At 43.1% G+C, this 72,089-nt stretch overlaps 2 protein-coding genes across 10 annotated transcripts; both read right to left on the bottom strand.

The window, feature by feature from the left end:
* Nucleotides 1-40,134: 40,134 nt before the first annotated feature.
* On the bottom strand, nt 40,135-50,035 carry LOC127320800 (uncharacterized). Of its 7 annotated transcripts, XM_051349868.2 has the most exons (15): nt 49,853-50,034; nt 49,693-49,770; nt 49,535-49,603; nt 48,789-48,887; nt 47,867-47,953; nt 47,157-47,771; nt 46,556-46,999; nt 45,421-45,482; nt 45,231-45,330; nt 44,392-44,471; nt 44,193-44,279; nt 44,022-44,086; nt 43,663-43,898; nt 40,551-40,805; nt 40,135-40,465 (listed from the first exon to the last, which is right to left on the bottom strand). In XM_051349868.2, exons 1-13 carry the CDS (start codon nt 49,970-49,972, stop codon nt 43,807-43,809), a joined length of 1,998 nt encoding a protein of 665 aa, XP_051205828.1. In that variant the 5' UTR covers nt 49,973-50,034; the 3' UTR covers nt 40,135-40,465; nt 40,551-40,805; nt 43,663-43,806. The 7 variants fall into 7 exon arrangements, with proteins under 7 accessions (XP_051205828.1, XP_051205824.1, XP_051205825.1 ...); XM_051349864.2 differs by having other exon boundaries at nt 44,022-44,279; XM_051349865.2 differs by having other exon boundaries at nt 40,135-40,460; nt 44,022-44,279.
* On the bottom strand, nt 41,351-43,664 carry LOC127320802 (uncharacterized). Of its 3 annotated transcripts, none has more exons than XM_051349870.2 (3): nt 43,010-43,664; nt 41,757-42,939; nt 41,351-41,598 (listed from the first exon to the last, which is right to left on the bottom strand). In XM_051349870.2, the coding sequence occupies exons 2-3, from the start codon at nt 42,886-42,888 to the stop codon at nt 41,585-41,587; spliced, it is 1,146 nt and encodes a 381-aa protein (XP_051205830.1). In that variant the 5' UTR covers nt 42,889-42,939; nt 43,010-43,664; the 3' UTR covers nt 41,351-41,584. The 3 variants fall into 3 exon arrangements, with proteins under 3 accessions (XP_051205830.1, XP_051205832.1, XP_051205833.1); XM_051349872.2 differs by having other exon boundaries at nt 41,757-42,922; XM_051349873.2 differs by having other exon boundaries at nt 41,351-41,589; nt 41,757-43,664.
* Nucleotides 50,036-72,089: the final 22,054 nt, after the last annotated feature.

Below are 72,089 nucleotides of genomic sequence, written 5' to 3'. Positions count from 1 at the left end.
TGAAAGTTCTTCAGCTTTGACCCAGGGTGGTCGTGGTTTCCTTTGCCTTGGTTGTTCTGAGCTATCTGTTCTAGTGTTGCGATATTGGCTTGACGTTCAGCTCTTTCAGCCTCTCTATCGGCCATCATCATTTGCAACATCTGCATCATTGCATCTTGATTGGTGCTGCGGGTTGGAGGGGCCATCTGAACATGGAGATAGATCATGCGATAAGGGGGAATTTTTTCTATGGCTTGTTTTTGGCGTAAAGTTCAAAATTGTTATGTTTGAAACTCGACATGATGAAAATTAAACACACATTCATTCATTCATTCATTCATTCAAAGTAGCATTACAAACTAACACACCATAGTTTTAAGAACCATTCATCATTCTACGATACAAGGGACGGGATACAAACTCACACCTACGCAAGTGAACAAGTGAGATTACTCTTCATCAACATCTATCGGAGTGAGAGCATCCACTCCGGCTTCCAGGTGCTCATAGCCATCCACAGGCCAGGTATTCATCTTCTTCTTCTTCGTAGTCATCGTCATTGCTCACATAGGTGTATCCATCTCCCTGGATGTCTTCTCCTTCTCCTTCCAGGTCCTTCAGCTGGTTTTCCTAGGCTTCGACTGTCTCCTTCAGTGAGGCTATCTTTGCTCGGAGGCGAGCAATGGTGTAGTCCTTCTTTGCATTCTGGCGACAAAGAGTCATGCACTCCTTGGCAAGGATCTTGATGGTCTCGACTTGCTGAGCCTGCTGTAGGTGGGTGTAGTTGGTGTAGGCGCGGGAGTTGTCCAGCTCCTTGCGGGTCTCCCACAGCATGAAGTCGAGGTGCTCCACATGGTACTTCTGTTGGAGATATGCCCAAGAGGCAATAATAAAAATGGTTATTATATATCTTTGTGTTTATGATAAATGTTTATATACCATGCTATAATTGTATTAACCGAAACATTGATACATGTGTGTTATGTAAACAACAATGAGTCCCTAGTAAGCCTCTTAACTAGCTTGTTGATTAATAGATTATCATAGTTTCATGATCATGAACATTGGATGTTATTAATAACAAGGTTATGGCATTATATGAATGATGTAATGGACACACCCAATTAAGCGTAGCATAAGATCACGTCATTAAGTTATTTGCTATAAGCTTTCGATACATAGTTACCTAGTCCTTTCGACCATGAGATCATGTAAATCACTTATACCGGAAAGGTACTTTGATTACATCAAACACCACTGCGTAAATGGGTGGTTATAAAGGTGGGATTAAGTATCCGGAAAGTATGAGTTGAGGCATATGAATCAACAGTGGGATTTGTCCATCCCGATGACGGATAGATATACTCTGGGCCCTCTCGGTGAAATGTCGTCTATATTAGCTTGCAAGCATATGAATGGTTCATAAGAGACCACATACCACGGTACGAGTAAAGAGTACTTGTCAGGAGACGAGGTTGAACAAGGTATAGAGATACCGATGATCAAACCTCGGACAAGTAAAATATCGCGTGACAAAGGGAATCGGTATCATATGTGAATGGTTCATTCGATCACTAAGTCATCGTTGAATATGTGGGAGCCATTATGGATCTCCAGATCCCGATATTGGTTATTGGTCGGAGAGAGGTCTCAACCATGTCCACATAGTTCGCGAACCGTAGGGTGACACACGTAAGGTTTGATGTCGTATTAGTAGATATTGAATATGGAATGGAGTTCGAAGTTTTGTTCGGAGTCTCGGATGGGATCCAGGACATCACGAGGAGTTCCGGAATGGTCCGGAGAATAAGATTCATATATAGGAAGTCATTTTATAAGTTTGAAAATTATCCGGTGCATTTATGGAAGGTTCTAGAAAAGTCCGGAAGAAATCACTATGGAAGGCGGAGTCCCGGAGGGACTCCACCTAGCATGGCCGGCCAACCCTAGGGGGTGGAGTCCCAGGTGGACTCCACCAAGGGTGGCCGGCCATCCCCCCTCATGGAAGGGTGGGAGTCCCACCTCAAGTGCGAATCCCACCTTGGGTATGTTTCCCTACACATGGAAGGTTTTGGGTTGGGGTCTTATTCGAAGACTTGTAGTCCAACACTTGGGGGTTCCACCTATATAATGAGGGACAAGGGGAGGGGGCCTGCCACCTCAAGCCAAAGCCTTGGCCGCACCCCATAGTGGCCGTCCACCCCCTCTCCCAAACCCTAGCCGCCCCACCTCCTCCACCTCTCCCGCAAACGCTTAGCGAAGCTCCGCCGGAGATCTCCATCGACACCGCCACCACGTCGTCATGCTGCCGGGATTCAAGGAGGATCTACTACTTCCGTTGTCCGCTGGAACGGGGAGAAGGACATCGTCTTCATCAACACCGAACGTGTGACCGAGTACGGAGGTGCTGCCCGATTGTGGCACCGTCAAGATCTTCTACGCGCTTTTGAAAGCGGCAAGTGATCATCTTCTACAACAACGAGAGCCTCCTCTAGTAGGCTTTGGAAATCTTCAAGGGTTAGTCTCGTTCATCCCCTCGTTGCTACCGTCTTCTAGATTGCATCTTGGCTTGGATTGCGTTCACGCGGTAGGAATTTTTTTTGTTTTCTATGCTATGAATCCCAACAGTGGTATCAGAGCCGTGTCTATGCATAGATGGTTGCACGAGTAGAACACAATTGTTTTGTGGGCGTTGATGCTTTGTTGTCTTTAGTTTGAGTACTTTGCATCTTTGTGGCATAGTGGGATGAAGCGGCTCGGGCTAACTTTACATGACCGCGTTCATGAGATTTGCTCCACGCTCGACATGCAACTTGTATTGCATAAGTGGCTTTGCGGGTGTCTATCTCTCCTACTATACTGAAGATTCAATTTACTCTTCTATTGACAACACTAGTATCACCGTTGTGTTTCATGTTCGTAGGTAGATTAGATCTCACTCGAAAACCCTAAACCACGTAAAATATGCAAACCAAATTAGAGACGTCTAACTTGTTTTTGCAGGGTTTGGTGATGTGATATGGCCATAATGTGATGATGAATATGTATGAGATGATCATTATTGTACTGTGGCAACCGGCAGGAGCCTTATGGTTGTCTTTAAATTTCATGTTGAGTAGTATTTCAAAGAAGTTGTAATAGTTGCTACATGGGAGAACAATCATGAAGACGGCGCCATTGACCTTGACGCTACGCCGACGATGACGGAGATCATGCCCGTTGATGATGGAGATCATGTCCGTGCTTTGGAGATGAAGATCAAAGGCGCAAAGACAAATGGGCCATATCATATCACATATGAATTGCATGTGATGTTAATCCTTTTATGCATCTTATTTTTCTTAGATCGCGACGGTAGCATTATAAGATGATCCCTCTCACTAAAATATCAAGATAATAAAGTGTTCATCCTTAGTAGCACCGTTACTAATACTTGTCATTTCGAAACATCACGTGATGATCGGGTATGATAGATTCAACAAGTGTATACAATCGGTGCAAGCCAGTTTTGCACACGCGGATACTAAGGTTGCCTTGACGAGACTAGCATGTACAGACATGGTCTCGGAACACGTGATACCGAAAGGTAGAGCATGAATCATATCATTGATATGATGAACACTTTGAGTGTTCGCCATTGAAGTTACATCTTGTCTCGTGATGATCGGACTTGGTGTGGTGGATTTGGTTCGTGTGATCACTAAGACAATTCGAGGGATATTGTTTTGAGTGGGAGTTCACCTAGTTTTTAATTTTGTTAAATTAAAATTTGAACTCAATTTTCATAAACATTTGTCTAAACTATTGCAAATATATGTTGTAGATCATGGCGTCCCCAATCAATTTTAACCAGTTCCTAGAGAAAGAAAAGCTTAAGAGCAACGGTAGCAACTTCACCGACTGGTTCCGTCATGTGAGGATTTTCCTCACTGATGGAAACCTGCAATATGTGCTTGATGCACCGCTAGGTGACCCTCCTGCAGAAACTGAAACCGATGAAGTAAAGAACGTTTACGAGACTCGGAAAACTCGGTACTCTCAAGTTCAGTGTGCCATCCTATGCAGTCTGGAAGCCGATCTTCAAAAACATTTTGAGCACCACGATCCTCATGAGTTGGTCAATGAGCTGAAAGCTATCTTTGAAACTCATGCGGCCGTGGAATGCTATGAAGCATCGAAACACTTCTTCAGTTGCATGATGGAAGAATGCAGCTCCATTAGTGAGCACATGCTCGCCATGACTGGGCATGCGAAGAAACTCAGTGACTTGGGAATAGTGATTCCTAGCAGACTGGGGATTAATCGTGTCCTTCAATCACTGCCACCTAGTTACAAGAACTTTGTGATGAACTACAATATGCAGAACATGAACAAAGAGTTACCTGAACTCTTCGCCATGCTGAAATCTGCTAAGATTGAGATCAAGAAAGAGCACCAAGTGTTGATGGTCAACAAGACCACTAGTTTCAAGAAACAGGGAAAGTCTAATGGCAAATTCAAGAAGGGTGGCAAGAAAGCTGCCACGCCTCCTGTGAAACCTAAGACTGGCCCTAAGCCTAATGCTGAGTGCTATTACTGCAAGGAGAAGGGACACTGGAAGCATAATTGCTCCAAGTATTTGGCTGATCTGAAGAGCGGCCTTGTCAAGAAGAAAAAAGAAGGTATATCTGATATACATGTTATAGATGTTTATCTTACTGGTTCTCGTACTAGTACCTGGGTATTTGATACTGGTTCGGTTGCTCATATTTGTAACTCGAAACAGGAACTAAGGAATAAACGAAGACTATTGAAGGATGAAGTGACGATGTGCGTTGGAAATGGATCCAATGTCAATGTGATCGCTGTCGGAACACTCCCTCTACATCTACCTTCGGGATTAGTTTTAAACCTCAATAATTGTTATTTTGTACCCGCGTTGAGCATGAACATTATATCAGGATCTTGTTTAATGCAAGAAGGTTATTCATTCAAGTCTGAGAATAATGGTTGTTCTATTTTTATGAATAATATCTTTTATGGTCGAGCACCTGAGAAGAAAGGTTTATTTCTATTAGATCTCGATAGTAGTGATACACATGTTCATAACGTTGATGCTAAACGAATTAAATTGAATGATAATTCTACTTATATGTGGCACTGTCGTCTTGGTCATATTGGAGTGAAACGCATGAAGAAACTCCATACCGATGGATTACTTGAATCACTTGACTTTGAGTCACTTGATAGATGCGAAGCATGTCTAATGGGAAAAATGACTAAGATTCCATTTTCTGGTATTATGGAGCGAGCTACAGAATTATTGGAAATCATACATACCGATGTATGCGGACCAACGAGTGTAGCCTCGCGCGGTGGTTATCGTTATGTTCTAACCTTCACAGATGATCTGAGTAGATATGGGTATATCTATTTCATGAAACATAAATCTGAAACTTTCGAGAAATTTAAGGAATTCCAAAGTGAAGTAGAAAATCAACGTAACAAGAAGATTAAATTTCTACGATCTGATCGCGGAGGTGAATATCTGAGTTATGAGTTTAGCATGCATTTAAAGAAATGCGGAATACTTTCACAATTGACACCGCCGGGAACACCACAACGAAACGGTGTGTCCGAACGTCGTAATCGAACTCTCTTTGATATGGTTCGTTCTATGATGTCTCTTACTGATTTGCCGTTATCATTTTGGAGTTATGCATTAGAGACAGCTGCATTCACTTTAAATAGGACACCATCTAAATCCGTTGAAACGACACCGTACGAATTATGGTTTAATAAGAAACCTAAGCTATCGTTCCTTAAAGTTTGGGGTTGTGAAGCCTATGTAAAAAAGTTACAACCGGACAAGCTAGAACCCAAAGCGGAGAAATGCGTCTTCATAGGATACCCTAAGGAAACTATAGGGTACACTTTCTATCACAGATCCAAAGGCAAAATCTTTGTTGCTAAGAACGGAACCTTTCTTGAGAAATAATTTCTCACTAAAGAAGTGACTAGAAGAAAAGTAGAACTCGACGAGATTACTGAATCTTCACTCGTTGATCAGAGTAGCGCAGTACCGGAAGTTGTTCATGTGCCGCATGCACCAGTAACAGAGGAAGCTAATGATCATGATCATGAAACTTCGAACGAGATAGCTACTGAACCTCGCAGATCGACAAGGGAATGTGCCACTCCTGATTGGTATGATCCTTGTCTAAATGTCATGATTGTGGACAGCAATGATGAAGACCCTGCGACGTATGAAGAAGCGATGATGAGCCCAGATTCCAACAAATGGTAAGAAGCCATGAAATCCGAAATGGTATCCATGTATGATAAAAAAGTGTGGACTTTGGTAGACTTACCTGATAGCCGCAAGGCTGTCGAGAATAAATGGATCTTCAAGAGAAAAACAGATGCTGATGGTAATATTACTGTCTATAAAGCTCGACTTTTCGCAAAGGGTTTCCGACAAATTCAAGGTGTTGACTACTGAACGGATTGTAGCGAACAAGAGGGGGGGTGAATGGCGCTACGGCAAGTTTTAGTCTTTTTCAAGTTTTATGCAACGGAAGGTAAAGGTGTGACTTTTAGCAATGGGGATGATCCTACAATGAAGCTAGAGCATATGCAACAAGTAAAGGAATCAACAACATAACAAAAGTAAGGAGCGAGACAACCGGGGGGGGGGCGCGAGGCGAGTCGAGGTTTGTTTCCCGCAGTTCCTTCCACTAAAGGAAGTACGTCTGCGTTGAGGAGGTGCTAGTCTCACACAAGAGACTAGGCGGCCACACCACGAAGGAAGGCCTCACCCTCTTCCTCGAGAGAGCTCCACGGAGGTGCTCTCCCTCTTCCACTAAGGCACCGGTCGAGGCGGTGATTCCTTCACAAGGTTGGGGCGAGCTCCACACACACAAGGATGCTCCCAACACCCTATGGAGCTAGTACATCACAAAGCTAGACTCCATAGCTGCACATCTCCAATGCTCCACCATAGGAACCCATCACCAATGCTCCACCATAGGAACTCTTCCAATGCTCCACCAAGAAACTCTCCAAGGCTCCACCAAAGGAATTCCCCAATGCTCCACCAAAGGAACACTTCTCCAAGATCCACCAAAGGAACCGTACCACCAAGATCCACTAAGGAATAGCTAGTATTTGTGAAATCTCTTTTGGTAGAACTATAGATCGGGGTCTCCTCCACCTATCCTCAAAATTAGGGCAAGATTGGTTGGAGGGGGAAGGAGATCCTCAAGGATTAAGCTCATCAACAATGGAGGAAAGAGAAGGGGAAGAGATAAAATCGTGTTGGGGAAGAAGGGGCCCTCAAATAGTCTCCTCCAAATCCAACCGTTATGCCCAGATTTGGCCTAAGCGGTACTACCGCTTTGGGGTAAGCGGTACTACCGCTCTGAGTTCAAATTCGATCCAGATCTGGTCAAAGGACACAGAGCGGTACTATCGCCCGCGGTACCGCTCGGGGTACCGCAATAGTGTCCAGACCTTACTGGATCCAGAGCGGTACCAGGGCGGTACCGGAGCGGTACGACCGTAACGCGTTACGGTACCTCAAGCGGTACCGTGAGCGGTACTACCGCTCGTGAGCGGTACTACCGCTCTAGGTACTGCAGGGGTACCGCAGCGTGTTTCCGGAGGGCAATTCAGAACAGACTCAGAGCGGTACCGACAACGGTACTACCGCTACAGGTACCGGTAGTACCGGCCTGGCTAAATCTGGTTTTCTTCCCTTTTTCTCTCCAACTTTGTTACCTCGCTAAACACACACAAAACCGGAAAACCTATCAACTACGCTTCAGTCTTCAGATCTTGACGCGTCCGGCGAGGTCATCGTGTACTTGCAAATCTAGCAATGATACTCAAGGCACACGGTGAGATTACTCAAGTGTTGTCATCAAACACACAAAACATGGGATATGAATTTTGCTCTTACAATCTCCCCCTTTTTGGTGTTTGATGACAACACAAGAGTTGACAATACCAAATGATATTATGATGAGAACATTAGATTTGCAAAAACTCGACGGAGCTCCCCCTACACATGTGCATATCATGAATATGTTTTTGGATACAAATACACATGTTATAGAGACATCACTCCCCCTAGTTTTTACAAACCAAGCACATATGCAACAACGATAGATGACATGTTCAAGAGGCATATGCACAATATGGAGACAACATAAGATCATATACGGAGATTTGGGTGAAGTTATCATACCATAGCCTTGAGAATACCCAAACTCACAATAGGATGCCTCCATAGGGTTATTGATGTAGCCATAAGACAAGATAAGCAACTAGAACCAAACGGCTACAAACAACAAGGGTCTCCATCCACCTAGGAACTTCTCCCCCTTTGGCATCGGAACACCAAAAAGGAGGGTACCGAAACTAGAGAGATGGAGAAAAAGAACATACAACCAAGCTTGCAAAAATCACGAGAAAACAAGCTTGATGGAGGTTCTTAAAACAACAAGAAGAAAGCAAAGAAGAAAGACAAAACAAGGTCATGAAGAACCGAAAAACCTCAAAGAGGGGGTGTTGGTGGCCGAAGCCACCGTGTAAGAGTATAGTAGTTGTGAGGTCGCGTAGATGTATCTAGGACTCACGGACTACAACTCAACATGAAGCTCATAAGTCACTTAATTGACAAATAGCAGACGTTTTGGATTTCTTTATGCATTATGGGGGGAGTGATAGCTCAATGGATTTAAACTGCACTCCCCCTATGTCCATGTGTGCCTTTCATCTAGATATGACGGTAAGATTGGTATGTGCGCACGACGGTCAAGCAAAGTTCGACGGATCAATGATATTTAGCTCATGCCTCAACTCAATAAAGCGCTTCTCATCCAAGGGATTCGTGAAGATGTCCGCCAATTGCTCCTTGGTGCCAATATAGGATAGTACAATATCTCCGCGAGCAATGTGGTCCCGGATGAAGTGGTTCCGTATCTCAATGTGCTTCGTCTTGCCATGAAGGACCGGATTGTAGGCGATCTTGATTGCGCTCTCATTGTCGCACAAAAGAGGCACCTTGCTATACTCGAGTCCATAATCCCGCAAGGTTTGCCTCATCCATAAGATTTGAGCACAACTACTCGCTGCAGCAATATACTCGGCTTCCGCGGTGGAGACGGAGACACAATTTTGCTTCTTCGAGGACCAACACACCAAAGATCTCCCAAGAAAGTGACATGCTCCGGAGGTAGACTTCCTATCAATCTTGTCGCCCGCCCAATCGGAGTCGGTGAAACCAACCAATGAAAAGTCCGTGTCCCTTGGGTACCATAGTCCGAAGTGTGGGGTATCAACTAAATATCGAAAGATCCTCTTGACCGCCACAAGGTGGCTTTCCTTCGTACTTGCTTGAAACCGTGCACACATACCAACGCTCAACATTATATCTGGGCGAGAGGCACAAAGGTAGAGAAGCAAACCTATCATCGAACGGTAGAGCTTGGTATCCACCGCCTTGTCGCCCTCGTCAAGAGTGAGTTGACACTTGAGTTGCATCGGAGTTCCGATCCCCTTGGCGTCCTTCATATCAAAGCGCTTGAGCATGTCTTGGAGGTACTTCGCTTGATTGATGAAGGTGCCTTGTCGCATTTGCTTGATCTCGAACCTGAGAAAGTACTTGAGTTCACCCATCATTGACATCTCAAACCTATTTGTCATCAACATAGCAAACTCATCGTTGAATTTTGTGTTAGTAGAGCCAAATATGATGTCATCTACATAGAGTTGGCATACGAAAAGCTCCCCATTGACCTTCTTAGTAAAAAGAGTGGGATCGATTTTCCCCACTTGGAAACCACGGTCTTCAAGCAACTCCTTGAGATGCTCATACCAAGCTCTAGGAGCCTGTTTGAGACCATATAGGGCCTTTTTGAGCTTGAAGACATGGTCCGGAAAATGGGGGTCCTGGAACCCCGGGGGTTGCTTCACATATACTTCCTCATGTAGAGGACCATTAAGAAAAGCACTCTTAACATCCATTTGTTGCAACTTAAAGCCATGATGTGAGGCAATGAATAGCCTTGTGCCACCAATCTTGCTTTGTTGCGGATGACCGTGCCACTTTCATCTTGCTTGTTCTTGAAGATCCACTTGGTGCCGATAACATTGCGGCAATGATCGGGTCGCTTCATGAGAGTCCATACATCATTCCTCTTGAAGTTGTTGAGTTCCTCTTGCATTGCATTCAACCAATCGGGATCGTTGAGAGCATCATCAACTTTGAGTGGTTCGACCCTAGAGACAAAGGCATGGTGCGCACAAAAGTTTGCAAGTTGCCTCCGAGTGGTGACATTTCTCTTTAGATCACCAATGATGTTTTGCAAGGAATGAGACTTGAGACGCAAGTGTCTTGGAGTAGAATCTTCATGGCGAGTGTCGGCTTGAGGAGATGGTTCTTGTGAGTCCTCTTGGCCTTCATCACGGTTTATGTCCTCGCCTTGACCTCCATTGTCGTTGAAAGAGGCAACTTTGTCATGAGATCCGGATGGCTCGGGGGTATAGGGAATATCATTGTCCATGAAGATTGTCCCCGAACCACTCGGAGAAGAACTTGAAGCTTGACCTTGGTCACTTGATGTTGGGTGTTGAGGTAGACGAGCTTGCGGTGTGTGTTGTTCTTGAGCTTGTTGAGGTGAACTTGGACTTGATTGTTGTTGTAGATGTCGAGGTTGATCTTGAGGTTGAGGTTGAACTTGAGGTTGTTGTAGAGGTTGACTTGCATTTGTTAGATCAACGAAAGAAGCTTGGCCTTGTGGTGTAGATGGCTCCACTTGGGTGGAACTTGGTCCTTCCCCGGTACTCATAGAAGGTAGCGTTTGAGGTAGGCGAATGCCTACACCCATCATTCCTATGGTATCCGGGGGAATTGCATCTCCTTCCTCACAAGAAGCACTTCGCTCCTCCAAAGATCTATCATCTTCATCGAACGTCACATCACAAGATTCTACAACACGTCCACTTGACTTGTTGAAGACTCTATAGGCGTGAGAGTCCGTAGCATAGCCAACGAAAATTCCTTCTTGAGCTCTTGAATCAAACTTGGATAGGCGCGTGTCCTTGATAAGTATGTAGCATTTGCATCCGAAGACCTTGAAGTATGACACGTTAGGCTTGTTGCCGGTGAGGATCTCATATGGTGTCTTCTCAAGACCTTTGCGAAGGTAGAGGCGATTAGTAGCATGGCAAGCGGTAGAGATAGCTTCCGCCCAAAAATTGTAGTTGGACTTGTATTCCATCATCATGGTTCGAGCGGCTTCGATCAAGGTTCGATTCTTCCTTTCGGTGACCCCATTTTGTTGGGGAGTATATGGCGTGGAGTATTGGTGTTCGATTCCTTCCTCGCCGAGAAAGTCATCCAACGTGTATTTCTTGAACTCCGTTCCATTGTCATTCCTTATTGCGAGAATCTTGTTGTCGTACTTGCGTTGAACTTGGTTGGCAAACTCCATCATGGTCCGTTGAGTCTCACTCTTGTACTTGAAGAAGAATACCCAACAATAGCGTGAATAGTCATCAATGATGACGAGGCAATACTTATTTCCTCCAAGACTTTCATGAGAAGGTGGACCAAAGAGATCAACATGTAGGAGCTCCAAGCATCTTGTGGTAGAGATGATGGTCTTGGCCTTGTGAGGAGCTCCATGCATTTTTCCTTGTACGCAAGCCCTACAAACACGATCCTTGCAAAAAGAGACATCTTCTTTTAGTCCGAGAATGTGGCCACCCTTGTGGAGACTTTGCAAAGTCCTCATGTTGACATGGGCTAGTCGGCGGTGCCATAACCAACCCTTGTCACCTTTGGCGAATAAGCAAAGAGAGGAAGATGTTGTCTTTCCGGAGAAATCGACAACATACAAACCGTTCTCTACATATCCAACAAAAGCTACATTGAGTGTCTTGCTCCACAAGAGTACCACCATATGTTCATCAAAGAATGTGCATAGTCCCATACGAGCAATTTGATGAACGGAGAGTAAGTTGTAACCAAGGGTCTCGACAAGGAGGACATTCACAAGTGAGATGTCGGGTGTTACCACCACCTTGCCAAGACCCAATACCTTAGAGCATGTGTTGTCGCCATATGAAAAGGTAGAGAGAGAAGGCACGAGGTCGACAACAATATCCTTGCTTCCGGTCATATGACTTGTGGCTCCACTATCAACCACCCATTTAGCGCCACCGGAAGCATAGTCCTACAAGGAATCAAGTCTTGGATTTAGGTACCCATTTTTCAATGGGTCCTAGCATGTTAGTAACAAGGGGTTTGGGAACCCAAATAGTCCAATCAACATTGTCCTTTGGAGGACCAATAAAGCGAGCACGAATATGTCCATAGTAATCAACAAAAAGAACATGAGAAGGGTTGTTAGAGCCGGCGAAACCCATCGAGGCGGAGTTGGATACTCCATCCCTTCTTGAGCTAGCATTGCTCCCTTCAAGGTTGGTCTCCATGTTCTTCTTGTCCATCTTCTTCTTGGTCCTCCTCTTCCTCTTTCTCTTTGGCTTGGTAGCCACTCCTCCTTCATTGCACGAGCCCTCTTTGGCTCCATCTTTGGCTTCAATGATTCCTTCCAAGTACTTGGCTTGAACTTGGAGTCTCTCCACCTTGGCCTTCAAGCGATTGACTTCATCTTCATGCTCCGGGTGTGGATGGCAAATATCAAACACTTGGACCTCCTTTGCCTTGTTCACCCGGAAGTGTTCCATCAATGCTTCTTCTTGGAGAGCGTTCAACTTCATGAGCAAGCGCTTGTCACTTTCCATCTTGGCAATGTCGCTCTCATGAGTGCAACATGCATGGTCTTTGCTCAAGGGAAAGTACTCCTTCAATGTTTCTTCTTGCATGGAGTTGATCTCCATGAGCTTGGCTTCCCTTCTCTTCAAGGCGGCAATTTGCTCCTCATGATCACAACACGTATCCTTCTCCTTGCTCATGCGGAGACACTCCACCAACGACTCTTCTTGCTTGCTACTCAAACTTAATAGCTTGGCCTTGGTGATCTCAAGAGCGGCAATTTCTTCTTCATGGTTGCAACATGAGGTCTTCTCTTTGAACAAGCGGTAGTACTCATCCAAGGCTTCTTCTTGAGGAGCATTGACTTCCAAGAGGAGAGCATTGTGCCTCCTCAAGGAAGTAACTTGATCCACAAGCTCATCATGGGAAGAATCGGGGTCTTCATCGTCTTTTGCTTTGTTGGCTTCCTCGAGCGAGAGCATCTTCTTCTTGAGGTCACCAACCAACTCAAGAGCATGGTCTCGATCCTTGGTGAGGCGTGAAACAATAGCTTCGTTCTTGTCTTCAAGCACAATGACACTAGCTTCGAGAGACATGCAAAGATTCCTTTCATCATCAAGCTCCTCCTTGAGATTGGCAAGCTCAAAGGATGTTTCCCTTTCCAACTTCTCCCGCTTCTCGATAAGATCTTGTGCCGCACCAAGTTGGGCTAAGAGAGCCCCAACATGGATCTGGGTGTCCCCCTTCATGTTAGTGAGAAAAGAATCCAAGGAATCCAAACCCATAATCTCACGTTTAACAGTGAGACTAGTGGCATCATCAATATATGAGGCATTAGTCGAAGAGGATGGTTTGGAAGGGGATTTTACCTCCGTAGATACCTTTGCCATGAAGCACCGTGCATTGTTGGTGACGAGGTTCTCATTTGGAGAGTCGAAGAGGGAGGTAGAGGGAGTGGAAATGGCGATGGCGGCCACTCCCTCTCCTTCCTTGTTGGAGCGCTTGTCCTCATGCTCCCCATCTTCATCGGAGGTGTACTCTTCACGGATGATGAAGGCTCTAGGCTTCTTGTTGGAGGAGACCTTGTCGTCATCGGACCTTGGGGAGAACTTGGAGAATCCCTTGGAGAGTGGCTTGTACCTATCCTTTGGGATAAGCTTTCCACCATAATCTTCTCTTCTCTCAACCGTACAATCCGCGACAAAATGATTCTTGTCACCGCAATTGTAGCATGTTCTTCCCCTTGTCCTTTCTCTTGGGCTCTTGGAGGGTCTTCTTGGAGAATCACGTGATCTTCTTGGTCTTGTGTTTTGGGACATGTTTCCATCCCAAAACTTCTTGGCGGTGATACGTCTCCGACGTATCGATAATTTCTTATGTTCCATGCCACATTATTGATGTTATCTACATGTTTTATGCACACTTTATGTCATATTTGTGCATTTTCTAGAACTAACCTATTAACAAGATGCCGAAGTGTCAGTTGCTGTTTTCTGCTGTTTTTGGTTTCAGAAATCCTAGTAAGGAAATATTCTCGGAATTGGACGAAATCAACGCCCAGGGTCCTATTTTGCCACGAAGCTTCCAGAAGACCGAAGAGGAGACGAAGTGGGGCCACGAGGTGGCCAGACTATAGGGCGGCGCGGCCCAGGTCTTGGCCGCGCCGACCTGTAGTGTGGGCCCCTCGTGTGGCCCCCTGACCTGCCCTTCCGCCTACAAATAGCCTTCGTCACGAAACCCCCAGTACCGAGAGCCACGATACGGAAAACCTTCCAGAGACGCCGCCGCCGCCAATCCCATCTCGGGGGATTCAGGAGATCGCCTCCGGCACCCTGCCGGAGAGGGGAATCATCTCCCGGAGGACTCTACACCACCATAGTCGCCTCCGGAGTGATGTGTGAGTAGTCTACCCCTGGACTATGGGTCCATAGCAGTAGCTAGATGGTTGTCTTCTCCCCATTGTGCTTAATTGTCGGGTCTTGTGAGCTGCCGAACATGATCAAGATCATCTATCTGTAATTCTATATGTTGCGTTTGTTGGGATCCGATGAATAGAGAATACTATGTTATGTTGATTATCAATTCATGTCTATGTGTTGTTTATGATCTTGCATGCTCTCCGTTATTAGTAGATGCTCTGGCCAAGTTGATGCTAGTAACTCCAAGAGGGAGTATTTATGCTCGATAGTGGGTTCATGTCTCCGTGAATCTGGAGGGGTGACAATAACCTCTAAGGTTATGGATGTGATGTTGCCACTAGGGATAAAACATTGGTGCTATGTTCGAGGATGTAGTTACTGATTACATTACGCGCAATACTTAATGCAGTTGTCTGTTGTTAGCAACTTAATACTGGAGGGGGTTCGGATGATAACTTGAAGGTGGACTTTTTAGGCATAGATGCATGCTGGATAGCGGTCTATGTACTTTGTCGTAATGCCCAATTAAATCTCACTATACTCATCATAATATGTATGTGCATGGTCATGCCCTCTTTATTTGTCAATTGCCCAACTGTAATTTGTTCACCCAACATGCTGTTTATCTTATGGGAGAGACACCTCTAGTGAACTGTGGACCCCGGTCCAATTCTCTATACTGAAATACAATCTACTGCAAAACTGTTCTACTGTTTTCTGCAAACAATCATCATCCACACTATACATCTAACCCTTTGTTATGGCAAGCCGGTGAGATTGACAACCTCGCTGTTTCGTTGGGGCAAAGTACTTGGTTTGTGTTGTGCAAGTTCCACGTTGGCGCCGGAATCCCTGGTGTTGCGCCGCACTACATCTCGCCGCCATCAACCTTCAACGTGCTTCTTGGCTCCTACTGGTTCGATAAACCTTGGTTTCATACTGAGGGAAAACTTGCCGCTGTACGCATCACACCTTCCTCTTGGGGTTCCCAACGGACGCGTGTTGTACGCGTGTCAAGCACTTTTTCTGGCGCCGTTGCCGGGGAGATCAAGACACGCTGCAAGGGGAGTCTCCACATCGCAATCTCTTTACTTTGTTTTTGTCTTGCTTAGTTTTATTTACTACTTTGTTTGCTGCACTAAATCAAAATACAAAAAAATTAGTTGCTAGTTTTACTTTATTTGCTATCTTGTTTGCTATATCAAAAACACAAAAAAATTAGTTACTTGCATTTACTTTATCTAGTTTGCTTTATTTACTGTTGCTAAAATGTCCTGAAAATACTAAGTTGTGTGACTTCACAACCACAAATAATAATGATTTCTTATGCACACCTATTGCTCCACCTGCTACTACAGCAGAATTCTTTGAAATTAAACCTGCTTTACTGAATCTTGTTATGCGAGAGCACTTTTCTGGTGTTAGTTCTGATGATGCTGCTGCCCATCTCAATAATTTTGTTGAACTATGTGAAATGCAAAAATATAAAGATGTAGATGGTGACATTATAAAATTAAAATTGTTCCCTTTCTCATTAAGAGGAAGAGCTAAAGATTGGTTGCTATCTCTGCCTAAGAATAGTATTGATTCATGGACTAAATGCAAGGATGCTTTTATTGGTAGATATTATCCCCCTGCTAAAATTATATCTTTGAGGAGTAGCATAATGAATTTTAAACAATTAGATACTGAGCATGTTGCACAAGCATGGGAAAGAATGAAATCTTTGGTTAAAAATTGCCCAACCCATGGACTGACTACTTGGATGATCATCCAAACCTTTTATGCAGGACTGAATTTTTCTTCGCGGAACCTATTGGATTCAGCTGCTGGAGGTACCTTTATGTCCATTACTCTTGGTGAAGCAACAAAACTTCTTGATAATATGATGATCAACTACTCTGAATGGCACACGGAAAGAGCTCCACAAGGTAAGAAGGTAAATTCTGTCGAAGAAACCTCTTCCTTGAGTGATAAGATTGATGCTATTATGTCTATGCTTGTGAATGATAGGACAAATGGTGATCCTAATAATGTTCCGTTAGCTTCATTGGTTGCACAAGAAGAACATGTTGATGTAAACTTCATTAAAAATAATAATTTCAACAACAATGCTTACCGGAACAATTCTAGTAACAACTATAGGCCATATCCTTATAATAATGGCAACGGCTATGGTAATTCTTATAGGAATTCTTACAACAATAATAGGAATACACCCCCTGGACTTGAAGCCATGCTTAAAGAATTTACTAGTACACAAACTGCTTTTAACAAATCTGTTGAAGAAAAGCTTGGGAAAATTGATATACTTGCTTCTAAAGTCGATAGTCTTGTTGCTGATGTTGATCTTTTGAAATCGAAAGTTATGCCTAATGAAAATCATCATAATAAAAATTTTACTACAGCAAATTCCATCCAAGTTAGAATTAATGAGAATATAAGATTGATGGCCGAATTGCGTGCTAGGTGGGAAAGAGAAGAAAATGAAAAAGAAGATAATATAGCTAAAGTTTGGACTATCACCACCACTAGTAATGCTAATGCTACACATGTTGCTGCACCTCCTACTATTAATAATAAAAGAATTGGTGTTAGCAATGTTTCCACTTCTAATGCAGAGCGCGAAAAACTGCCTGAAACTGCTAAAACTGCTGAAACTGCCTGTGATAAAACTGCTGAAATTTTTTCCAACATTGGGGATGATGATCCCATTGATTTAGATTATAATGGTTTGAATTTTGATGATTGCCACATCTCTGAAGTTATAAAGTTCTTGCAAAAACTTGCTAAGAGTCCTAATGATAGTGCTATAAATTTGGCTTTCACGCAACATATTACAAATGCTCTCATAAAAGCTAGAGAAGAGAAATTAGAGCGCGAAGCTTCTATTCCTAGAAAGCTAGAGGATGGTTGGGAGCCCATCATTAAGATGAAGGTTAAAGATTTTGATTGTAATGCTTTATGTGATCTTGGTGCAAGTATTTCCGTTATGCCTAAGAAAATTTATAATATGCTTGACTTGCCACCGCTGAAAAATTGTTATTTGGATGATAATCTTGCTGATCATTCTACAAAGAAACCTTTGGGGAAAGTTGATAATGTTCACATTACCGTTAACAATAACCTTGTCCCCGTTGATTTTGTTGTCTTGGATATTGAATGCAATGCATCTTGTCCCATTATATTGGGAAGACCTTTTCTTCGAACTGTTGGTGCTATCATTGATATGAAGGAAGGTAATATAAAATATCAATTTACTCTCAAGAAAGGTATGGAACACTTCCCTAGAAAGAGAATGAAGTTACCTTTTGATTCTATTATTAGAACAAATTATGATGTTGACACTTCGTCTCTTGATAATACTTGATACACACTTTCTGCGCCTAGCTGAAAGGCGTTAAAGAAAAGCGCTTATGTGAGACAACCCATGTGTTTTTACTACAGTACTTTGTTTTTATTTTGTGTCTTGGAAGTTGTTTACTACTGTAGCAACCTCTCCTTATCTTAGTTTAGTGTTTTGTTGTGCCAAGTAAAGTCGTTGATAGTAAAGTTCATACTAGATTTGGATTACTGCGTAGAAACAGATTTCTTTGCTGTCACGAATCTGGGCCAATTCTCTGTAGGTAACTCAGAAAATTATGCCAATTTACGTAAGTGATCCTCAGATATGTACGCAACTTTCATTCAATTTGAGAATTTTCATTTGAGCAAGTCTGGTGCCTCGATAAAATTCGTCAATACGAACTGTTCTGTTTTGACAGATTCTGCCTTTTAATTCGCATTGCCAGTTTTGTTATGTTCGATGGATATTTCGATTCCATTGACTTTCAGTAGCTTTGTGCAATGTCCAGAAGTGTTAAGAAAGATTATGTCACCTCTGAACATGTATATTTTGATTGTGCACTAACCCTCTAATGAGTTGTTCTAAGTTTGGTGTTGAGGAAGTTTTCAAGGATCAAGAGAGGGAGCTGATACAACATGATCAAGGAGAGTGAAAGCTCTAAGCTTGGGGATGCCCCGGTGGTTCACCCCTGCATATATCAAGAAGACTCAAGCGTCTAAGCTTGGGGATGCCCAAGGCATCCCCTTCTTCATCGACAACATTATCAGGTTCCTCCCCTGAAACTATATTTTTATTCCATCACATCTTATGTGCTTTGCTTGGAGCGTCGGTTTGTTTTCGTTTTTGTTTTGTTTGAATAAAATGGATCCTAGCATTCACTTTGTGGGAGAGAGACACGCTCCGCTGTAGCATATGGACAAGTATGTCCTTAGGTTCTACTCATAGTATTCATGGCGAAGTTTCTTCTTCGTTAAATTGTTATATGGTTGGATTTTGAAAATGATACATGTAGTAATTGCTAAAATGTCTTGGATAATGTGATACTTGGCAATTGTTGTGCTCATGTTTAAGCTCTTGCATCATATACTTTGCACCCATTAATGAAGACATAGAGCATGCTAAAATTTGGTTTGCATATTTGGTCTCTCTAAGGTCTAGATAATTTCTAGTATTGAGTTTGAACAACAAGGAAGACGGTGTAGAGTCTTATAATGTTTTCAATATGTCTTTTATGTGAGTTTTGCTGCACCGCTTCATCCTTGTGTTTGTTTCAAATAACCTTGCTAGCCTAAACCTTGTATCGAGAGGGAATACTTCTCATGCATCCAAATACTTGAGCCAACCACTATGCCATTTGTGTCCACCATACCTACCTACTACATGGTATTTCTCCGCCATTCCAAAGTAAATTGCTTGAGTGCTACCTTTAAATTTCTATCCTCTACCTTTACAATATATAGCTCATGGGACAAATAGCCTAAAAACTATTGTGGTATTGAATATGTACTTATGCACTTTATCTCTAATTAAGTTGCTCGTTGTGCGATAACCATGTTCACTGGGGACGCCATCAACTACTCTTTGTTGAATTTCATGTGAGTTGCTATGCATGTTCGTCTTGTCTGAAGTAAGAGCGATCTACCACCTTATGGTTAGAGCGTGCATATTGTTAGAGAAGAACATTGGGCCGCTAACTAAAGCCATGATCCATGGTGGAAGTTTCAGTTTTGGACAATATCCTCAATCTCATATGAGAAAATTAATTGTTGCTACATGCTTATGCATAAAAGAGGAGTCCATTATCTGTTGTCTATGTTGTCCCTGTATGGATGTCTAAGTTGAGAATAATCAATAGCGAGAAATCCGATGCGAGCTTTCTCCTTAGACCTTTGTACAGGCGGCATAGAGGTACCCCTTTGTGACACTTGGTTAAAACATGTGCATTGCGATGATCCCGGTAGTCCAAGCTAATTAGGACAAGGTGCGGGCACTATTAGTATACTATGCATGAGGCTTGCAACTTGTAAGATATAATTTACATGATACATATGCTTTATTACTACCGTTGACAAAATTGTTTCTTGTTTTCAAAATCAAAGCTCTAGCACAAATATAGCAATCGATGCTTTCCTCTATGAAGGACCATTCGTCTACTTTTATTGTTGAGTCAGTTCACCTATTTCTCTCCATCTCAAGAAGCAAACACTTGTGTGAAATGTGCATTGATTCCTACATACTTGCATATTGCACTTATTATATTACTCTATGTTGACAATATCCATGAGGTATACATGTTACAAGTTGAAAGCAACCGCTGAAACTTAATCTTCCTTTGTGTTGCTTCAATGCTTTTACTATGAATTATTGCTTTATGAGTTAACTCTTATGCAAGACTTATTGATGCTTGTCTTGAAGTACTATTCATGAAAAGTCTTTGCTATATGATTCACTTGTTTACTCATGTCATATACATTGTTTTGATCGCTGCATTCACTACATATGCTTTACAATAATATGATCAAGGTTATGATGGCATGTCACTCCAGAAATTATCTTTGTTTATCGTTTACCTACTCGGGACGAGCAGGAACTAAGCTTGGGGATTCTGATACGTCTCTGACGTATCGATAATTTCTTATGTTCCATGCCACATTATTGATGTTATCTACATGTTTTATGCACACTTTATGTCATATTCGTGCAATTTCTGGAACTAACCTATTAACAAGATGCCGAAGTGCCAGTTGCTGTTTTCTGCTGTTTTTGGTTTCAGAAATCCTAGTAAGGAAATATTCTCGGAATTGGACGAAATCAACGCCCAGGGTCCTATTTTGCCACGAAGCTTCCAGAAGACCGAAGAGGAGACGAAGTGGGGCCACGAGGTGGCCAGACTATAGGGCGGCGCGGCCCAGGTCTTGGCCGCGCCGACCTGTAGTGTGGGCCCCTCGTGTGGCCCCCTGACCTGCCTTCCGCCTACAAATAGCCTTCGTCGCGAAACCCCCAGTACCGAGAGCCACGATACGGAAAACCTTCCAGAGACGCCGCCGCCGCCAATCCCATCTCGGGGGATTCAGGAGATCGCCTCCGGCACCCTGTCGGAGAGGGGAATCATCTCCCGGAGGACTCTACGCCGCCATGGTCGCCTCCGGAGTGATGTGTGAGTAGTCTACCCCTGGACTGTGGGTCCATAGCAGTAGCTAGATGGTTGTCTTCTCCCCATTGTGCTTAATTGTCGGGTCTTGTGAGCTGCCGAACATGATCAAGATCATCTATCTGTAATTCTATATATTGCGTTTGTTGGGATCCGATGAATAGAGAATACTATGTTATGTTGATTATCAATTCATGTCTATGTGTTGTTTATGATCTTGCATGCTCTCCGTTATTAGTAGATGCTCTGGCCAAGTTGATGCTAGTAACTCCAAGAGGGAGTATTTATGCTCGATAGTGGGTTCGTGTCTCCGTGAATCTGGAGGGGTGACAATAACCTCTAAGGTTATGGATGTGTTGTTGCCACTAGGGATAAAACATTGGTGCTATGTTCGAGGATGTAGTTACTGATTACATTACGCGCAATACTTAATGCAATTGTCTGTTGTTAGCAACTTAATACTGGAGGGGGTTCGGATGATAACCTGAAGGTGGACTTTTTAGGCATAGATGCATGCTGGATAGCGGTCTATGTACTTTGTCGTAATGCCCAATTAAATCTCACTATACTCATCATAATATGTATGTGCATGGTCATGCCCTCTTTATTTGTCAATTGCCCAACTGTAATTTGTTCACCCAACATGCTGTTTATCTTATGGGAGAGACACCTCTAGTGAACTGTGGACCCCGGTCCAATTCTCTATACTGAAATACAATCTACTGCAATACTGTTCTACTGTTTTCTGCAAACAATCATCATCCACACTATACATCTAATCCTTTGTTACGGCAAGCCGGTGAGATTGACAACCTCGCTGTTTTGTTGGGGCAAAGTACTTGGTTTGTGTTGTGCAGGTTCCACGTTGGCGCCGGAATCCCTGGTGTTGCGCCGCACTACATCTCGCCGCCATCAACCTTCAACGTGCTTCTTGGCTCCTACTGGTTCGATAAACCTTGGTTTCATACTGAGGGAAAACTTGCTGCTGTACGCATCACACCTTCCTCTTGGGGTTCCCAACGGATGCGTGCTGTACGCGTGTCAGGCGGCGAGAGCCATGTGCTCATGGTAGTTGAGCTTGAGATCATATGAACCCCACTCAACGGGATCCTCATCACTTTCACTAGCTTCATGCACCTTCATCTTCAATGCAAGATTGGGCTTGCGAGAGTTGTGGGCGCGAGCAACAAGATCCTCCGCATTCTTCTTGGAGATGTCCATAGCGATGAATTCGCTAAGGACTTCATCGGATGTCATAGTACGGAAGGAGGCGTTTTGGCGGATGGCCGTCAACTTCACTTCCTCATAAGGGAGGAGAGCGTTGTAGAACTTGCGCTCTATCCAATAGTCATCCACGAACGTTGCTCCAAGATCTTGCATTTGCACGGCAAGAGCGATGAGGCGTCGGTACATTTCTTCGGGGGTCTCTCCTTCAATCATGACGAAGTTGTCGGCCATGTTGTTCGCTTCATCAAAGCGAGAGCTTTGGATGCTTGCATTGCCGAGGAAGAGCTTCTCAAGTTTGTCCCATGCTTCCTTGGCGGTCTTGAGCGAGCGGATATGAGCGCGGTCCTTGGGGGAGATGGCCATATGAATCATGTTGATGGCGGTGGCGTTGAGTTGGTCATCCACCACATCTCTTCTTGTCATCTTCTTCGGATCTCGTGGTGAATAGCCCTCCTCAATGATACGCCAAAGCTCGGTAGAAGCGCTGCGCACATGTGAACGCATTAAGAATTGCCAATTCTCGAAGTTGTTTGACTCGAGTAACGGTGGTGAACCATGCGACAAGATATCCGGCATCGGTATCGGAACGTTGATGGTGTAATCATTTGGTGGTGGCACCGCATGATAACTCCCTTGACGTTCCTCAACCGGTGTGTCATCATCCTTCCCTTTTGTTGAAGTGCCGGTGTCCCCAAGCCATTCCTTGTGTGGATCTTTTGTCGCTTCCGTGACAAAATCAACAAGAGGAAGGGTGTTGACTTTTGGAGGTGGATCCTCGACACTTGCTTTTGGTCACTGTTCAAAAACTAGGCCGATTCAACGATTACTAGGCCGATTAATCGCTACTAGGGGCTTGAACGTGTCGATTACCATTAATCTCTTGTGTTAATCTTTTAGCTCGATTAATCAGTCCGAAAGTCCGATTACTAGGTATTTTCCCGATTAACTACCACACTTGGTCAAAAAAGTTACAATATTTTCAATGCATATCGCTAATACAGGCGCTACCCCTCCCCAATAAAGTAGATTTTGCGAAGCTCCCGCTTGATTGCAGCCCTCCAGTAGCTTCATTTCCACTAGTGCCAAATAATTTCTTGCCCTCCCAGACCAGTTACTCATAGTTTCCCAGACCTCAGATACAGGAGCTCGATCACCATGAGGAGCTCGTCCAGGAACTGGAGGATGCCTTCAATATGTTAGGTGGTTGAGGTGTAAGAGGGGTCGTACCCTAGGTATAGGTGGTGGGAGAATATAACTTCAGAGGTGAGAGGAGAAGAAGTGGAAGGAAGGAAGGCGGCTTCGGCTAGTGGGTCCTGATTCGCTCCTGACCTTAAAGATTAGGTCATGGAGGAGAAGCGTACAAGTTTTTCTATGATTTTAGGCTTTAGAGAAGTAGGGAGAGACATATAGAGGCTCATATACTATTATTTTTCTTATATACATTGTTTTAAATGCTAATTTGTGTAGGTTGCACCGATTAATAGCCGACCGATTGAATCAGTTAATCGTCCGAATTCCGATTAATCTCTACTCCGAAGCCGGCCGAGCAGTTAACGATTACCGATTTCCTTAACATTGCTTTTGGTGGAGGGTTTGGTTTTTGAACCACCAACTCCATCATCATCGCCTTCATTTGGGCAACGATGGATGACTCCAATTTCTTGAGGTCATCCAACGTGGCCGTCGTGGAATCGATGGGCGATGATGGAGCGGGTGGCTCAAGGGAAGGTGACCCATTCACAACCGTCTCTTGTTCGGCCATTTCTTAGGCGGTAAAGCCCGAGCAAGAAAACCTTGCTCTGATACCACTTGAACGGATCGTAGCGAACAAGAGGGGGGGTGAATGGCGCTACGGCAAGTTTTAGTCTTTTTCAAGTTTTATGCAACGGAAGGTAAAGGTGTGACTTTTAGCAATGGGGGTGATCCTACAATGAAGCTAGAGCATATGCAACAAGTAAAGGAATCAACAAGATAACAAAAGTAAGGAGCGAGACAACCGGGGGGGCGCGAGGCGAGTCGAGGTTTGTTTCCCGCAGTTCCTTCCACTAAAGGAAGTACATCTGCGTTGAGGAGGTGCTAGTCTCACACAAGAGACTAGGCGGCCACACCACGAAGGAAGGCCTCACCCTCTTCCTCGAGAGAGCTCCACGGAGGTGCTCTCCCTCTTCCACTAAGGCACCGGTCGAGGTGGTGATTCCTTCACAAGGTTGGGGCAAGCTCCACACACACAAGGATGCTCCCAACACCCTATGGAGCTAGTACATCACAAAGCTAGACTCCATAGCTGCACATCTCCAATGCTCCACCATAGGAACCCATCACCAATGCTCCACCATAGGAACTCTTCCAATGCTCCACCAAGAAACTCTCCAAGGCTCCACCAAAGGAACTCCCCAATGCTCCACCAAAGGAACTCTTCTCCAAGATCCACCAAAGGAACCCTACCACCAAGATCCACTAAGGAATAGCTAGTATTTGTGAATCTCTTTTGGTAGAACTATAGATCGGGGTCTCCTCCACCTATCCTCAAAATTAGGGCAAGATTGGTTGGAGGGGGAAGGAGATCCTCAAGGATTAAGCTCAGCAACGATGGAGGAAAGAGAAGGGGAAGAGATAAAATCGTGTTGGGGAAGAAGGGGCCCTTAAATAGGCTCCTCCAAATCCAACAGTTATGCCCAGATTTGGCCTAAGCGGTACTACCGCTTTGGGGTAAGCGGTACTACCGCTCTGAGTTCAAATTCGATCCAGATCTGGTCAAAGGACACAGAGCAGTACTACCGCCCGCGGTACCGCTCGGGGTACCGCAATAGGGTCCAGACCTTACTGGATCCAGAGCGGTACCAGGGCGGTACCGGAGCGGTACGACCGTAACGCGTTACGGTACCTCAAGCGGTACCGTGAGCGGTACTACCGCTCGTGAGCGGTACTACCGCTCGTGAGCGGTACTACCGCTCTAGGTACTGCAGGGGTACCGCAGCGTGTTTCTGGAGAGCAATTCAGAACAGACTCAGAGCGGTACCGACAGCGGTACTACCGCTACAGGTACCGGTAGTACCGGCCTGGCTAAATCTGGTTTTCTTCCCTTTTTCTCTCCAACTTTGTTACCTCTCTAAACACACACAAAACCGGAAAACCTATCAACTACGCTTCAGTCTTCTGATCTTGACGCGTCCGGCGAGGTCACCGTGTACTTGCAAATCTAACAATGATACTCAAGGCACACGGTGAGATTACTCAAGTGTTATCATCAAACACACTAAACATGGGATATAAATTTTGCTCTTACAACTACGATGAGACTTTCTCACCTATAGCGAAGCTAAAATCTGTGAGGATTTTGTTAGCAATAGCTGCATTTTTCGATTATGAGATTTGGCAGATGGATGTCAAAATGGCGTTCCTTAATGGAGACATTGAGGAAGAGGTGTATATGGTACAACCCAAAGGTTTTGTCAATCCTAAAAATGCTGACAAGGTGTGCAAACTTCAGCGTTCAATTTATGGACTGAAGCAAGCATCCAGAAGTTGGAACCGGCATTTTGATATGGTGATCAAAGACTTCGCGTTTATACAGTGTCATGGAGAGGCCTGTATTTACAAGAAAGTGAGTGGGAGCTCTGTAGTGTTCCTGATATTATAGGTAGATGACATATTATTGATTGGGAATGATATAGAACTATTAAGCAGTGTAAAAGGTTATTTGAATAAAAGTTTTTCAATAAAAGACCTTGGTGAAGCATCGTACATATTAGGCATCAAGATTTATAGAGATAGATCAAGACGCCTAATAGGGCTTTCACAGAGTACATATCTGGACAAGATTCTAAAGAAGTTTAGAATGGACGAAAGTAAGAAAGGGTTCTTACCTATGTTACCAGGTAAGGTCTTGAGTAAGACTCAAGGACCGGCTACGGCACAAGAAAGAGAGAGGATGAATCAGATCCCCTATGCCTCGGCAGTAGGCTCTATCATGTATGCCATGCTATGTACTAGACCGGATATAGCACATGCAGTTAGTTTGACTAGCAGATATCAAAGTGATCTAGGAATGGAACACTGGACAGCGGTCAAGAATATCCTGAAGTACTTGAAAAGAACTAAGGATATGTTTCTTTGTTATGGAGGTGACCAAGAGCTCGTTGTAACCAGTTACACCGATGCAAGTTGGAACACTAATCCTGATGACTCTAAGTCTTAGTCTGGGTACGTGTTTATATTGAATGGTGCTTCAGTAAGCTGGTCAAGCTCGAAGCAGTGCACGGTGGCGAAGTCTTCAACAGAATCGGAGTACATAGCGGCTTCAGAGGCTTCATCAGAAGCGGTATGGATGAAGAGGTTCATTGTAGATCTCGGTGTGGTTCCTAGTGCATTGGACCCACTAGTCATCTATTGTGACAACATGGGTGCCATCACCAATGCACAAGAACCAAGGTCACACAAGAGGCTGAAGCATATCAAGCTGCGTTATCATTCGATTCGCGAGTACATCGAAGATGGAGAAGTAAAGATTTGAAAAGTACACACTGATCTGAATGTAGCAGATCTGTTGACTAAATCTCTCCCTAGGACAAAACATGACCAACACCAGAATGCCATGGGTGTTAGGTACCTTACAATGTAATCTAGATTATTGACTCTAGTGCAAGTGGGAGACTGTTGGAGATATGCCCAAGAGGCAATAATAAAAATGGTTATTATATATCTTTGTGTTTATGATAAATGTTTATATACCATGCTATAATTGTATTAACCGAAACATTGATACATGTGTGTTATGTAAACAACAATGAGTCCCTAGTAAGCCTCTTAACTAGCTTGTTGATTAATAGATGATCATAGTTTCATGATCATGAACATTGGATGTTATTAATAACAAGGTTATGTCATTATATGAATGATGTAATGGACACACCCAATTAAGCGTAGCATAAGATCACGTCATTAAGTTATTTGCTATAAGCTTTCGATACATAGTTACCTAGTCCTTTCGACCATGAGATCATGTAAATCACTTATACCGGAAAGGTACTTTGATTACATCAAACACCACTGCGTAAATGGGTGGTTATAAAGGTGGGATTAAGTATCCGGAAAGTATGAGTTGAGGCATATGGATCAACAGTGGGATTTGTCCATCCCGATGACGGATAGATATACTCTGGGCCCTCTCGGTGGAATGTCATCTATATTAGCTTGCAAGCATATGAATGGTTCATAAGAGACCACATACCACGGTACGAGTAAAGAGTACTTGTCAGGAGACGAGGTTGAACAAGGTATAGAGATACCGATGATCAAACCTCGGACAAGTAAAATATCGCGTGACAAAGGGAATCGGTATCGTATGTGAATGGTTCATTCGATCACTAAGTCATCGTTGAATATGTGGGAGCCATTATGGATCTCCAGATCCCGCTATTGGTTATTGGTCGGAGAGAGGTCTCAACCATGTCCACATAGTTCGCGAATCGTAAGGTGACACACTTAAGGTTTGATGTCGTATTAGTAGATATTGAATATGGAATGGAGTTCGAAGTTTTGTTCGGAGTCTCGGATGGGATCCAGGACATCACGAGGAGTTCCGGAATGGTCCGGAGAATAAGATTCATATATAGGAAGTCATTTTATAAGTTTGAAAATGATCCGGTGCATTTGTGGAAGGTTCTAGAAAAGTCCGGAAGAAATCACTATGGAAGGCGGAGTCCCGGAGGGACTCCACCTAGCATGGCCGGCCAACCCTAGGGGGTGGACTCCCAGGTGGACTCCACCAAGGGTGGCCGGCCACCGCCCCTCATGGAAGGGTGGGAGTCCCACCTCAAGTGGGAATCCCACCTTGGGTAGGTTTCCCTACACATGGAAGGTTTTGGGTTGGGGTCTTATTCGAAGACTTGTAGTCCAACACTTGGGGGTTCCACCTATATAATGAGGGACAAGGGGAGGGGGCCTGCCACCTCAAGCCAAAGGCTTGGCCGCACCCCATAGTGGTCGGCCACCCCTTCTCCCAAACCCTAGCCGCCCCACCTCCTCCACCTCTCCCGCAAACGCTTAGCGAAGCTCCGCCGGAGATCTCCATCGACACCGCCACCACGCTCGTGCTGCCGGGATTCAAGGAGGAGCTACTACTTCCGCTGCCCGCTGGAACGGGGAGAAGGACGTCGTCTTCATCAACACCGAACGTGTGACCGAGTACGGAGGTGCTGCCCGATTGTGGCGCCGTCAAGATCTTCTACGCGCTTTTGAAAGCGGCAAGTGATCATCTTCTGCAACAACGAGAGCCTCCTCTCGTAGGCTTTGGAAATCTTCAAGGGTTAGTCTCGTTCATCCCCTCGTTGCTACCGTCTTCTGGATTGCATCTTGGCTTGGATTGCGTTCACGCGGTAGGAAATTTTTTTTTTGTTTTCTATGCTACGAATCCCAACAACTTCACCTCGGAATGAGGTGACAGATCCATCGATGCTCCCATGGAGTCATGCCTTGCGAGGTGGAAGTAGCGACTTCCAATGATCCGGGGCAGTTCCTGCCCGCACAGACGGGCGAGTGCTTCCTGCAGACCACGAGTGAATCCATCCATCCAGTTGCTTTCCCTGGAGGAGAAGAGGATCCTCTCAGAGGTAGGAGGCTCCATCTTGCCCCTCAGATCAGCGGTGATGATCCACTGAAGTTCCCCTCCAGGCTAGTCGTTGACCTCGACTCCGTGGAACTCAGGGTGAGGGCGTCCAAGGAAATCCGATAGGGCATTTTAGTCCTTTTCGAAGATCAGCCTTCCGCCATTCCCCAACTGGTAGAACTTGGTGTTGACGACTTGCTCCATCTGAAAGTGAAATGGATGAGTAAGTTAGAGAAGTAAGCAAGTGTGTCAAATTTTTTGGTATATTCTTAAGAAGGGTAGAGCATGAATTTCTCTTTTGGGAAAAGATCTCAAGGATAAGAGGGTGAATAGGTTTTCCAAGATATTCACTTTATTTGGTTTTTGAAGCTAAATTTTTAGACGTCCATTCTAACTAGGGTCTCCTAAGGTCAAACAATGGCTCTGATACCAACTTGTCAACACCCGGATTTTTAAGTCCAAATGCCTATTATGCCATACATCGCAATCCCAGGAAGATTGTTTTTGTGAGACATAACAGTTGATATCATAGAGTCATCATTTATTACAAACCATAGTCTTCTTACAACAACGGATCACATGATCCACACTTACAATAATAGTTTATCTAATGATCAACAAACTAGCGGAAGCGAAGTAGTAGTAGTCCATCTAATCCACAGGCAACGCTTGACGTTAGGAGGTGATCCTAATTATCGTAGACGTCCTGTTGTTCATCGTCCTGATAGTGCTGCTCCTCTTCATAGTCTGGCCATTGGAATAGCCAGGGACACAGCCATGAGTACTTTAAAGTACTCGCAAACTAATACTAATGTAAGTACTAACAATTTTATTCAGGGGTGCTAAGCTATAGGTTTATTTGCATAAAGCCAATTTTATTTCATAAGCGAGTTTTAACAGAAAGACTCCTCATTTACCTAACTTAACTCAAGTGGGAACATTAGTGTCATTCCCACAACCATGTTGTTTTCAAGTCAAATCACCATTCACTACATCATTAATTTTTAGAAACATCTGACAACGGAACAGTATGGCCTTTCCAATCGTCCGTAACTGTGGACACGGCTATTCGAATAGTTTTACACTCTGCAGAGGTTGCACACTTGTGCCACAACTTTTGATTATATCCGTCAGGAATAACCCTGAATAATCATAACTCAGTATGCGGATCATCAACCATAACCTTTCACTTATAAACTCTAGTATAGGCACCTCTCCCCATGAGCTTGGCCTCCCGGTGATACCCAACTATTATCCCGGGAACTGCACAGGGCTTGGGTCGTACATTCACGTCATTTCACTTTCAACGGAGGTAGCCTCGGCATAACCTCTATGACGCTTGTTTAGAGGGAACCCATACTAAGGCACAAAAGTTTCTAGTTAAGCCTTACCCATAATCAGGTATTGTGGGGGTACTCAAAATTGGAAAGGTATCGCATTCAAACCCAATCATCAGTTTTATCAAAGTCCCCAAGTCATTCATGTCATATTCAACTTCAAAATCTTTCAATAGAATGACTCATCATTCCAAGGTTTTCAAAGTCATTGGTTTTCACATGTTCCCATCTAGAGTAGTCATTTTTAGTTTAGCACTAGCAACTAGTCATGAGGGGGCTAATCTATCTTGTATTGCTCTAGGCTACCTTTGATGTTCTTGAAACACTCTAGACTTAGACCAAAGTCAAATATAAAGTAAGCTTTGATAAATAAAGTAAAAGCTTGTAAGAAATAACAATAAGGGTTGGATCCTTAAACAAAAATCAAAGTGCAATGGTGCCTTGCTCCATTAGAGCTTTGCACTTGGGAACTTTTCAAGAGTGTTAGCTTGCCTTGAGTGTGTAGTGATCAAAGTTCTCTTCCTCCTCCTGAGAGTAGACCTCCTCCTTGTATTCCTCGGTACTAGCGTCGATAAACGGATACGAGGTATACCATCACCAAACAATAATTAAGGGCTAGACTAATCACACACATGATTCACACCACTTATTCTAGCAACACACATGAATCATACAAGGGGTTGACTTGTGTTTTAATAACTTGTAAGAGAAAATAATTTCCTCCCATTGAATTTTTTTAAGATTTAAATTCCTCAAATGATAAAGTATGATCATATGTTGACCAAGGTCAACACCTCATATATAGCATTTGGGAAAAGATTTAAATGAGATACTATATCTCATGTGATTTAAAACTAGGGATTTCTATTTTCGTGCCCCTGGCTCCTTAGTTGTGCTCAGTTTTCCCCAGCCCCTTAGTTTTTCCTCAGTTTTCCCCAAAACCTTGTCTGAAACCCGCAGAAGGAGCTCGGACGGAAGGAATCCCGTTAGTTGACGTTGGTTGGTGCTGGCAAGTGGGGCCGCTGTTGGTGCCCCGCAGTGGACACGTCTTCACTTATCCAGATCATCGTGGGACCCACAACTTGTCCATGTTAAGTGCGCCGGACCCACAGCTTACCCAGGTGACCATTGCAAAATGGGAGCTCGAGCCAGCCCCGCGCCTGTGCCCGTGCCATTGCTTCCCCTTTCTTTCCCCGCGCCCCATTGTTCTTCTTCTCCGCCAGCGGCAGCCCTTCTCCGGCAGGCGGGTGATGTATAGTTTCTCTTCGACCTCCCGTTCTTCATGGCCGCAGTATGGACCCGTGCCTTTGACAAGATGCCCTGACTGCCCACGCCAGAAGCCTCTGAAGCGGTCGATCTGTAAGACGGACGAGAACGGCAACCGTGGACGTGAGTTCCTTGCATGCGAGAGCTTGCCATATAGAGAGGGGGATAAGGTTAGATCTCGCTCCAATTTCTCTGTTTTCTCTCGATTTTCTTGCTATTCCCTCGAATTTGGGATTTAGGGTTCCCGTTGTTGTTTTCAGATCCTGAAGAAATGCAGGCATTTCGAGTGGATCGATGTGTACGTTCAGAGGCTTCAATTGCAGGAATCAATTGGCGCTATTGGGGAGCGCAATTTGGGAGGGTGGGGGGACTTGCTGTAGAGAATGCGGCGGAGAGAGGAGCCGTTCCGATTATGCCTAATGCTCCCAATGTAGGACTGGTGGAAGTGAAGGGAGAATGGAAGAAAATGAACAAGCAGTTAAGGCAGCTGATCGAGTTGAAGAAGCAAGCTAATCTGATGGCTGGTTGTTTTTTCTGTTGTATAATTGCGATCGGATTCTTATCATTGCTCACCAGGCGCTAGAAGTTGTTACAAGGGATACCTTGTTACAAATTCATTATTCAGTTACATGTACTTGTAGTTGTTTTCATGGTTAGTGTGTGTATTCACCGAAATTACCAACTATATTGGAATGCTTTATGTATGCCTCATGTTTATACAAGGGATTCTTATCATTGCTCACCGAACTATATTAGTGTGTGCCGTTTCAAATTACCGAAACTATATGCCAAAACTATATCCCCTAAAAGAAAAAGGAAAGCAAAAGATAGTTGATAATTGTTAGAGGGGTGACAATAATGCATTCACCAAAATCCGCAAATATGTATGCCTCATGTTTATACCGAAATTATACCACTTTTGGGCCGTTTCAAATTACCGAAACTATATGCCAAAACTATATCCCCTAAAAGAAAAAGGAAAGAGAAAGATAGTTGATAATTGTTAGAGGGGTGAAAATAATGCATTCACCGAAATCCGCAAATATGTATGCCTCATGTTTATACCGAAATTATACCACTTTTGGGCCGTTTCAAATTACCGAAACTATATGCCAAAACTATATACCCTAAAAGAAAAAGGAAAGCGAAAGATAGTTGATAATTGTTAGGGGGTGACAATAATGCATTCACCGAAATCCGCAAATATGTATGCCTCATGTTTATACCAAAATTATACCACTTTTGGGCCGTTTCAAATTACTAAAACTATATGCCAAAACTATATCCCCTAAAAGAAAAGGAAAGCGAAAGATAGTTGATAATTGTTAGAGGGGTGACAATAATGCATCCACCGACAGAGAGAGAGAGGGGTGGCCACGAAGAGAGAGAGAGGGGTGGCCACGAAGAGACGAGGAGGGGTATACTGCCCGTTAGATCAGTTGATCAACGGTTCGTGGAGTCGATCCGTGTGACAACGGCTCAACCAATCAGGATAAGTTTGGGCTTCTGAGAGCATTTGTGGAACTTGAGGGCAAAACTGAGTAGTACTAACAATCCAAGGGCACATAAATAGTAAATAGACTAAGGGATTCAAACAAAAAGAATTACAAAATGAAAAATGCGTGTTTTGTACAATATAATTCATATTGGGCTACATCAAATTATTTGCAATTCAAATATACATGAGTGTGACAATTATGGCATCATTTAGACAAACTATGTTTTTGGGGAAGATGTTTTGCAAAGGGGTTTGAGTGGAAAACCATGCATCTTCATAGCTACACTAGTGATTCTGAGAAGTGGCAATTTGTGGTAAAACTTGATTTATATATGTTTGTTAAGGTTTTCTTGGTGGCAGGTTGCGTAGGAAGACTCCATGAGTAGGTGCCACTATGTTTTTATTTTTTTGAATTTTTTTGCGCATGAAATTCCTCAATTAGATATGTTAATCTCATTTGTTGACTCTCTGTTGACTAGCTACTTGAGGGTAAAACTGAGTATATTGCACTTGCCAGTCTAAGTACTCGAGGGGAAAACTGAGTACAGATAAAATTTCTGTATAAGGCCCGAGGTTATAACGGAGTACACCAAACGTCCCCGGGTTAGACTCGTGTCGCGGTGCACGCTGCAGCCGTGCATAGCGGACGCGTGTTGCGGTACACGCCACCTTCGTCTTTATAGATCCCTTTTCCTCTCCCTCGACGCACGTTCTCACTGCAACCGCCTCTACCGTCCCATCATCTTCTCCACAACCGAAGAAAAAACCCCGAAGAAAACCGCCGGTGATGGAGAAGAATGAGATGCCCATTGTCGGCGCATCAGCCGCCGGCGCATCGGCTGCTGCCCCCGTCCAGGCCCATGTCGCAGCTTCCAACGTAGCAGCTGGCGCATCAGCCGCCGGCGCATCGGCCGCTGCCCCCATCCAGGCCCCTGTCGCTGCTTCCAACGTAGCAGCCGACGCATCAGCCGCCGGCGCATCGGCCGCCGCCACCGTCCAGGCCCCCGTCGCTTGGGACCCGTACGAACCAGTGTCGTACGTCGCGCCGGAGAACCCCTACGACACCAGCATCGTCGACGACGAGCCGGAGGTAACCCTTTGCTCCCTTGTTCTTATCCCATTTCAGTCCTTTTGTGTTAGATCTAGCGTTATTAGGGTTCCTCTGTTCCTAGTTCAATCCATTTGTGTTAGATCTAGCGTTATTAGGGTGCGTCTGTTCCTAGTCCAATCCTTTTGTGTTAGATCTTGCGTTATTAGTGCTTGTGATTTGCTTTTGTTTAAGATTTGTGCCGATGATGATGAATATTTGGGCACAAATTGATTCAGGGTTTGGTCAGTAAAAAATTGGTGTGTTCAAATTTGTTGTGCATGATCTTTGGTTTGCTGACTCAAATCCTGGATATAAGTGTGTCCAATGTAACTGAGGCTACCTCTTTTTTTCGAGCCCATATTATCATGCATGATCTTTGTTCAGTCTCTGTTCCATCATCGTTGCAATTGACTCCGTGTTTTTTGCACGATCTTTGGTGCTACGTGACAGGTGCAGAGCAGCGACGTCGACAGCGACGATGAGTCCTTCCACACCAAGACTCGTCACGTCCTCAGGAGGCTGCAGTCCGGCCATTACGATGGTCCCTTTGCTCGAGGCATTTACAAGTGCCCCTTCTGCAACAGGAAGCTCTGCGCTACCGACTTCAACTGCCTGGTGAACCATGCTGAATCCATTGGCAGATGCGGCGCTAGAGTTGGAACGACGGTGAACGTGCATGCGTTCATGGCCAAACACAAAGCACTTGGGATTCACTTGCGCAACCTCCAGGCGAGTCACAGGCGCAACCTGGAGGCGTTGAACATGCCTACTGCACTCTCTTTATGTGACTGCTCTATCTGTAGAGCAGCTTAAATTCATGTAAAATGTAGCTTATGTTGTAGGGTTCTATCGGTACTACTGTTGGATCTGTCGTGAATATATCTATGCTATGTTGGCTGCTGTATGCAGCTTATCCTATATTTTTTCTGGATTTGTGCCCTAGATTTCCTACCTGATTGGGTAAAAACGAAGGCATAAAGAAATAAATGTCGTTAAAAAACAGAAGGAGAAGCTGCTCTAGATTTGCTATCAATTTGGGCTATCAAATATGAATGAGATCGAGCGAGAGAGAGGAAAAAGGTACATTGAAAACTGCTAATCTGTGCGAAAGAGATAGAAACCACTCGTGCCCATGTCCTGGACCCACACGGCTCCACACGCTACGGCCCCACACGCTACGGCCACACAAACATGGTCTCGTCCTGTCCCACGCGGTTCCTTCCTACCAGCCCCACACGACGCGGCCCCACAAACGACACGACCCCACTCGTCAGCACGGAACGGCCAACTTAACGGATTCCTTCCGTCTGAGCTCCTTCTGCGGGTTTCAGACAAGGTCTTGGGGAAAACTGAGGAAAAACTAAGGAGCTGGGGAAAACTGAGCACAACTAAGGACCCGAGGGCACGAAAATAGAAATCTCTTAAAACTACTATGGAACAATTTAATATCATTAAGTAATCCCACATGAGGAGCTATAAAATAAGATCATTACCTCATATTGGATTACTTAAAACAATGATTTAAATGAGAGAGTAACTCTCATACCATTTTAATCAATTTAATTTAGATGATGTAAATGGACTAGAAATGGCTCCATAGCCATTATTTTGCTCTAGTCCATGATCATACAAACAACTATGATATCTTTTTTCAAAAACAAGTAGAGTATGCCAAATGTGATTTATGAGAGTTGGAATCAACTCAAAATCACTTATGGTTGAAATTTAAATAAAGTTTGAAGTTAGAAAAGGCCCTGCCTTGTTATTTTTGCTATTTGAATTCTCCACCAAATCTGAGGGTGAGACCAGTGTGGTTGCTTAGATCTTTTTCCAAGCTTTCCAACAATATAAAGTTCACAAAATTTGGTTCTGCCGATTTGAAACTATTTAAGTTTTAGTAAAGCATATGCATGCAAATTCAAACAATTCCTAAATTCGAATTTGAATCACTGGGCTTCGGCGGGAAAAAAAAATGGGCCGCAACGGGGAAAAGAAGTTGGGCCAGCCCACTGCACGTCCAGCGCGAGCAGGCCGCCTGACTGGTGGGTTCCAACTGTCAGCGAGTCATAACAGGAGAAGGGGTATGGGCAAGCGTGGGACATTGGATTAGAACTTGATCTAACGGCGCACGAGCATTGTCGTCTCCGACGAGATGCCGTAGCTCTGGCGGCGAGGCTAGAGGGTGGGAGAGCATACCGGGGCTCCGGCGGTCGACGGCGAGGTGCGCGGTGACGTTGGCGAGGATGGTGAGTCGACTGGTACCGGCGGCGGCGCTTGGGGAAGCTCCAATCAACGGCGGTGACCTGTGGGTACTGGTGGCCTCCGGCTTCAAATTGGTGCTGCTCCGGCGAGGTGGTGGCTTGCTAACTGGTCGAGGAGAATCAGAGATGGGAGGAAAAGCAGTGAGTGTGAAGAATGAAGGAGCGGAGGAGCTCTATTTATAGAATCGCGAGGGTGCTGCGGGTGCCCGTGGAGGTCAAGTGTGGCGCGGTGTCTCCGGTGCTCGAAGGGCCAAGGCGAGGACGGCGTGGTGTAGGCGGCATCATGGCGATGCTCAACGGCTAGCTGGCGCAGAGAAAAGGCGACGGGATCGCTCGCGATGATGTAGAACCTGTCACGGTACTGGCGGCGGAAAGTCGACGAGGATGACGGCGATGGTGCCTCCGCGTGCAGTCGAGTGTGTCTACGGGCTAGCTGGTGTGGAGTTGTCGCTCGGTGCAGAGGGAGAGGTGCATGGAAGGACATGGGAGATGGGGCGTGGCCATGCTCTGGCGCGTCCAGTGCGCGCTCACCGCGCAGCTGGCATGGTCCTGGGCGTGCTGGGCGCGTGCTGGCCTGGCCAATGCCAGCCTCTCGCGTGCCAGGGCCGTGCACGGTGCTGATCAAGGGTGCAGAGGGAGTGTACCGGACATGGCTAAGGGAAAGGAGAGGATCAGAGAAAGAGGTGGCATGCTGGCCGGCATGGTGCACGGCATGGTGAAGTTTTGGCTTTCTACAGGCTTTAATCACCAAGGCAAGTACATGGCTTCATGCAGGAGACACAGAGGAGCAATTATCATCTCAGAACCAAAGTGGTTTAGGCTAAAATCTGCTAGACAAAAGCATGTTTGTTCAATTCAGAAAGTTGCCTGCCAGGTGCTCGACAGTATGGCCGCATGAACATTTTGTTCAAAATTTGCAAATCTTTTTTGTGAGATTGATTTGAATAATTAAAGGAGTAGAGTGATGGTGGTGGTGGTCAAATTGCTGCAGGTTTGCAAAGTTGCAAAAAGGTGATGATCTTCACTTTGCTTCAAAGTCTCCACTTGTCACCTTTATATTGGTCAATGTAAGCAGAGTCAACCCTAGTGGTCAACACAAGAAATGCTCACCTTGATATGCTCTTGGATGAGGTGGAAAGAGTTGGCCAGGTTTAGTTTGGGATTTTCTAAATAGAAGGGCTCAAAGTGGGTGACATTTTATGTTTGGCCGAAATGACCATTATCACATGTGATGGAAATTTGAAATTTCCTTTGCTTTGAAAAGTGTTTCTTTGATTCCAAATTGTTTGTTGTTGAGTTAATAAGGTGTCCCAAACATTGGCACAAGCTATGGTGACCTTGTTTGAGGGTTTGCAAAGTTGGCCATATGTGTATGTGAGTGATATTTGCAATTTTCCCACTTCTTTTATTTCTCTCTTTTTAGAGTTCTTTGATCATGTACTATGGTTTAAGCATATTTGATCAATCACAAACACTCATCATAGCAATATCACAAGAGAATGCATGCACACTATGTATAGCACCATATGCAAAAAGAAAGTTTTTGTTAGTTCCAAATTTTGAGCATTTGAATTCTTTGTCTTTATTGAATTGAAAACTTGGGATGTTACATGCAGCTTCCATTCTGGCTATGGTCGTGGCTATGGGGGAGTGTGGGGCAGCGACAGGTGCGAGGGCTACCTCGAAATCCATGGTGGTGGTTGTGGCGGCGAGGATGTCCATCGCTTCTGGACTGCTCGCGCCGGTCTACTTTGATTTTTCACGCGGGGAATGGCTACTGGCGGGAATGTTATCGGCCTCCCTGCCACTGACACGCGGGTTCTACGTCATTTTCGGCGGACACTCGACGCGACCGTGGAGCGTCCGTGGAGACGCAAACCTGGTGCATTTTTGGTTTAGGTTTGTGTCGCCGCGGACGGCCCGGTCACTTTGCTTCGACCTGCTGGAGGAGGGCCCAGACGCATTTTCGGTCACGGCGGACGCAAACGGTCGCTCAGCGTTCGTTTGAGTCGCCCCGTTGGAGATGCCCTTATGTGTGTCACGCCCGAGCCGCCCCGGCCCAGCCCGACCATTCCCATCTTCTCCCCCTCGAGATAGGGGTGGGCAAATATTTCGAAAGTCACGACTCGCACTCGAGACCCTAGGCTCTGATACCATGTAAAGGTTCTTGCACTAGTCAACGCAACCAACGAATTGATAGAAAGGGCTAGGCAATCTAGTTAAACATATCTACAAAATCTAACCTTTGGATTTTGATCCCCCAAGTGCTAAGAGGTATTTTCCCCTTTTCCCTTGATTCTAACCGATTTCAATCTTGTTTTTGGTTTGATTGGTCCACATGATGGAAACCCTAGCATGTCTAATAGTTTATTTGGTTGACGCCTAATGGTTTCTATGTTATGATTGCTATGAAGCATGTTAGGTTTGTTGTTGGATTAGGGTTAGGGTTAGGGTTTGTTGGATTAGGATAATGGTTGGAGTTTGGTTGTATGGCTTGATTTCTTGTGTCCTATCATGGCTAATTATTGAACACTTCTATCTATGTGTTGTTGAAATTACGTTAGGGATGACAAGAATTGTTCATGTTCATTATGTGGATAAGGATGTTTTTTGAAAGGAAACATAGAGCCGGATCCGGATGAGCTTGACTTGGTGTTTGACCGTAGCTTAACTATGCCAAGGTTTTGGTACAAGTGAGGATTTACTTGAATTGGAATGAGCCAAGTGATGTTGTTGAGTTAGAGGGATGACATAACGTGGGGTTTGAAATGCACATCCGTTGAAAGACAATGCGTATCAACCCCGAGTAACGTTGGACTTCTTACAAGGAGATGGTGGGTGAATCACAAGACAAGGTTCTGGAGTTGTTTCCGACCAAGACGATTGATGTTAATTTACAACTTGACTTTAACCGGCGCGCCTCCCTAATTGATGATAGGAGCCCACCACCCATGAGCCAAGAAAAAATCACCGAACCTCCCATGACCCAAGATGAACCGTTGGAGAAAGAGTATGATGAGTATGAGCACATCGAGAATGATTTCAGGATCAATGACAACAATGTAGGTGATTTGGACGCTGAGAAAGAGTATGACGAGTATGAGCACGCTGTGCAACGCGGTTGTCCCAGCGGTGCTTCTTCCTGGTGCCTTGGTCTTGCCACCACAAGCACATTTCAATTCTTCGGGAACAATCCAAAGTGTTGTATAGCTCACTAGAAACTGAACTTAGAGTTTGTTTGGCACCCCATGTTTCATATCATCCGGCAAAAAGAAATGGTGGTATGCTGAAGCCATTTTTTCATTTGTCCAATGAAATGACTTCCATAAGAATGGCGGGGTTAAGGACATAATTTGACTTAACATACCAAATGCATTTGCTGAAATTTCCAATCAAAATGACGGTACTAAATCCTTGACAGCCAAACACGTTTACATATGGAATCTCGGATGAATTATACTCCCTCCGGTCGGATTTAATCGACGCGGAGGGAGACCCATGCATGTGTGTTGTTAGTAGATAAGCGCGTCAATTTAATCCGTCCAGAGGTAGTATGATTTTGGCACAAAATGATGGCTGCCAAACAAGCTCTCGTAAGCTGTCAGCTAAGGCTAGGGACATATAGGCTAATATCATTGACAACCAGCTCCTGGGTAGGAGGGACTCCAACCATTAACAGGAAACCGTAAATAGTAGGAAAACACTGGAGACACTAAACGCAAATAACAGAGATACACACGGTGCTTATCATTTCTCCTTGCTCTCATCCATTAAATATAGAAGAAGAAAAACATTGCAAGATCACCCACAAGGGCTCCCCGAGAGCAGGAGTAAATGCAACGAACATTCAAACTTGCTGACAAGACCCAACAACAGCATGGGAAAATCCACCAGGCGACACCACAACACCTAGTAGTAGATAGGTCGTTGCTATCACAAAACCCCAAATTGCCAACTTGCGATCATCCTTCTAGTTGATGAACCCGTGGTTCCCTGGTATTTGTGCTATCTTTGTTCTAGCCTTGCATATAAGGAGACAGGGGACATTAGACATATTTCAATGTACGATTCTGAAGAACACTAGAGCAGCCAGCTCTGATTGTCACCTTCTTTCAAGACCATGAAGGGTGGTAGCAAGATCAGCATGGTTCTCTCAATTCAACAGCAGCTACAGCAGATTTAACACATCTTCCGTCTCCAAGCACAAGATCCACCAGAAATTGGAAAACATCTGTGCGAAGGTTGCACATCCAGAGAACAAATATACCTTAACATCTGCAGTTATGCATCAAACAGCATAACGACACTGAATGGTTGCTTTGTAACCCTTAAGCCCAAGTTGTTAAGGATACAGCACAAGCCTGAATCATTAAACGCGATCACAAATTTTGCAGGACCAACACATGAAATTATTAGATTCACGCAGACAAGCAGCTCACATAGCTAAAGCTTAAACATATCAGTTCCAATATTGTCCGACATTCCTTCAGGTTTTGCAGCACTTTGCTAAACTTATCATATACATTCATCCAACTTCCTATTGGCCACGCTAGGCATGAAACGAACATTTTCTCAAACAAGACATTAGGTAAACACATATATTAGATATGTTGTTGCTTACTTAGTTAACTTACCCAATTTATAAACACAATTTAAGGCTCCAAACCATACGAACAGAAGAACACTCAAGTGAATGGATTATGGATAGATCACAGTGCAATCTGCCACTAAAACATGTTATGAACACCTGGTAAGATACGATGCATGAACCTTACCTTCCAAAAAGATAAGACCCCAAACATCACGGTAGCTCAAAACAGACCCAAAAAGACGATGCCACCAACTTCATCAAGTAACTGAAAGCATATCGCAACTTCACACGCACGCACCCACGCACTGACACAGATTGATGAAATTATGGAACTGAATTAAGTTACTCACAAAGCAAACAGCATGAGAAATCAACCAAGTACCACCGAAACACCTAGTACTGAAATAGTTCATTACTACGTCACAAACCCTTAATTGACTCTATGAGATTATCCATCTTATTGGTGAGACGCACCACTGGGGTCTGTCCAACACATCACTGGTGACGCACAGCAACCGATGCCCCTGCCGGCAAACTTGCTCCAGTTTGTCATTCTGCAGAAACTAAACATGTTTTGTTATTGTGGCTCCAAATGTTTTGGTGCATTGTTCTAAGATTTGACAATAAAATGAATCAAAAGGAGAAAACAGGATACTAGTTAGAATGCTAGATTGTGTAGCAAAAGCACGTCTAGCTAGATCAAGGATTACAGCAACAATACCTGGTGGATTGTAGAAGCTCATGAAGGGGAAGAGCGGCCGAATGTCTTGTCCTTCACACAACTTTCTTGACCGCAGCAACTTGAGATCAATAGCGTAGACACCAAGATCTGTGGTGGCGAAGATGATATTGGCACCCTCCACGGAGCCAATCAACTCCAGTTTGATCGCAGGATCTCCAATGGGGAGAAACGGTATGAGGTTAATGACTCTATGTTCTGTCCATGCTGCAATTCCGTCAGGACCCACCTCCCTTGACCACAGGTGAAGGCTGAGCTTGTCCAGGTGGGCGACTCCCAGCCTTCCATCCTCTGTTGCCATGAGAAGGGTGCCCCGGTCGTAAACAGCCGCCGCTGCCGGCAGGACAATCAAAGAGAGGTAATGCCTTCCTATGTCGTACTTGAGAATTCGAGCGCCTTGTGGCCCAGACATGAGGAGGAAGTGGAGGGAGTCTTCAACGAGCACACTGTGCATCGCAGTAAGGTAGCCGTCATCGACGGGGTCAAGCTCGTCGAAGAGGTCAAGCTCCACGACAAAGTGATGCTCGTCGACGAGGGAAAGCTCAGACGTCGGCGTGCTCCACTCACCCGTCTCCGACGAGTACTTGTAGGCGGTTACACTCCCCACCTCCGCATCAATACCGACAAAAACAACATGGAAAGGGCCCTTGTGGCAGCTGGCGTGGTCGCAGCCGTCCACAGCACATAGCACCGCGGTCCCGAGATAGAACAAAGACCTGCGGGGGTCGCTCACCTCTTTTCGGCGGTCCGTCATTGGGTCCCAGACCACAAGCTCCATCGGCACCTCACCGTTGTCGAGGAGGACACGGCCGTGGCGGCAGTCGCACACGGTGAAGTCAGCCAGCTGGGGGTCAAAAGTGCATGGGAGGGAGGACCCAGTGGTGGGGACAAAGCGACTGACGGAGCTCACCTCACTGTTGTAGATGAAGCCAAGCATAGGAGGCGTCCGATTGAACTTGCGGTAGTTGTGGTGGAAACCAGGATCGGAGAGGAGACTGCGCCAGAGATTGGAGAGTACGGAGAGGCGGAAAAGGCATGCGGGCTCATCTGGCGGGAGGCGGAAGAGGATCTCATGGACAAGTTCGTCCGGCAGATCTGGAACGAGCGTCGCCATGATTTGCAGATCTGGAGGCGGAAGAGGGGATCTCCTTGGAGAAGCCGGAGGCTGAGAATTGCACTTTATTGGAAATAAGAACTAGTCCTTCTATAGATGGAAAAAAGATTACTTGGCTTACCAAATAGTGATTCAGATCCCACGGCCCTCGCAAAAGCCGTTACTATCTTCTTGGGCGGTTTCCATTGTTCCCGAGGAGAGGAGATGAACCACAACAAAAGAACAAGCCAAATAATTAATTACAACCAGCTAATAGCCTGTTAATCCTAGCTAGAACACCGCTGGCCAGTTAGCCATCCATGACTAGGAGGTAATGAGAGAAGGGCAGGCACATGTTAGTAGCACCACTGGCACACAGCTTTTTTCTACCTCGATTTTCTCGACTAGAACTTTTTTAACTCTGTACACCCAAATTTGAAATCCTGGCTCCGCCCTTGGAGAAGGCACCATGTTACTAGCACCACATGCACATTTAGCACTGCCTTAATTTCCACCTCTGTCTACTCATTATCCAATGCACGATGTGTTAGTACTAGTTTTTTTCAAGATGAAAAGGCTTCCTGTATGACATTATTTGTCGAAGTTAAACTTGGAAAGAGTTGGGACCTTGCTAATAAACACAGCTTATTTGTTTGGTATTTAATTACGACATTCTTTATGTTATATTTATTTTACCCATCGAACCAATGTACACAGAAAAGCAAGGTATGAAGATAAAAGTGAAAGAACGGTAATCACCAAACCAGTACCACTTATGCCAAGTGAAGAAGGTACCTGGAAAATATCAACAGCACTCTGCTTTTGGTGCAACTGACGTCTCAAGTTTCCTTATATGTAAGATTCAGCCACAATGTATTCCATGAACCAATAATCCAATATATACACAATGTAACCAGCAAGGAAAATTACAGTATATGATTACCAAATATTGAACCACAGAAAGTATTGTGTCACCAGGCACAAATTAATTGTTACAGCACTGCTCACAGAGCTCCTCAAATCTGGCCAAGCTGCAAAAAAGCACTTATCTGTATGCTTACTTTGACTAAAGGTATTTGTGGAAACAGGCAAAATTATAACCCAAACAAAATAACACTGAACTAAGTGGCAAAAGGAACATCATGGGAACGGACCTTTTAAGGAGAGGCTTTGGGTTGTAAGGGAATAAATCCTTCTGATGAAGATCTCCCAATGTTCTCTTTAACGAAAGGAGACATACTTTAGCACTTAAGAAGAGCTCTTTTTCGCTATTACTTCCCTTGTCACGAGAGAAACCTAACTTAGTGTTTTTCAAGGTTCTTTGCCTCTTATAAGTGAGTTTTTGTATTTGCGCCTCGTAAACTGAATCATCAATAAAAGCATCCCAGCACTGGGACACCAGTCGTAAGCACCTGAGACAGAGAGATATACATCACATTGAGGAGCCTATAATAAGATGTATATCTCTCTGTCTTTTTGTGTAGTTTAAATGCATCAGAAAAGATATGGAAGCTACTAACTGACCGTAATAGATACTGGGCACAATGCACACCTACATCTTTTGATATGAGATAATCAACAAGCACCAAGTGATCATAGCTCAACTGCACAATAAATGTAACAACAATTAACAGAATCCTTGGTATATATATTATACAATCAAAGAGGACAATAAATTTGGTAGGCCTATAGATAACTGACTAATGGGTCAGAAAATGTAGGAGTCCAAAGTGACTCATTTCGTAAGTCTTATCACGAATTTCCAAACAGTCCATATGCCTGAAGGATCCAATGAAATAATCTTTGTTTGTACTTTTGTGCAAACTGCAATGCAATCCTACAGTCTGAATGCATGGACCATCTGTAGTTTACCAATATCTGAAGTCTCACACTAAAAAAAGGACGTACCCAGTGCTGAGAGCTCCCGCACTGTGCGGGGTCTGGGGAAGGTATTAGTTGCAAGCCTATCTGAAGTCTCACACTCTCATTTCAAAAATTAATAATGCTTAAGTTGGGTAAGACATAGTAACAAGAGTTATTTACCTCTAGCTATGGTAGCTGATGTAAATTTATGTGCTCCTATTATCTTGATCATTATTAGGGCCTTAACTAATTAACTGTCTATTTATTTTATGAAGTGCAGTAACCAGAATTTCAGAGCTATAATCAGTAGAGGAGGGCATCTCCTATCTTTTACTGCTTAAGACTACTAGAAGCTTGTTGTTGCATCTTTTACTTAAAGAACAGCATGAAACCACGAAGGCATGAAGTCAAACAGAGTGTCAAAATGCTAGTTTTTAGAGATCATTGAGAACGTAGCAAATTCCAATAGAGTAAGATGTATAACATGTTGAATGACTCACCAATGAAAGCAATACGTGGAAAGTATGAACTGGGTCAAAAATGATGGAGAACAGTTTGGCACCAATCAGTTCAGAAGTACATTTACTTTCCATGTTATCTCTGCAAATTCGGACAAAATGTGATAACTAAGATACCTACAGTCTGGATAACCTTCTCAGTGAAATATAATATGGTATATCTTCTGCTTACATTGCCAACAAAATAAGTGGAGCATCCAAAAGCTGTAAGAGAATGATGAATAATATATCGTCCTGCAATATGAAGAAACATAAGCCCAATAGTATAAGAATTACTCAACCACGGGGACTATGTATAATGATCATGATATCTCACTGATACTCAAGATGTGCCCAACGCAGAAAGCAACTCTCTAGCTATGCACATAATATAGATCCAAATAGTCTACTGCGAGGAAACAAACTACCTACAGAAGGTGACAACAAGCTCTTATTAAGACAAACTGATGCAGAGATGCATGAGTGCGAAGATAAAATACAAGCAAGAAATTTCCGGTCTGTGCGGAAGCGATGGCGTTCCGTGATGCAGTTCTGTTTTCACAAACAAGAAATTTCCGGTCGGTCATCTTCGAGACGGACCATTCTGAGCTTGTGCGCTGTTGGGAAGCGAGGCACACAGATCGTTCTATGAGTGCGCCTATGCTTCAGGATGTAAACAAGCTTGTATCTTTTTTCAGTCTTTCGTCAGAATAGTAGTCTTGCCAGGTTACAATTAGTCTACAGAATCCAGTTCGGTTAGTAGTCCAGATATAGATTATTAAAATAGGGATATAGGAGTCCTATTCCTAGTTGCATACTTCCAAGTCATAGCCGGTTGGTCCTCCTATACTTGTATCTGCTGCCGTTTGGAGGCAATAAACAATCAATCTATCTTCTATGTGGTATTCTCAACCCCTCTAAATTCTCTTGATCTACCTCCTGCCATCTCATCAAGTTGCCAGCAACCACACCAGGACGCAGAGGACGAACTCGTCCTCCTGTATCACACCCCTATCACCTTTGAAGCTCTAAGCAGCCACAACAGTGGCTCACCTCTGTGCGCGGTCAGCATGTTTAGGTGGTGTGTCACAAGAATGGTTGGTGGCGTGGCCAGAGTTCTTAGCGGACAGCCTTCGTGCTGATTGTAATACTGCTGTTATGATTTCATAAAGTGAGGCAGCCCCCCCCCCCCCCCCCCGCACGCGCACACACACACCTAAAAGACATACTCCCACAAGAAAGTTGACAAACTCAAGCAGAGACTAGTTTTTGCCATTTAACTAAAAACAATGTTAATGAGCTATCTGGCATTTAGAGCAGAAGCGTACCTCCTCCATATATAACTGCAGAAAACATAGAACAATGTCTGTCGATGATTTCGAGTCCAAAATCTTGTCTAAGCAACATCTCTGAAACCAGTCTGAGATTTCTGATAGGCCAAAATAGTTGCAATGATCAATGCAGCCTTGCACTTCATGACCGAATTCATCTTTCTTAGATGAACATTTCTGTCTACTATCACTTCCACTGCAACCCAAGAATATACAGCAGCTAAGAAACAAATACATAGCCTGCCTTTGTAAGTGTCGAGTAGATTTATCCTTAATCTCACCCAAAAATGGGGATCCTTCTAAGCAGTTCTCCAGTTTACTGATATGTCGGGACATAGGTTCGTGAAGAAGATTCTGGAAGTGGTCTCGGAGTAATTTCAGCAAACAAATAATATGTGAGCAATTCTGCTGCATGTGAGGCTTAAGTCTCATCATTAGCATCTGCATTGAAAAAGCATGATTGGTGAGTGCTTTCTTACAGACTGTTTCAGTTTCATAAGAAAACTTGATCTGCACACTGGTCAGCAAACAACTGTGTTTTAATATGGGTTCATCACTACTGTACAGAAGCAATAGAAAAGTTCGTGCAGAACATTACCAGAATTTTGTGCTTATAATACTGAGAGAGACCTTTTGGGATATCCTGTTTCTCTTGTAAGAAAGTCACTAATCTAGGAATGACATCTACAAGCTTCACAAATATATCTCGTCGGCCCGTGTCTTCCATGTCACTTTGCTCAACTAAAGAGCACACGAGCTGGAGGAGACTGCCTGACACAAATCCAAGCTGTGCATAATCTCTACTAAAACTATCTCGGTCATCCTTGACAAGGCTTACAACTTTCCCTGCAATGAGTTGGTTACCAGGATGCCAACGTAACTTCTGAATATGATGAATGGACAGGCATATGAAGTCATCTTTCAATTCAGAGTCACTGAGTTTCAGAAACTTCAAAATAGTATGTAGTACTCGAAAGAGGCTAGTCATTATCAGCCTACTGATACTGACACATCGTAGTTTAAGTACTACCATAAAGATTGTAATACTGGTGCTACTAGTCATAGTGCTTTGACTTATGCTTTCCACAGCAGAGGAACAACAAGTAGAGACTTTTCCAGAACAATTGGTGGCATCAATTGTAGAATGATTATGAGCGGATACTGTATGTATAGCTGCCCAGACAAGCTCAACAAACTGAATCCAAACAGCTTCCTATGAATAGAGCAACAGAAGCGCAATAATAAATAAATAATTCTATAAAGAGGTGTATGCACCATAAAACAAGGAGAAGGTCACGAGCAGCATACAAACTTCATTAGGGAATTAGAGATGGCCATCAAGATATTCCCAGCTGAGTGCTTAATATAGTCACTACAGAAATGATGTAACCCAACCTGAAAAGCATCAGGGTAACATAATAGATGTTCAGTAGCTCACTAGACATGATATTCTGGGCTGCTACAATACAAAAGAGCGTAAATTAGCAACACACTAACCAATATTCATTGCATGAATTTAAGTGGACAGTGTAAAAGAACGATGAAAATCACCAAAGCAAAAGGTTATGCCAATCTGAGCCTAGTGACAGCACCACACGCAGTTCTGCACATGCTAGATGATAGATGAGGCGTCATTGGCATGAACAGGATGGACACGCTAGAGGTCATACAGGAAGCAACAAAACATTTATGCTAGATTGCCACTTCAAGAATAAAATGATATCTTCATTACAGACCTGAAGGCTTCGAATGCAATACAATAGCCTGAATTGATGCCACCTCAAACTATCAATCTAATACTGAAATAATAAAGGCCTCAAAGTTCCAAAACTTCTTCAGGCCAATTGTTGGTGCAATGCTATTGTTCCATGTCCATTTTCATGTATGTTTAGTTTGACACGTCAACACTACCTATGGAGAAAATTATGACATCGGATGCAAAGACCCAAAGTTGACTGGCATAAAGTTGCACTCTTCTAATGTCAAAAGTATACCTCAAATTTGTCAAAGCAGGAGGTTGCAGAAAAATGTAGCCAAAATCTACTATTATAGTCTGTGATGCCTGGTAAAAAAAATATCTTCAAAAAAAAAGGTACTACCGCCAAAAACCCTTGGGCCAAATTATGATGCATGCGCATCGTAGGACAGATCGGTCCAGGTGGTGGCCAGGCATGTAGTATCATGGCGAAAGAATATGAGGCATTGATGACAGCATATGAGAAGTTCTTACCAATATGGAGGTTATATTGGCCAGGCAGCTAAACCCATCATCAAAGTGGTGGTCTGGTGGCAAACTGCAACTGTGAGCTTCTCCCGAACAGGAGACAATCTCCAAAAGGCAAGAGGATGAAACAGATAAATATGTATTATCTCTTCATAACTTTGTACTAAACCGAAGAATGAAGATGCAGAATAGCAGATCAACATGACTTTCAAATTAACAAAATATAAAGAATAAGACCAAGACAAGGTCATGTGATATCAGTAAACTCAAAAACTGATATGGTACAGAATGTATCAGCAAACCTACATAAAACCTGTATGTTTCAAGCCGTGCGCAGCCCAGTTTGTCAGTTCCAAACGACTAACCGAAACCCACACTATCAGTAGCATGATTGGCACACTCGAGATGCTCCATGAGGACATCTTACAATGCCGACAACACTTATGTGATACTCCCTCCGTTCCGGATTATAAGATGTTTTGGACATTTCAATATGGACTACATACAGACTGAAATGAGTGAACATACACACTGGAATGTGTTTAGATACATATGATTCAGAAAAGGACAGAGCATCTTATGATTCGGAACGGACTGATACTAGTTACATGTTTCGTATGTGAATTCTAATTCAGTAAGAACTGTAAAGCCAACCATCAGAGCAACTGATAAATGGCTCAAGCAAATCCAACTAAAAACTATATAAATAAAAAATAAGTCAAAACATAAGCAACTGGAATCTAAAGTAATACCTCATCCGATGCATCCCCATCGTCCACCACCTCCTCCTCCTCGTCCCATCCTCGAATTGCCTTGTTTACCTAAGGAAAAAAACCCAACAGTCATGGGAAGAACAGGAACAAACAACGCAAAACAGCAGTAAATAATCAAATCGAAGCTAGAGGATTACCCGGGCGAGCATCAGGAGCACGCATCGCTCTTCCTCTCTCAAGAGCTCTGGCCGCCGAGTCCCCGGCGGTTCGGGTTCCTGCACAAGGGAAGACGGCGTGACGTGAGAGGATACGTGGGAAGGCCGGGGTTACCAGATACCGGCGTCCCGAGTTGCCTACCAGGTAGGGGAGGAGGGAGTCGGCGACGAGATCGCAGAGGCGCGCCAGGTGCTGCCTCTCCCGCCACCGCCGCCGCTGCCGCTGCGCCATTCCCTCTGTGTGGGTTTGATTCGAATCCATGCTCCGGAGTCCGAACTGAGCAGTGAGAGCCTTCTCAAGGCATAAGCGGATTCTTCGTTTCCGCTTTTGCAGTGAGAACACGAGAAACTGTTTGTACTATTTAAAAGAAAAACTCTGTGTCGATTTTGAGGTTACAATGCCTGGCCATGGGCAGCTCGGCCCGAAAAACTCGGGCCAAGGCCTAAAAATGTTGGCCTGACACCTAGGCCGGGCCGGGCCTAGGTAGCCCGAAAAGTCCATTTAACACTACGGCTCGGCTCGCAGCCCGATAGGTATCATGGGTATTTGGCCGGCTGGGCCGGGCTTGGGCCTAATTTTTTAGCATCGGGCTTTCCGCCCAGCCCGAGGCCTGGCCCGGCCCGACATATGGCCAGGTATAGTTACAAAAGAGAGGAAACATATGTATGCATGCATACAAATTTTAGGAAATTTCACGCTTTCAAATAAAACATATCGCACTTACTAAAGTTTTACTTGACCCACTGGAATTAAAGTACATCACCAAATCAAGGGCTATAAACTTTAATGTCCTTATGTGCGGATTAAAGACCGGATTTTCTAAAGGATCATAATATGGTACTCCATGCAACAACTTATGTATACTTATTCCACTACAAATCAAATAATAAAGAATTGAGGAACCATTTTTGACTTATCTTTTCCATGCCTTTAATCAAGTAAATATTCCTACCATGATCCTCCTGGTATTTTTTGGACTAAACTCTTGAACTTATGACAAGGAAATTAATACAAGTTCTCTTAAGCCTTTATCATTTCATCCTTGTTTATCCAAATCTCTCTTCACCAAACCTCAGAAATGAGAGAGAACTATGCATCTATTTAGATAATCAAATCCTCATCTTTTGTGTACAACCCTAGGTTATAATTTAATTCATTAAGAAGTGAGAAAAGTTATTGATACTAACCATAGCCATGTTTATCCAAGAGAATACAACAGAGTGATATAATCTAGTAAACACTTGATCTTGGAGGTGCCAACCATATTTCACTATTGATATCTTAGGAAGCCAACCCATAATCATCACAAAGTGAGTATTGATCATAAAACCCTAAGAACTAGGGGTGATTGTGATAAGAGAGGAGGATAACGAAGAGAAGTTAGTGAAGAAGAAGTTGATCATGTCTAATGCATGATTATGCTTTAAGAGATATAGGAGAATAAGCTCATTAGAAAACCCTAGTGTGATAAGTAGATATCATCCATCGCGTGAAATAATAGGGAGGCTACTAGTAAGCAACCCTAGACCATTTTCAACATCTTTAATATAAGAAAAGTTGCATTACACTAAAACTTTGCTTAACCAAGAGCCTATATCCACACTAATAATATCTTGGAGCAACTATCATCTTGTTGCGAGGAAGAGCAACCCTAGTCCATGTAGCATATTTTCTACACACCTAAAACACTAGACCCATATCTCAACCCTAACTTGTGTATCACTTAGTAGCCATACGTAAATCCAAGGCCATTCCTAAACTCAAGTACAAGGGAGGTGATTGGTTTAATAACCCTAGCGAATGAACGCTGGTGTTCAGGTGGTTACGTACGCACGCACACATCTGTCGACGCGTGTCTAACGTCGTTAGAATCTTTCTCTGGATACCCCGCACGGCCCACCCACCTCACCACGAGCCACCTCCCTACTATCTTCTCCTTGTGATCCCCTTCGCTGTCCACATCCATCCCACCTCATCTCCCCTCACCGCTGCAGGAGAAGCAATCGGCAAGATTCCCATGGAGCAGGCCGTACCGTTCCCATGTCCCCGCCTCCTCGTCGTGGTCGGGCGGCCTCGCCGTTGAGCCACCTGAGGTGCGGCAGCGGGCCCGACCGGCGCCGTCCTTACTGCGAGCTCAGGCGTTCCCAACGGCCTAGCCGTCGACCAACTTGGGGTCGCACCGCCTGCCGGTAGGGACTGCCTCGCTGGAGAAGGCAGGGCCGAGCGGCGGTGTTGCTGCCTCGACCGCTTTGGGTAGGAAGGTCACGCGGCATATGTGGTTGTGGGAGCTGAACCGTGGACTTGATGGGCATCAGGTCGCAGCAACCTCTCCTTCCTCTGCGTGCCAGTGGCTTTCCTCCTTCGTCTCGCCTTTTCTCTAGTCTGCAACTTGAGTAGATGATCGTGCGGGGTGGGGAATTATTTAGTTTCTCTGTGATTTTTTTACTTCTAGTTTCGAATTGGTGCTGGAGCAGTCCCCTGAATTGATTACATTACATATTTGATTGATTAGTTCAACTGTGGTTTGTCCGCATTGATTTTTTTTTCAGAAATAAGATGGTCCGGTTCGTGGTTTGTCCGCCCTCAAATTCGGAGTGTTTCATTCAGCTACTTTTTTGAGAGATTGTTGGTAGCTTAATCAACTGTTCCTGGTTTACTGAATCAACAATATGCATGATTTGTTTTTGTTGGCTAATTATCAGCGGGAACCAATAGTTTACGGCTATCAAGTTATCTCATGAGGGTGCATCTGGTTCGTTTGGGAAACGGGAGCTCACGCTAACACGGTGGAATTGATCCCTAGCTGCGATGCGGTGATTGAACTGCGATGAGGCGTTCTTCGGTACAACTATTTGAGGCGCTCTTCGATTGAGCTGTGATGGGTCGTCGGTGAGCGACGAATGAGATCCCTTCCCCTCCGATCGGCGTCTTGTGGAGCGCGTATGTGCAGATCCCGGAGTCTGGGGCGGCGCCGGGGCGGCACGGGAGAAGGCGCGCGCAAGGAGAGGCTCCATCAGACGACGTGCGGTGGCGGACGCCGGCAGTCGCTGGTGAACGGCGAGGTTCAGGGCGGCGCTAGGAAGTGGAGGAGTGGTGTGGTGGTGGACGGTGATTACCACGATAAGGAGGTCGGCCCAATTGTTTTAAGGAGTATAGTTACTCACCCCATGTGCTCCACAAGACAACAGCCAGAAAAAGACAACAATCAAAAAAAAAAAGCGCATCCACGCCGTGTGGTCGCCGTGAGGTAGAAAACGAATCTCCATGTTGATCGAACGATGGCTAGGCTATGCTCACCTACCCATGTGATCACCAAATTCACTCTCATAACCCTAGTACAATGATCGACATTTCAATTCAAGGGATTTGATAAATTGTCTATCCTTAGAAGTAATTCAAGGGGATAAACCAAATACTCACTTCAATCATGAACATGGATGTGAACCATAACAATTGTTCCCAAAAAAATACAATATGAGAAGAATAAGAATTACCATAAGAATTTCAAGTCAAGGGTTTACTAAATCCATACCAATGACTTCTGAATAAACCTAAACTAATTCCCAAGTCCTTAGAATATTTAGGCACATGAAAACATGCCCATGAAATAATCTTCTCAAATTGGAAATCAAGTAACAAGCTTTACCTTATAAATTATTTATTTGCAAAGGAATACAAAATAAAATCCTGCCTATCACTAGGTAATTACACCATCATTTTGAAAAATAACTTGAATGCTCCAAAGATGATATTTAAATCATACTTATAGGAATAATAATCAAAATTGCAATAGTAAGTAATATAAACCAACATGTGAATCTACATATAAAGTTTTCTATTATACAATAATAGTTCTAGTAATATTTTGGATAAATTATGTCGGCGTAATGAGACTAGAGGTCTTTCAAGACACGACATGGCGCGTGGGCCTGGACCCACCGATCGGAGGTTAAGCCGGTGCCAAGGCTAAGACATTGAACATGCCACCCTGGGAAGCTAAGTGATACGTCTCAAACGTATCTATAATTTCTTATGTTCCATGCTAGTTTTATGACAATACTCACATGTTTTATATACACTTTATATCATTATTATGCATTTTCCGGCACTAACCTATTAACAAGATGTCGAAGCACTAGTTCATGTTTTCAGCTGTTTTTGGTTTCAGAAATCCTACACAGGAAATATTCTCGGAATTGGACGAAACAAAAGTCCAGGGTCTTATTTTCCACGGAGCCTTCCAGAAGCCCGAAGAGGAAACGAAGAAGAGCCGAGGTGGCCCCACACCACCTGGCGGCGCGGCCAAGGAGGGGGGCACGCCGCCCTAGGGTGTGGGCCCCTCGAGCCTCTCCCGACTCTGCCTCTTCGCCTATTTATTTTCTCCGACACGAATACCCTATTACCGAGAGCCACGATACGAGAAAAGTTCCAGAGGCGCCGCCGCCACCAATCCCATCTCGGGGGCTTCAGGAGATCGCATCCGGCACCCTGCCGGAGAGGGGAATCATCACCCGGAGGACTCTACATCACCATGATCGCCTCCGGACTGATGTGTGAGTAGTTCATCTTTGGACTATGGGTCCATAGCAGTAGCTAGATGGTTGTCTTCTCCTCTTGTGCTATCATGTTTAGATCTTGTGAGCTGCCTATCATGATCAAGATCATCTATTTGTAATGCTACATGTTGTGTTTGTTGGGATCCGATGAATATGGAATACTATGTCAAGTTGATTATTGATCTATCATATATGTGTTGTTTATGATCTTGCATGCTCTCCGTTGCTAGTAGAGGCTCTGGCCAAGTTGATACTTGTGACTCCAAGAGGGAGTATTTATGCTCGATAGTCGGTTCATGCCTCCATTGAATCTATGACAGTGACAGAAAGTTCTAAGTTTATGGATGTGTTGTTGCCACTAGGGATAAAACAACAATGCTTTGTCTAAGGATATTTGTATTTTTTACATTACGCACCATACTTAATGCAATTGTCTGTTGTTTGCAACTTAATACTAGAAGGGGTGCGGATGCTAACCCAAAGGTGGACTTTTTAGGCATAGATGCATGCTGGATAGCGGTCTATGTTCTTTATCGTAATGTCCTAAGTAAATCTCATATTAGTCATCATGATATGTATGTGCACTGTTATGCCATCTCTATTTGTCAATTGCCCAACTGTAATTTGTTCACCCGACATGCTATTTCTTATTGGAGAGACACCACTAGTGAACTGTGGACCCCGGTCCATTCTTTTACATCTGAATACAATCTACTGCAATCATTGTTCTCTGTTGTTCTTTGCAAGCAAACATCATTCTCCACATCATACGTTTAATCCTTTGTTTACAGCAAGCCGGTGAGATTGACAACCTCACTGTTAAGTTGGGGCAAAGTATTTTGATTGTGTTGTGCAGGTTCCACGTTGGCGCCGGAATCCCTAGTGTTGCACCGCACTACACTCCTTCACCAACAACCTTCACGTGGCCTTCATCTCCTACTGGTTCGATAACCTTGGTTTCTTACTGAGGGAAAACTTGCTGCTGTACGCATCACACCTTCCTCTTGGGGTTCCCAACGGATGTGTGCTTTACGCGTCATCAAGACTGTTTTCTGGCGCCGTTGCCGGGGACCTGAAGAAAAGTTACACCACAAAGATTTCTAACTCCCACGTCAACTGCACGCCAGCAACTATTTTCTGGCGCCGTTGCCGGGGAGATCAAGACACGCTGCAAGGGGAGTCTCCCACATCCAATCTCTTTACTTTGTTTATTGTCTTGCTTTACTTTATTTTATTTCCTGTTTTGTTTGCTTTCTTTATATCAAAAACACAAAAAAAAATTAGTTACTTGCATTTACTTTACTTAATTTAGTTTACTTTACTTTTTTTTATTATTGCTAAAATGGGTACTCCTCAGAACACTAAGTTGTGTGACTTCACTAGCACAAATAATAATGATTTCCTATGCACACCTATTGCTCCACCTGCTGCTACAGCAGAATTTTATGAAATTAAACCTGCTTTACTAAATCTTGTTATGAGAGAGCAATTTTCTGGTGTTAGTACTGATGATGCTGCTGCCCATCTTAATAATTTTGTTGAACTTTGTGAAATGCAAAAGTATAAGGATGTAGATGGGGATATTATAAAACTGAAATTGTTTTCTTTCTCCTTAAGAGGAAGAGCTAAAGATTGGTTGCTATCTTTGCCTAAAAATAGTATTGATTCATGGACTAAATGTAAAGATGCTTTCATTGGTAGATACTATCCTCCTGCTAAAATTATATCTTTGAGAATTAGCATAATGAATTTTAAGCAATTGGATAATGAACATGTTGCCCAAGCATGGGAAAGAATGAAATCTTTGGTAAAAAATTGCCCTACCCATGGACTGACTACTTGGATGATCATCCAAACCTTTTATGCAGGACTGAATTTTTCTTCCATGAACCTATTGGATTCAGCTGCTGGAGGTACTTTTATGTCCATCACTTTGGGTGCCGCAACAAAGCTTCTTGATAATATGATGATCAACTACTCTGAATGGCACACTGAAAGGACTCCACAAGGTAAGAAGGTAAATTCTATTGAAGAAACCTCCTCCTTGAGTGATAAGATTGATGTTATTATGTCTATGCTTGTTAATGGTAGATCTAATGTTGATCCTAATAATGTTCCTTTAGCTTCATTGGTTGCTCAAGAAGAGCATGTTGATGTGAACTTCATTAAAAATAATAATTTCAACAACAATTCTTATAGGAATAATTTTGGTAACAACTATAGGCCATATCCTTCTAATAATAGTAATGGTTATGGTAATTCTTATGGTAATTTTTACAACAATAATAGGAGTGTACCCTCTGGTCTTGAAGCCATGCTTGAAGAATTTATTAGTACACAAACTACTTTTAATAAATCTGTTGAAGAAAAGCTTGGTTAAATTGATGTTCTTGCTTCTAAGGTTGATAGTCTTGCTGCTGATGTTGATCTTTTAAAATTGAAAGTTATGCCTAATGAAACTAAAGATATTAAGTCATTTGCTACAGAAAACGCTATCCAAGTTCGAATTAACGAAAATATTAGATTGATGGCTGAATTGCATGCTAGGTGGGAAAGAGAAGAAAAACTTGCTAAAGAGAATAATGTAGCTAAAGTTTGGACTATTACCACCACTAGTAGTGTTGATGCTTCACATGTTGCTAAACCTCCTACTATCAATGGTAAAATAATTGGCGTTGGCAATGTTTCTACTCCTAATACAAAGCGTGCAAAACTGCTTGAAACTGCTGAAACTGTTTGTGATAAAAGTGCTAAAAAAATTCAAAATATTGGGGACAATGATCCCATTGCTTTAGATCATAATGGTTTAGATTTTGATAATTGTCATATCTCTGAAGTTATTAAGTTCTTGCAAAAACTTGCTAGAAGTCCTAATGCTAGTGCTATAAATTTGGCCTTTACAAAACATATTACAAATGCTCTCATTAAAGCTAGAGAAGAGAAACTAAAACTTGAAACTTCTATTCCTAGGAAGTTGGAAGATGGTTGGGAGCCCATCATTAAGATGAAGGTCAATGATTTTGATTGTAATGCTTTATGTGATCTTGGTGCAAGTATTTCTGTTATGCCTAAGAAACTCTATGATATGCTTGACTTGCCACCATTGAAAAATTGTTATTTGGATGTTAATCTTGTTGATAATTCTATAAAGAAACCTTTGGGGAGGATTGATAATGTTCACATTACGGTTAACAATAATCTTGTCCCCGTTGATTTTGTTGTCTTGGATATTGAATGCAATGCATCTTGTCCTGTTATTTTGGGAAGACCCTTTCTTCGAACTGTTGGTGCTATTATTGATATGAAGGAAGGAAATATTAAGTATCAATTCCCTCTTAAGAAAGGTATGGAACACTTCCCTAGAAAGATAATGAAGTTGCCTTTTGATTCTATTATTAGAACAAATTATGATGTTGATGCTTCATCTCTTGATAATACTTGATTCACACTTTCTGCGCCTAGCTGAAAGGCGTTAAAGAAAAGCGCTTATGGGAGACAACCCATTATTTTACTTCTGCAATTTTTGTTTTATATTTGAGTCAAGGTGATTGTTACTACTGTAGCAATACCTTTGTATCTTTACTTTATTGCATTGTTGTGCCAAGTAAAGTCTTTGATAGTAAGGTTGATAATAGATTTGGATTACTGCGCAGAAACAGATTTCTTGCTATCACGAATTTGAGTAGATCTCTCTGTAGGTAACTCAGAAAAATCTGCGAAAAATCGTGAGTAATCCTCAGATATGTAAGCAAATTTCATTCAATTTGAGCTTCTTCATCTGAGCATGTTAAGTGCCTCGAAAAAATTCATCTTTACGGACTGTTCTGTTTTGACAGATTCTGCCTTTTATTTCACATTGCCTCTTTTACTGTGTTGAATGGATTTCTTTGTTCCATTAACTTTCAGTAGCTTTGGGTAATGTCCAGGAGTGTTAGGAATGATTGTGTCACCTCTGAACATGTGAATTTTTGATTATGTACTACCCCTCTAATGAGATTGTTTTGAGTTTGGTGTGGAGGAAGTTTTCAAGGGTCAAGAGAGGAGGATGATACAATATGATCAAGAAGAGTGAAAAGTATAAGCTTGGGGATTCCCCCGTGGATCATCCCTACATATTTCAAGAAGACTCAAGCATCTAAGCTTGGGGATGCCCAAGGCATCCCCTTCTTCATCGACAACTTATCAGGTCACCTCTAGTGAAACTATATTTTTATTCCGTCACATCTTATGTGCTTTACTTGGAGCGTCTGTATGTTTTTTTTGTTTGAATAAAATCGGATCCTAGCATTCCTTGTGTGGGAGAGAGACACGCTCCGCTTGTTCATATGAACACTGGTGTTCTTAGCTTTACTTTTAATGTTCATGGCGAAGGTTGAAAACTGCTTCGTTCATTTTTATTTGGTTGGAAACAGAAAATGCTTCATGTGGTATTTGGTATATTGTCTTGAATACTTTGATACTTGGCAATTGTTTTGAGCTCTCAAATAGATCATGTTTAAGCTCTTGCATCATGTACTTTGAACCTATTAGTGGAGAATTACTGTAGAGCTTGTTGAAATTTGGTTTGCATGATTGGTCTCTCTAAAAGTCTAGATATTTTCTGGTAAAAGTGTTTGAACAACAAGGAAGACAGTGTAGAGTCTTATAATGCTTGCAATATGTTCTTATGTAAGTTTTGATGTACCAGTTCATACTTGTGTTTGCTTGAAACAACCTTGCTAGCCAAAGCCTTGTACTGAGAGGGAATGCTTCTCGTGCATCCAAAACCTTGAGCCAAAACCTATGCCATTTGTGTCCACCATACCTACCTACTATGTGGTATTTCTCTGCCATTCCAAAGTAAATTGCTTGCGTGCTACCTTTAAAATTTCATTCCTTGTCTTTGCAATATATAGCTCATGGGAAAATAGCCTTAAAACTATTGTGGTAAAGAATATGCAGCTTATGTATCTTATTTCTTATAAGTTGCTTGTTGAGCGGCAACCATGTTTCTGGGGACGCCATCAACTATTACACTTTTGTTGAATATCATGTGAGTTGCTATGCATGTTTGTCTTGTCTGAAGTAAGGGTGATTTATCATGATTAAATGGTTTGAGTATGCATATTGTTAGAGAAGAACATTGGGCCGCTAACCAAAGACATGTATCATGGTGGAAGTTTAAGTTTGGACATTAATCCTAAATCTCTTATGAGAATATTATCTGTTGTTGAATGCTTAAGCATTAAAGAGGAGTCCATTATCTGTTTTCTATGTTTTCCCGGTATGGATGTCGTCAAGTTGAGATTTATCAAAAACGAGAAATCAAACGCGATCTATCTCCTTGGACCTTTGTATAGATGGCATATAGGTACCCCTTTGTGACACTTGGTTGAAACATATGTGATGCAATGATAATCCATGGAAATCCGAGCTAATTAGGACAAGGTGCGAGCACTATTGGTATTCGATGCATGAGGCTTGCAACTTATAGGATGTCTTATGCATAACACATATGAATTATTACTACCGTTGACAAAATTGTTTCTATGTTTTCAAAATAAAAAGCTCTAGCACAAAGAGTAATCCCTGCTTCCCTCTGCGAAGGGCCTTTCTTTTACTTTATGTTGAGTCAGTTTACCTACTTCTTTCTATCTTAGAAGAAAACACTTATGTCAACTGTGTGCATTGATTCCTACATACTTGCTTATTTGCACTCATCATATTACTTTGTGTTGACAATTATCCATGAGATATACATGTTGAAGTTGAAAGCAACTGCTGAAACTTATATCTTCCTTTGTATTGCTTCAAAACCTTCTATTAAGAATTTATTGCTTTATGAGTTAACTCCTATGCAAGACTTATTGATGCTTGTCTTGAAAGTACTATTCATGAAAAGTCTTTGCTATATGATTCAGTTGTTTAGTCATTGTCTTTACCATTGTTTTGAATCACTTCATTCATCTCATATGCTTTACAATAGTATTGATCAAGATTATGATAGTAGCATGTCACTTCAGAAATTATCCTTGCTATCGTTTACCTACTCGAGGGCGAGTAGAACTAAGCTTGGGGATGCTTGATACGTCTCAAACGTATCTATAATTTCTTATGTTCCATGCTAGTTTTATGACAATACTCACATGTTTTATATACACTTTATATCATTATTATGCATTTTCCGGCACTAACCTATTAACAAGGTGCCGAAGCGCCAGTTCATGTTTTCTGCTGTTTTTGGTTTCAGAAATCCTACACAGGAAATATTCTCGGAATTGGACGAAACAAAAGCCCAGGGTCTTATTTTCCACGGAGCCTTCCAGAAGTCCGAAGAGGAAACGAAGAAGAGCCGAGGTGGCCCCACACCACCTGGCGGCGCGGCCAAGGAGAGGGGCGCGCCGCCCTAGGGTGTGAGCCCCTTGAGCCTCTCCTGACTCTGCCTCTTCGCCTATTTATTCTCTCCGTCGCGAAAACCCTATTACCGAGAGCCACGATACAAGAAAAGTTCCAGAGACGCTGCCGCCGCCAATCCCATCTCGGGGGATTCAGGAGATCGCCTCCGGCACCCTGCCGGAGAGGGGAATCATCACCCGGAGGACTCTACATCACCATGATCGCCTCCGGACTGATGTGTGAGTAGTTCATCCTTGGACTATGGGTCCATAGCAGTTGGTTGTCTTCTCCTCCTGTGCTATCATGTTTAGATCTTGTGAGCTTCCTATCATGATCAAGATCATCTATTTGTAATGCTACATGTTGTGTTTGTTGGGATCCAATGAATATGGAATACTATGTCAAGTTGATTATTGATCTATCATATATGTGTTGTTTATGATCTTGCATGCTCTCCGTTACTAGTAGAAGCTCTGGCCAAGTTGATACTTGCGACTCCAAGAGGGAGTATTTATGCTCGATAGTGGGTTCATGCCTCCATTGAATCTGGGACAGTGACAGAAAGTTCTAAGGTTATGGATGTGTTGTTGCCACTAGGGATAAAACAACAATTCTTTGTCTAAAGATATTTGTATTGTTTACATTATGCACCATACTTAATGCAATTGTCTGTTGTTTCCAACTTAATACTGGAAGGGGTGCGGATGCTAACCTAAAGGTGGACTTTTTAGGCATAGATGCATGCTGGATAGCGATCTATGTTCTTTGTCGTAATGCCCTAAGTAAATCTCATATTAGTCATCATGATATGTATGTGCATTGTTATGCCCTCTCTATTTGTCAATTGCCCAACTGTAATTTGTTCACCCAACATGTTATTTCTTATTGGAGAGACACCACTAGTGAACTGTGGACCCCGGTCCATTCTTTTACATCTGAATACAATCTACTGCAATCATTGTTCTCTGTTGTTCTTTGCAAACAAACATCATTCTCCACACCATACGTTTAATCCTTTGTTTACAGCAAGCCGGTGAGATTGATAACCTCATTGTTAAGTTGGGGCAAGTATTTTGATTGTGTTCTGCAGGTTCCACGTTGGCGCCGGAATCCCTGGTGTTGCGCCGCACTACACTCCTTCACCAACAACCTTCACGTGGCCTTCATCTCCTACTGGTTCGATAACCTTGGTTTCTTACTGAGGGAAAACTTGCTGGTGTACGCATCACACCTCCCTCTTGGGGTTCCCAACGGACGTGTGCTTTACGCGTCATCACTAAGCAGGTATGAGTTGTGGTAATCATGCATGATGCTATTGAATACTAACTTTGTCGTAGGCACCTCTGAGACGGACAAGCGCTACGGGACGAAACCGAGCCAAGCCAACAAGGTGGAGACAAGAAGAACAAGACAAAGGGCGCGGTGTGCAGCCCTAGACGCCCTCCCTAGGTAACCCTCGGAAGGAGGCTGGGGACAGCGGACTGGGGCAATCAGGCCAAGGCGTGGCCTCGACTGCCCTCGGGAGGACCAGGAAGGCACCTCTCCTGGGCCAAGAGAGGCCTGGGAATGGAGGTCAACTGAGCCTGACAAGGCGTGTCAGGCTCGGCTTTGGGAACAGGTGATAACGCGTGAAGCACACGTCCGTTGGGAACCCCAAGAGGAAGGTGTGATGCGTACAGCAGCAAGTTTTCCCTCAGTAAGAAACCAAGGTTATCGAACTAGTAGGAGATGAAGGCCACGTGAAGGTTGTTGGTGGAGGAGTGTAGTGCGGCGCAACACCAGAGATTCCGGCGCCAACGTGGAACCTGCACAACACAATCAAAATACTTTGCCCCAACTTAACAGTGAGGTTGTCAATCTCACCGGCTTGCTCTAAACAAAGGATTAAACGTATGGTGTTGAAAATGATGTTTGTTTGTAAAGAATAGCAGAGAACAATGATTGCAGTAGATTGTATTCAGATGTAAAAGAGTGGACCGGGGTCCACAGTTCACTAGTGGTGTCTCTCCAATAAGATAAATAGCATGTTGGGTGAACAAATTACAGTTGGGCAATTGACAAATAGACAGAGCATAACAATGCACATACATATCATGATGACTAATACGAGATTTTTACTTAGGGCATTACGACAAATAACATAGACCGCTATCCAGCATGCATCTATGCCTAAAAAGTCCACCTTCGGGTTAGCATCCGCACCCCTTCCAGTATTAAGTTGCAAACAACACACAATTGCATTAAGTATGGTGCGTAATGTAATCAACACAAATATCTTTAGACAAAGCATTGATGTTTTATCCCTAGTGGCAACATCACATCCACAACCTTAGAACTTTCTATCACTGTCCCAGATTCAATGGAGGCATGAACCCACTATCGAGCATAAATACTCCCTCTTGGAGTCACAAGTATCAACTTGGCCAGAGCCTCTACTAGCAACGGAGAGCATGCAAGATCATAAACAACACATATATGATAGATCAATAATCAACTTGACATAGTATTCAATATTCATCGGATCCCAACAAACACAACATGTAGCATTACAAATAGACGATCTTGATCATGATAGGCAGCTCACAAGATCTAAACATGATAGCACATGAGGAGAAGACAACCATCTAGCTACTGCTATGGACCCATAGTCCAAGGATGAACTACTCACACATCAGTCCGGAGGCGATCATGGTGATGTAGAGTCCTCCGGGTGATGATTCCCCTCTCCGGCAGGGTGCCGGAGGCGATCTCCTGAATCCCCCGAGATGGGATTGGCGGCGGCAGCGCCACAGTAACTTTTCTCGTATCGTGGCTCTCGGTAATAGGGTTTTCGCGACTGAGAGTTTAAGTAGGCAGAAGGGCAGAGTCGGGGGGCGCACGAGGGGCCCACACCATAGGGCGGCGCGGGGCCCTCCTTGGCCGCGCCGCCTTGTGGTGTTGCCACCTCGTGGCCCCACTTCGTATCTCCTTCGGTCTTCTGGAAAGCTCCGTGGAAAATAAGACCCTGGGCTTTTGTTTCGTCCAATTCCGAGAATATTTCCTGTGTAGGATTTCTGAAACTAAAAACAGCAGAAAACAGTAACTGGCGCTTCGGCATCTCGTTAATAGGTTAGTGCCGGAAAATGCATAATAATGATATAAAGTGTATATAAAACATGTGAGTATTGTCATAAAACTAGCATGGAACATAAGAAATTATAGATACGTTTGAGACGTATCAAGCATCCCCAAGCTTAGTTCCTACTCGCCCTCGAGTAGGTAAACGATAACAAGGATAATTTCTGAAGTGACATGCTATCATAATCTTGATCAATACTATTGTAAAGCATATGAGATGGATGAAGTGATTCGAAGCAATGGTAAAGACAATGATTAAACAACTGAATCATATAGCAAAGACTTTTCATGAATAGTACTTTCAAGACAAGCATCAATAAGACTTGCATAGGAGTTAACTCATAAAGCAATAAATTTTTAATAGAAGGTTTTGAAGCAATACAAAGGAAGATATAAGTTTCAGCAGTTGCTTTCAACTTCAACATGTATATCTCATGGATAATTGTCAACACAAAGTAATATGATGAATGCAAATAAGCAAGTATGTAGGAATCAATGCACATAGTTGACACAAGTGTTTGCTTCTAAGATAGAAAGAAATAGGTAAACTGACTCAACATAAAGTAAAAGAAAGGCCCTTCGTAGAGGGAAGCAGGGATTACTATTTTTGTGCTAGAGGTTTTATTTTGAAAACATAGAAACAATTTTTTCAACGGTAGTAATAATTCATATGTGTTATGCATAAGACATCCTATAAGTTGCAAGCCTCATGCATCGAATACCAATAGTGCTCGCACCTTGTCCTAATTAGTTCGTATTTCCATGGATTATCATTGCATTACATATGTTTCAACCAAGTGTCACAAAGGGGTATCTCTATGCCGCATGTACAAAGGTCCAAGGAGATAGATCGCATTTGATTTCTCCTTTTTGATAGATCTCAACTTAAGGACATCCATACCGGGACAACATAGAAAGCAGATAATGGACTCCTCTTTAATCCATAAGCATTCAACAACATATAATATTCTCATAAGAGATTGAGGATTAATGTCCAAACTGAAACTTCCACCATGATACATGGCTTTAGTTAGCGGCCCCATGTTCTTCTCTAACAATATGCATACTCAAACCATTTAATCATGATAAATCACCCTTACTTCAGACAAGACGAACATGCATAGCAACTCACATGATATTCAACAAAAGTGTGATAGTTGATGGCGTCCCCAGAAACATGGTTACCGCTCAACAAGCAACTTATAAGAAATAAGATACATGAGCTACATATTCTTTACCATAATAGTTTTTAAGGCTATTTTCTCATGAGCTATATATTGCAAAGACAAGGAATGAAATTTTAAAGGTAGCACTCAAGCAATTTACTTTGGAATGGCAGAGAAATACCACATAGTAGGTAGGTATGGTGGACACAAATGGCATAGGTTTTGGCTCAAGGTTTTGGATGCACGAGAAGCATTCCCTCTCAGTACAAGGCTTTAGATAGCAAGGTTGTTTGAAGCAAACACAAGTATGAACCGGTACAGCAAAACTTACATAAGAACATATTGCAAGCATTATAAGACTCTACACTGTCTTCCTTGCTGTTCAAACACTTCACCAGAAAATATCTAGACTTTAGAGAGACCAATCATGCAAACCAAATTTTAACAAGCTCTATGGTAGTTCTTCATTAATAGGTGCAAAGTACATGATGCAAGAGCTTAAACATGATCTATTTGAGAGCTCAAAACAATTGCCAAGTATCAAATTATTCAAGAAATATACCAATTACCACATGAAGCATTTTCTGTTTCCAACCAAATAACAATGAACGAAGCAGTTTCAACCTTCGCCATGAACATTAAAAGTAAAGCTAAGAACACCAGTGTTCATATGAACGAGCGGAGCGTGTCTTTCTCCCAAACAAAGAATGCTAGGAGCCGATTTTATTCAAACAAAAACAAAAAAAATATACAGACGCTCCAAGTAAAGCACATAAGATGTGACGGAATAAAAATATAGTTTCACTAGAGGTGACCTGATAAGTTGTCGATGAAGAAGGGGATGCCCAAGGCATCCCCAAGATTAGATGCTTGAGTCTTCTTGAAATATGCAGGGATGAACCACGGGGGATCCCCAAGCTTAGACTTTTCACTTTTCTTGATCATATTGTATCATCCTCCTCTCTTGACCCTTGAAAACTTCCTCCACACCAAACTCAAAACAAACTCATTAGAGGGTTAATTAGTGCATAATCAAAAATTCACATATTCAGAGGTGACACAATCATTCCTAACACTTATGGAGATTGCTCAAAGCTACTCAAAGTTAATGGAACAAAGAAATCCATTCATCATAGCAAAAGAGGCAATGTGAAATAAAAGGCAGAATCTATCAAAACAAAACTGTCCGTAAAGACGAATTTTTTAGAGGCACTTAACATGCTCAGATGAAGAAGCTCAAATTGAATGAAAGTTGTGTACATATCTGAGGATCACTCATGAATTTTCGCTGATTTTTCTGAGTTACCTACAGAGAGACCTACTGAAAATCGTGACAGCAAGAAATCTGTTTCTGCGTAGTAATCCAAATCTAGTATCAACCTTACTATCAAAGACTTTACTTGGCACAACAATGCAATAAAATAAATATAAGGAGAGGTTGCTATAGTAGTAACAACTTCCAAGATTCAAATATAAAACAAAAATTGCAGAAGTAAAATAATGGGTTGTCTCCCATAAGCGCTTTTCTTTAACGCCTTTCAGCTAGGCGCAGAAAGTGTGAATCAAGTATTATCAAGAGATGAAGCATTAACATAGGGGTTTGGAGTTTTCTCAACTATTCATTGTATCTTGTCTATGTAAGGAACTCCTCTTTCGTTACTCTTAGGCTTACTATCCTCATCAAACAAATTTTCAGGAACAAGTCAAGCATAGTTATTTTCTAGAGCTTCATGCATTCCTAAGAGCTTACTAGGTATCGGTACTTTAATCTCCCCCTCACAGTTGACTTTATTAGTGTACTTTAGTCTATCTTTGTCCATCTTTTCAAGTTTCTTTGCAAAATCGGTATAAAAGCCAAGCCTCTTATGCTTAATAAAAACTTTCCTAGCTTCTTTAGCTATATCACCAAATTCTCTAAGAAGGATTTCTAAAACAAAATCTCTCTTTTCTCCCATTTCCATATCAGAGAGTATAAGAAACATATGTTGCATTATAGGGTTGAGATTAACAAATCTAGCTTCCAACATGTGTATTAAAGAGGCAGTAGCACTTTCATAAGTAGGAACAAGTTTTACCAAGTGTCTATCTTCAAAATCTTTAACTGTACTAACATGAGTGAAAAATTCTTCTATATTATCTCTTCCAATGATAGACCCATGCCCCACTGGCATATGTTTAAAAGTGAACTTAGAGGAAAGCATAATGAAACAAACAAAAGGTAAATAAAGTAAATGCAAGTAACTAATTTTTTTGTGTTTTTGATATAGAAAGCAAACAAGACAGTAAATAAAATAAGTAACTAAATTTTTTTGTATTTTTGATATAAAGAAAGCAAACAAAACAGAAAATAAAATAAAGTAAAGTAAGACAATAAACAAAGTAAAGAGATTGGATGTAAGAGACTTCCCTTGCAGCGTGTCTTGATCTCCCCGGCAACGGCGCCAGAAAAAGAGCTTGATAACGCGTGAAGCACACGTCCGTTGGGAACCCCAAGAGGAAGGTGTGATGCGTACAACAGCAAGTTTTCCCTTAGTAAGAAACTAAGGTTATCGAACCAGTAGGAGATGAAGGCCACGTGAAGTTTGTTGGTGGAGGAGTGTAGTGCGGCGCAACACCAGGAATTCTGGCGCCAACGTGGAACCTGCACAACACAATCAAAATACTTTGCCCCAACTTAACAGTGAGGTTGTCAATCTCACCGGCTTGCTGTAAACAAAGGATTAAACGTATGGTGTGGAAAATGATGTTTGTTTGCAAAGAACAGCAGAGAACAATGATTGCAGTAGATTGTATTCAGATGTAAAAGAATGGACCGGGGTCCACAGTTCACTAGTGGTGTCTCTCCAATAAGATAAATAGCATGTTGGATGAACAAATTAAAGTTGGGCAATTAACAAATAGAGAGAGCATAACAATTGATGACCCACAAGTATAGGGGATCGCAACAGTCTTCGAGGGAAGTAAAACCCAATTTATTGATTCGACACAAGGGGAGACAAAGAACACTTGGAAGCCTTAACAGCGGAGTTGTCAATTCAACTGCACCTGGGAACAGACTTGCTCGCAAGAGTTTATCAGTAGTAACAGTTTTATAGCAGTAGCAGTAGTGAAATAACAGCAGCAGAGTAACAGAGACAGCAGTAGTGATTTTAGTAAACAGCAGGATTAAAATACTGTAGGCATGGGGACGGATGACGGGCGTTGCATGGATGAGAGAAACTCATGTAACAATCATAGCAGGGCATTTGCAGATAATAATAAAACGGTGTCCAAGTACAAAGCAATCAATAGGCATGTGTTCCATATATAGTCGTGCGTGCTCGCAATGAGAAACTTGCACAACATCTTTTGTCCTACCAGCCGGTGGCAGCCGGGCCTCAAGGGAAACTACTGGATATTAAGGTACTCCTTTTAATAGAGTACCGGAGCAAAGCATTAACACTCCGTGAACACATGTGATCCTCACATCGCTACCATCCCCTCCGGTTGTCCCAATTTTTGTCACTTCGGGGCCATTGGTTCCGGACAGCGACATGTGTATACAACTTATAGGTAAGACCATAAACAATGATTATCTTGATGAAACAATAACATGTTCAGATCTGAGATCATGGCACTCGGGCCCTAGTGACAAGCATTAAGCATAACAAGTTGCAACAATATCATCAAAGTACCAATTACGGACACTAGGCACTATGCCCTAACAATCTTATGCTATTACATGACCAATCTCATCCAATCCCTACCATCCCCTTCGGCCTACAGCGGGGGAATTACTCACACATGGATGGGGGAAACATGGCTGGTTGATGTAGAGGCGTTGGCGGTGATGGCGGCGATGATCTCCTCCAATTCCCCGTCCCGGCGGAGTGCCGGAAACGGAGACTTCGGCTCCCGCGACGGAGTTTCGCGATGTGGCGGCGTTACGGAGGGTTTCGGCGACTTCGACTTCTCCCGTGCGTTTTTAGGTCGAGGCCGATAAATAGTCCGAAGGAGGGCGTCGGAGGCCGGCCGAGGGGCCACACCACAGGGCCGCGCGGGCCCCCCGGGCCGCGCCGCCCTATGGTGTGGGGCCCTCGGGCCTCCACCTGGTTTGTCCTTCTCGGCTCCGTCGCCTTCTGCGGGAAAATAGGGCCTTCTGCATAAATTCCGAGGTTTTTCCCGAAAGTTGGATTTCTGCACAAAAACGAGACACCAGAGCAGTTCTGCTGAAAACAGCGTTAGTCCGTGTTAGTTGCATCCAAAATGCACAAATTAGAGGCAAAACAATAGCAAAAGTGTTCGGGAAAGTAGATACGTTTTGGACGTATCAACTCCCCCCAAGCTTAGCTTATTGCTTGTCCTCAAGCAATTCAGTTAACAACTGAGCGATAAAAGAACTTTCACGAACACATTTGCTCATATGATGTATATATTCTCATGCTATGGCTAATACTTAAGCAATTCATAATAAGATACATGCAAATAAGATCATCTAACAGCTATGTCAATCATGGAGAGGTACCAACAATTAATAATAAGCATCATGAATCATGTATATAAGGAGGATTGCAATGTTCATAAGAGAGTATGATAAAGTGGTATCTCGCTTGCATGTATTTGATTGGCAAAACATAAATGCCCGGGCACCTCTGGAGTTCATAGAAAAACTAGAAGTAGTGATTGTCAAAGATAAAAGCATCAAAGTTATACCACAATCAATCATATTTTGAGACAAGCATATTATACTAAGAATGACAGTTGTGCTCTCAAGATAGTGCTCAAAGAAATAATGGAGACACAACATAAAAGTAAAAGATTGACCCTTCGCAGAGGGAAGCAGGGATTAACATGCGCTAGAGCTTTTCATTTTTATAAAGACAGGAGTAAAATCATTTTGAGAGGTGTTTGTTGTTGTCAACGAATGGTAATGGGTACACCAACTACCTCGCCAACCGGACTTTCAAGAGCGGCTCCCATGAATTATTGCATATTTATTTGGCACTCCTTCCAACCTTTCTTTCACAAACCATGGCTAACCGAATCCTCGGGTGCCTGCCAACAATCACATACCATGAAGGAGTGCCTTTTCATTTTAGTTTTATTATGATGCTGACACTCCCCCCAACCTTTGCTTACACAAGCCATGGCTAACCGAATCCTTCGGGTGCCGTCCAACAATCACAAACCATGGAGGAGTGTCTATTTAAGTTAATTAATTCGGGACTGGGAATCCCATTGCCAGCTCTTTTTGCAAAATTATTGTATAAGCGGATGTGCCACTAGTCCATATGAGAGTCCGTCAAAAGTAAATGACAAGGTTGAAAGCTAAACACCACATACTTCCTCATGAGCTATGAAACTTAAACACAAATTGAGAAGCATTTTGAAGGTTTTAAAGGTAGCGCACGAGAATTTACTTGGAATGGTTTGAAATGCCATGCATAGGTATTTATGGTGGACACTTTTGGAACAACTTGGTTTTCATGTGTTTGGAAGCACGAGCAGCGTTCCCGCTCAGTACAAGTGAAGGCTAGCAATAGACTAGGGAGCGACAAATCAAGAGAGCAGTAACTGTCATAATCATGCTTGCGGTAAAATAAATTAACAGAGGCATAAAAGTGATACAAGAACTCTGAAGCAATATAGATCATCGAGGCTTAATTGAATTTTTGTTCAGTCATATGCATGCGTGAGCATGTGCCAAGTCGATATAAATGAATTATTCAGAGGAGGATACCACAATGCCATACTTACTTATGAATAAAACAATGCAAGCAAACATCCATGACATGCTACTCATATTAATAGATTGGAGCTAAACATGAGAGATCATAAACTACTAGACTTTCTCAAATAACATATACCTCACATGAACCAACTAAGCATGCTCACATGGATGAGTATATGTACAAAAATGAAAACAAATAGAGTTCATACCAGCCTCTCACCACAATCAGATTGTCGTAGATCGTCATTATTGCCTTTTCACTTGTGCAGCTTGGATAATATGAAATGAAAACCACGCTCCAGCCACCGAAGACCATTGAACTCATAAAGAACTTTACAAACCAAAGAAGAACAGCAAATATTTTTGGTGTTTTCAAATTAGAAACAAGAACAAGAGGAAATAAACAAACAAAGCGAAATCTTTTTGGGTTTTCTTGTAGCAAACTAGCAATAGCAAATAAAGCGAAACAAATGCAAGAAACCAAAGCAAACAAATGGTGAAGAGAAACAACAGAAATATTTTTGGTCTTTTTGTGTTTTGGGAAAGAAACAAAACAAAAACAAGAAGTAGCAAACTAAAAGAAACACATAACAGCAGGATGACAGAAATCTGCCAAAACCTGACAGCAGTACAGAAATCGATTTTTACAAAAATCTTACATTGCTCAGCTCGAAAAGTGTTCAACTAATGAAAGTTAGATAACAACCTGGGGAACCTGCACAAAAATTGGCAGCTCAAAATAACGCTCTGGCTGTGCGCACGAATTTTTCTAGTAACAGTCCAGAATCTGTTTTCAGGCAGCACTTCCCAAAATATTATCCTCCTCTCATTAGAAAACCACTCAAACGAACAAAACAAGTATGTACAAGTATCCAACAACCATAATATGCAAAGAATGAGTGATGCCGGTATACCTCCCCCCAAGCTTAGGCTTTTGGCCTAAGTGGAGCTCAATCCCATCGATCCCATGAGGTAATATCTCCGTAGTATGACGAAGATGGATCGTATTCCGGGTATGTGCTAGAAGAAGCACCGGGATACGTGACGGTGTAGTCGTGGGAGGCCTCGGCGTCCTCGGAGTCATGCTGCTGGTGGAAGTCTTGTATCTTCATATGTTCATCCACCTCCTCCTTAGTGCACGACCATGATTGCCTGTCAATACTGAACAAACCTGGTTGGGGAAGAGGAATTTCCTTCTCATCCCCGTCAGAAAACAACATTCTATAGACCATATTATCTAAAGTAGAATCAGCGGTAACAAAATGGTGACTCTTCATAGCAGCAATATCAAGTTTCCTAGGGGCCAATGGCACATCATTAGGATCAATAGGAAGCCTTAGATAAGTTAAAACACGCAGTGCAATAGTTCCTCCAAAAATAGGCCCCCTGTTAGTCAGGCGGCGAGCAATAAGAGAACCAAGATGATAAGATGTCTGACCAGTAAGTGCAATATT

This window comes from Lolium perenne, chromosome 2 (assembly GCF_019359855.2).
Source record: "Lolium perenne isolate Kyuss_39 chromosome 2, Kyuss_2.0, whole genome shotgun sequence".
In the NCBI taxonomy this organism is placed as follows: domain Eukaryota; kingdom Viridiplantae; phylum Streptophyta; class Magnoliopsida; order Poales; family Poaceae; genus Lolium; species Lolium perenne.
This window is presented reverse-complemented; position numbering and strand designations above follow the sequence as displayed.

Excerpts from the sequence above, each read along its gene's own strand:
- LOC127320802 (XM_051349870.2), bottom strand. The coding sequence starts at position 42,888 with ATGGCGACGCTCGTTCCAGATCTGCCGGACGAACTTGTCCATGAGATC.
- LOC127320800 (XM_051349864.2), bottom strand. The coding sequence starts at position 49,972 with ATGGATTCGAATCAAACCCACACAGAGGGAATGGCGCAGCGGCAGCGG. Across the intron at positions 48,888-49,534 it reads ATGGGGATGCATCGGATGAG|ATTGTCTCCTGTTCGGGAGA; the intron begins GTATTACTTTAG and ends TGCCTTTTGGAG. Across the intron at positions 43,899-44,021 it reads CCAAAGCCTCTCCTTAAAAG|CTTGGCCAGATTTGAGGAGC; the intron begins GTCCGTTCCCAT and ends GCTTTTTTGCAG.